Consider the following 70,894-nt stretch of genomic DNA (forward strand, 5'->3'; position numbering starts at 1 on the left):
GGTCCTCCTTGGGTTGGCCATCACTTCCACGTCTTTTCCTTGGACAGAACTAGAAACATGTACTCTTGTATCAAAGAGAAAAATACCTCATCAGTTAATATTCATACTTCCAATTCAAAAAAAAATTACAGTTTTTTTAATTTTATATTTGTATCTCTTTACTCTTACTCATTAACATGATTACTTAATTTACTTTAGCTTATTCCATATGCATGTATAATAGTTTCAAACATCATTAGCAAATTACATATTAACTTTCTATTATATACATGAGCATAATAGTTTCATACTATTGTTATTAGCAGTATAACCCCTGAATACAATTTAAGATTTCTTTGCAACTTTATTTTCCCTTTAGAATACATCCCACTGAGAAAATACAGTCAAATTGCTGTATTTTGAAATTACTGGATTAAATATTCTCTGGGGTGCCTGGGTGGCTCAGTGGGTTAAAGCCTCTGCCTTCGGCTCAGAGGCCCGCATCGGGCTCTCTGCTCGGCAGGGAGCCTGCTTCCTCCCTCTCTCTGCCTGCCTCTCTGCCTACTTGTGATCTCTGTCTGTCAAGTAAATAAATAAAAACTTAAAAAAAAAAATTCTCTATCAAGTTGATAGCTAAAAATAAAAAAAAATAAATATTCTCTATCAAGTTGATAGCTAAGCTATCAACTTGATATAGTCAATATTTTGGCTTTTAATTTTCCAGGATTGATATTCTCCCATCTTGATTGAATTTTGTTTAGTAATTATATAAACCATTTACTTGGTTTCTAAGTTAGAAGCTATACCACAAAGTATATTCAGAGAAGTTTAGCTTCTAACACTGTTCCCTTTAACCTGCTTCCTTTTTCCTCTTAAAAGTAACCATTTTCCGGGGCACCTGGGTGGCTCAGTTGGTTAAAGCATCTGCCTTCAACTCCGCGGCGAGTCTGCTTCCTCCTCTCTCTCTGCCTGCCTCTCTGCCTAGTTGTGATTTCTCTCTGTCAAATAAATAAAATATTAAAAAAAAAGTAACCATTTTCCATCACATTTTAACTTACTCTTCCACTTTTGAAAATGTATGCATTTTTTGGTATTTCCTCACTTGTAAGATAAAAAAATGTAGAAGAGTATACATTTTATATTGTACCTTGCTTTTCCAACTGAACTAAATATAAACATCGTGGAATTAACTCCATAGCAGTACACAGACATCTTTTTTTTTAAAGATTTTATTTATTTGAGAGAGACAGAAAAAGAGTATCCCTGCAAGAGAAGGAGGAGGGGCAGAGGGAAAAGCAGGCTCCACATTGAGCAGGGAGCCGATGAGGGGCTCGATCCCAGGATTTGGGGATCATGACCTGAGCTGAAGGCAGATGCTTAACTGACTGAGCCATCCAGGTGCCCCAGAAATTTTACTCCTTTCTACAGTCGCATGATTCTGCACTGTTTGCATTTGTCCAGACACAAATTGAAGACAGCACCAATAGATTTGAAATCAGTAACTTGAAGGATTACATTACTTACTGCAATGGGGAAGACTGCAAAAAGAACAGGTTTAAGGAGAATATCGGGAGTCTAGTTGAAGCCATATTTTGTTGGAGGTGTCTATTCACATTTAGGGAGAGTTAGAGTAAGCACTTGTCTATTGGACTCTGGAGTTTAAGGGCAAGGTCCAGGCTGGGCATATAACGTGGAAGTTAACAGCCAGATGGCGAAGCATTGGAAGTGTAAATGCTTCAGGCTGGCGGCCAGTTCTCCCCTGTCTTCATTAACTCCTAACTCTAGGTAAGATTTGAGTTGCTTGATTTTATCCCCTGGGCCCCTACCTGACTGATTTCCCTGGTGAACAGGAAGACAATCATTGCCTCAAAGCGGAGTAAGGAAGAGGCAAGAGGAAATGTAAACTTGTTTTCACTAACCTATTTCTCCCTGCCAGTCGTCTGCCCCAGACTGTGGCCAACCTCTGCCCTCACCCGCTGCAGGGGAACCACCGCCATCTCCCTAGCCCTGCTGACGATCGATGTCATTAGTTCCTGGAATTCATATCCCCCGTAAGTCTTTCCTCACTTGATTCTGGGGAAGGGAGCCAGCACTCTGGGCCAGGTTTCCATCTTTGCAGGAAGCAGAAATTCTATTTGATTTCTAAAATTAACAAGGGAAAGGGATATTTATTTTTTTAAAAAGAGAGAGAGAATATGGGGAAACTCTGGTTTATCATCTCTTTCAAATACTCTATGAAAACATCCCACAAAGATTGAACCTGATTAGAGTCAAGTTGAGGAAAACAGGCATTCAACAAAGGTGGGAACTGCCTGCTGGGTGAGAAAATAAAATATTGACTACTGCTAGGAAAAGGAAAGTATTTCTTATGAGGAATTCTTATAATATAAAAACTCTGAAATTCTACTGTGGGCAAACACGTATAATGCCTCTTTAAGAGATATTTCCCTGCAAGGGAAATCAGTGTGCAAGGGGAAAGATATCAAAGTTCTATCACAGACTATTTTATGGGAAAATTGCAATTGATTTTAAACACGATCACCACTAGACTATAAAATTAAATGACGTGACATCATTTAAATAGACATTAGAAAAGCATTCTGATAGAAAACAATGTCTACATTTTCTAGAATTCCTCTTGATTGACCCTATCATTTTAGTACATCTTCTTTTTTCTATTTCTGTTCTGGCGGCAACTTGAAAAATATTTTTACAGGGAATATGTGCTTGTTATCTTATATTAACAAGTGAATATAGAGTCAAAAGTGAAAATTGTTCTGTAACAGTACTCTTCTTCATGGATGCAACACAACATGCCTCCCAGAGATAACCACTTTTGAGAGTTGTAGAATTATCTTTCCTGTCTTAGTCCGTCCAGGCTACTATAACCAAAATGCCATAGGTTGGGTGGCTTATAAAGAACAAAAATTATTTCTCACAGTTCTGGAGATCGAAAAGTCCAAGATCAAGGTGCCATCACTTTGGTGTCATGTTTGAGCTTCCTGGCTCATAGATGGCTGTCTACTTGCTGTGTCTTTTTATGGCAAAGTGGTGAGGGAGCTTTGTGGGGTCTCTTTTATTAGAGCACTAATTCCATTCATGAGGGTTCTGTCCTCTTTATATAATCACCTCCCAAAGCTTTCATCTCCAAATACCATCACACTGGGGTTAGGTTTCAATATATGAATTTTGGGAGGACACAAACATTCAGTCCATTGCACCTTTTTATATATGCTAAACATTTTTACATGTACTCACATACACATGGGGTTATATATATATATATATATATGTATGTATGTATTTCTGAAAATTCTTATGGAATGATGGATGTTTCCACATTGCTACATTTAGATCTGTCATTTTAAATCACTGAAATTCATTTTCTACATATGTTAATAAATTACATTTTTTGAACTCTATTTTCTAAATTTGAACAACTCAGAATGATGGGCAAAAGATATAATTGACAAATCAGGAAAAGAGGCATATAAGAGAAGGAACATATGAAAATATTCTTAACCTCATTAGTAATCAGGGAATTACATACTGCATACATCCCCCTTTATTTTAAAGATTTTATTTCTTTATTTGAGAGAGAGTCAGAGAGAGAGCCTGCCAAGTTGGGGGAGGGGCTGGGAGAAGGGAACCCTCTGCGGGCTCAATCCTAGGACCCAGGGACCATAACCTGAGTTGAAGGCAGACATTAACCGACTAAGCCACCAAAGCGTCCATGCATATACCCTTCTGATTAGCAAAAAGAAGTCTTGGCAATACCACGTGTTGGCAAGGATGTATGTACATCAAAAGACTCTTACACATTGCTAGTGGGAATGATATTAATACAACTATTAGTGATATTAGTACTACTTTCAAAAGCAAGTTGCTATTTTTATTTATTATTGTTATTTTAAAAAGATTTTATTTATTGATTTGTCAGAGAGAAAGACTGTACACGTGGGGGGAGCAGCAGGCAGAAGAAGAAGCAGGCTCCCCACTGAGCAAGGAGCCCAATGAGGGACTCAGTCCCAGGACCCTGAGATCATGACTTGAGTTGAAGGCAGCTGCTTAACAGACTGAGCCACCCAAGTGTCCTGCAAGTTGCTATTTTTAAATTTTCATTTTTTTAGTCGGACACTTAACAGGACACTCAGTTGGACACCTAACTGACTGAGCCACCAGGTACCCTTAAATTTTCAAATTTTTAAATTTTGATTTTTAAATGTTAATTTTTTGTGCAGCTATACATTTACATGACCTTCAACACAGCAATTCCATCCCTATCCCGGGTAAACTTGCCCACAAATGCAAAAATACTTACAACAGTGCTCCTATATATGGGAAAAATATGGAAACAACCAACATACATTAATAGGAGAATAGCTATGCCAATTATGATACATTCACCCAATGGGATATTGTACAAAAGAAAAAGTGGTGAAATATAGCTACATGAATGAATCTTTGAAATATTTTGTTGAAGGAAAAAGCAAATCCAGAAGATGATATATGTATGATACCATTTTCATAAAATCAGAAACAGGCAAAATTAAATAGCAATTGTTTAGGTACATAAGCATTTATATTAGAACATTTTAATAAAGTAAGGAAATTGAAAGGCAGTCTTCAGTATATTATCACTTGTGGAAAGCATAGAACAGAAAATTATAGAAAAGAATAGAAAAGAAACACATGGGTATAAACTGTGGGGAATGTTTTAGTTCTTGGGTTGGATATAGTTCAAGCATGACCACTAAATGATTACATTTGTAACATATATTTTATATCATGTATTCCTTTGTATCAAAACTTGTTTTGATGTGTAGTTGACATACTGGATTGTTACTTAGTTGCAAGTATTCAACACAGCAATTCAACATTTATTCCTCTTACGAAGTGCTCACCATGATAAATCTAGCTACCATCTGTCACCACAAAGTCGTTACATAATATTAACTATATTCCCTTTGTGTACATTGTATCGTTGTGTCTTACTTATTTTATAACTGGAAGTCTGTACCTTTTAATCTGCTTCCCCTATTTTGCCCATCCTTCCCACAAATGTAATGAATTACATTTTTATTTCATTGAAATGATACACAAAAAGATAAAATCAAATGAACCATACCATTCTTTTATTTTTTTTTAATGAAAACATTATACATATAATCTGAATAAGTAGTACCTGGTAATTGGTCCCAGTTGTGTCTATTCTTTAAATTGCCAGTTTGTATTTTTGGCTCATTCACTAAAAGATAGAACAAATCCACAGATCTATAAGGCTAAGGTGTAAAAAGCAATACATTTGTAACAGAAGCAAATGGACTCTTGCATCCCTAATCTTTAATCCGGGAAAGTGGGGTGCCTGGGTGGCTCAGTCAGTTAAGTGTCTGCCTTCGGCTCAGGTCATGATCCCAGGGTCCTGGGATGGAGCCCTGCATCGGGCTCCCTGCTCAATGGGGAGCCTGCTTCTCCCTCTGCCTGCTGCTCCCCATGCTTGTGTTCTCGCTCTCTCTCTCTCCCCTACCTGACAAATGAATAAGTAAAAAATATATATACATTAAAAAAAAAGCCGGGAGAGTGGAGGAAAATGTAACCAACGATTTCTCAGATAAGAGAACTGAGCTGCTGGACTAAAATTAAGGCTAGAAAAAGAATCTGTAAGGGATTATGTGAAATAGGCAGAAAAACATGCGAAAATCCTTTCTCTAAAGTGTTTTCTCTTATTTAGAGTTGTCCTACTAAAGAAGAAAGGAGATTCATTCTTAGAAATGAGAACAAACACTTGGTTCTTTAAAGTTAACACAGAAAGGGAAATAAAGAGAGAGTTCTGTGATAGAATAGGATAGGCCCAAGTAGCTCGAGATACATTCTCATCTCTTAAAAAAAAAAAAAAAAGCCATTCTTGGGGTGCCTAGGTGGCTCAGTCAGTTAAGCGGCTGGCTTTGGCTCAGATCATGATCTTGGGGTCCTGGAATGGAGCCTCACATCTGGGTCTCTGCTCTATGGGGAGCCTGTTTCTCCCTCTCTCTCTGCTACTTCCCCTGCTAGTGGTCTCTCTCTCTCTGCCTCTCAAATAAATAAGTAAATCTTAAATAAAAATAAAAAGAACCCTTCTTGATCTTCAAGCCTCAACAATGCAAATGGACATTTTCAGCTTTTAGAATACATACCTAAGGTCTGTAAAGATGTAAAGCCATGAACTGAGAGAAAACCTTTTTGAGAGGAAGGAGGAATTAACTCTGTAAAAAACTTACTCTCTAAGGAATGTGAGGCTTGATTGCTGAAGAATTAATGTCAAAGGAAACATCTCGCACTGGTAGACAAGACCTCATATACCTAAGGCAAAAGTTAGGAGGGAGAAAAAAAATAATTTTGATAGAAAAGAGCAAGTAACTTCAAGTGAAATTTCTTGGGAACACTGCCTCGTATTTCAGACCTGTTAAGGATTGCCATATGGCACGGGGATTAGGCCTTGTTCCCTATGGCTTTGGAAGGGAGTATTACTGTTGCTGGCTGGGGGTCACATGGAGCAGGACTGAAATGACTAGGAAGTACAGAAGCAATTCTTCCTCAGTGGGGGTTAGATTTGCAGACCTCTGAAATCCCTTCCAACACTGAGATCCAGTATTATTAAAAGAAACAACCCTCCCCCGCTTAGATCCCTTTCAGCAGGGCTGACACTGGACATGGGGGTGGAAGTGAGGTGGGGTGGCTCTGTTGGTGGGGAGATTATTAGTGGGTGTGTGGGGGGTGACCTGGGGAAATATTTCTAGCAGGGCTTCACCAGTATAAACAGAAGCCCTCTCCGTCCTGGTGTGAGGGCTGTACTTAAACTGTCCTTTCATCTAAAGTTGTCATTCTGGATTTACTTAGAAGGCATGCCATTAAAGTTGGTGGATGAATGATGTTGGAGGCAAGTACACGGAGTGTGATTAAGGTTAAGGAAGTTTTTTAAATTTATTCCCTCTTAAACTAGATTTTTGCCAAAATTTCTCCTCTACTCCTTCATTCAAATGAAAACTTGAGAACATGTAATTAACTACATACCAGGAACTCGAGGAGAGGATATATTATCAATGAGATTAATATTTTAAAACCTGCATAATGATGTAATAGAAGACAGATTGAAAATTAAATTGTTATTCCACTTGGAAAGAATTATGTAATATAAAGCCAAAGGGTAATACATTCTCCAGTGTCTAATATTTCTAGCCCAGTTTCAAGGTGAAAGAGAAAAGATGCACACAGTTTTTCTCAATAAGGGAACTCAATCATAAGTATTTAAGTCTGGGAGAAAAAAAGAAAAAGAAATTTTTGCTCTGAAAGAATGGGTTGAAGTTATGCGATATGCCCACTATCAAAAATCTACTTGTCTTAAAGGAGAAAGTTTTATGTCAATAAATAAAAATAAGTGTTTCTCACAGGCATGAGAAGTAGTTTCATGTATAATCTCCTGAATAAAAGAATAAAATCTTACCACTTGGGTGAGGGGTTAGAATGAAAATAAAGTATAGTTGATGATAATAAGAAAATAACTTCAGGTAAATCTAAGAATCCTACTTAATAGTTTGTAAAGCAATGGATAAGGCAAACAACAACAGCAAAAAAATCCAAGGTCTTAAACTCCAAGGTAAAAGAAAGAATGAAGAAAAAAAAAAGTTTTAATTTCACGCAAGAGTAGTCCCATGCACCATTATATCTCTAATAAATCCCAATTGGTTTATTTTGGGCTCTTTCAAAATTGGAGCCAGTGTCCTCTCTCAGCTAAACTGCACCTTGATGCTTTTGACCTTGAGAGAGAAATTTCAGATACCAAGGGCCAGAGGCCCCCAGAGAATTGCCTACCACCCCTATGACCTTTGTGGCTCCTGTTGTTTGTGGGAGCTTCCCGGGGTCTTTGGTCCATATTCTGTTGTCTTTTTCTATGAGGACATGGAAGAGAAAGGGCATTTGAGTGTCTGCAGGTATGACCTGTGACTTCAAACAGCAGGATTGCTTTTCACTTCATGTATTGCTTTGCTCAGAGCAGATACTGGGGCTCATTTCCTCTTCTATGTTTGGGTCACCAGGGGGCATGGTATTCCTGTCCTCTTAGATATAGGAAAAGATACAAGCTTGGTTTCTCCATAAAGAGGGGTTTTTAATGGAGAAGTTGTAAAAAAAATCCACCTTCTTCTCCTTTGTGTCTGATGTACAGTCTGGCTTCTGGGAAGAGGTTTATGAACCTTGCAGTACCTTGTGTAAGAACAATAATTAAGAATGGTCTGTTGATCCCATCTGCTCCCCATTAGAAGGAGGAATCACTTCATGGCTGGATTAGGATCTGGGTCCATGTCAAGGTATCTACAGCTCCTCTGATAGGTGTTAAAAGCTGAGCTAAAGAAGAAGAAAGTAGCCCGGGAGAGAATCTTTCTAAGACAGAGCAAGAAGAGGAGGAAATAATATCATTTGGGAAACATGGTATAAGAGAACAGACATTCATACATATCAAGCAGAGATTAAAAAGAAAAAGAATATTTATGACCATTGAAGGTTTGGGGGACAATAAATTAATACCCATCTTCCCTGTAGAGCTTTGACTGAACTGAGGATAGATCAAAGGGATGGGAAGATGAAGATAAAAATATCAGCTTCACTATTAAAAGAAAGCTAGACCGAATGACATGGCTTAGATCTGTGGCCAAAAGGGCTTACAAATTCTTTCCTTGGGTTAGAGAGACTTATCCAGCAGGACAACTGCAGAGAGTAGACCACAGTGAATGCTCTGAAAGTAGGCAGATCACTCCTGGTCTATTCTCGCTCCGTCTCTCTGCAGCATTACAAGCTTTCGATTACATGCCTACCCCCAAATACATTTTTCTCTTGGCTTCTGGGATACCAAACTCTCCTTGTTATTCTCTGATCTCACTGGCTACTCCTGGTGGTTTCCTCTGCTGGTTCTTCCCCTTCTCCAAGAGCCTCCAGTGTTGAAATGCCTCAGGGCTCATTCTCCCCTCCTTCCCCTTCTCTTCTCTCCTCTACTCACTGTTTGAGTGGACCTCTTTGAATATAGGCTCTATGCTTAACAACTCCCAAATTTATATCTCCACCTAGGACTTCTCCCTCAACTCCACTGCCTAATCACCATTTTCACTTGTGTGTCCAACTGGATGTCCAAATTGGCACACCCCAGATGAAACCTTCATCTCCCCTTTCATCCTGGTCCTCTCTGTCTCTCCTTCATCATTTTTCCAGTTGTTCAGGCCAAAAGCCTCAAAGTCTCCTTAATTCCTCTTTCTCACATTCAATTCATCAGTAAACCCTCTAGGCTCTACCTTCAAGATAAATGAAGAGTCTTACCACTTCTCCTTAATTCTTTTGCCACCATTCTGGTCTAAACCACCATCAATTCTTCTTCTTCTTCTTTTTTCAGAGCAAACTTTAAATCTTTATTGAGAGAATTTAAGCCAAATTATCAATATAATAAACTGTATGTGTGGCTTCAGTTTCTCTTCTTTTTAACATACGGCTGTCCATCACCTGCTTCTTGAACTTTAGCAAAGGCTAGATCAGGTGTAGTCTTCCTTTTCACATCAGGGCCATCTCCACGCTCACCCCCAGTCTTTTCCAGACCCTTTTCCTTTTCCTGGCTTTCAGCTTCCAATTCAGGTTCCTGAACCCCACATGCTCCTTCTTCTCTCTCTTGTCCAGGCTCAATATTTGAATCCTCAGTAGGTGGTTCCTTTTTTTGAGGTGTTTTTTTTTTTTTACCTGGTTGCTTAGTAACTCCAGGTTCATCCAGCTTAGAAGATTTTTTTCTATCTCCCTTTCCTCTAGATTTTGATCTTACTCGAGCACTCATATTTCTCACTATTGAGTCTTAGTGAGAAAAAAAAAAAAAGCTTTTTTTTTTTTAAGATTTATTTATTTATTTGATGGAGGTGAATGAATTAGGGGGTTAGAATCTTCAAGCAGACTCCCTGCTGAGCACAGAGCCCTTAGTGAGGCTTGATCCCATGACCTATCAGATCATGACCTGAGCCCAAACCAAGAGCTGGATGCTTAACCGACCAAGCCCCCCAGGTACCCCACTATCAATTCTTACTGGGATTATTGCAGTAGCCAAAAGCATTCACCGCCCCTACCATCCCTACAGCCTGTTTTCAGAACAACAAAATGATCCAAAAGAATCCTTTTGAAATCTAAGTAAAATCAACACTTCTGTGCCCCAAAACTTTCAAAGGCTTCCTATTTAACACAGACTAAATGCCAAAAAGTCTTTACTTGGGCCTCCTACAAACTCTGCATACCCTGTTTCTGCTCTGGCCATATCTGATCTCATCTCTTATGAAACTTACCCTTGAACCACCTTTCCAGCCACATTTTTGCTAGTCCTCAAGCAGGCCAGGCTTCTGCCTCTGAGGCTTTTCACTTGCTACTCATCCTGCCTCCCTAAACTTTTGTTCAAATATTATCCTCTGTAACCATCCCATTTAAAATTGGGCCCCCTGACCCCCTCACTGCCTGCAGCTTCCGTACTTCATTTTCTCCTCCCTATTCTGTTTTTCTCTGTAACATGTATCACCATCTGCTACAGCATATATTTTATTTATTTATCTACCATCTTCCCTGCCTGACTCCACTGCTCCCACAAACACATTTCACTCTTTGGATGGCTGTGTAATATTCCATTGTATATACCTATACCACATCTTCTTTGTCCATTCATCTGTTGATGGACATCTGGGCTCTTTCCATAGTTTGGCTATTGTGGACATTGCTGCTACAAATATCGGGGTTCTTCTCTCATTTTTTAAGACCTTTTTTTCAGTTGATTTCGTTCTACTCTCACGTGAGTCATTTGTGAATTCACATTTATCCAATAAGCCATCTGAGGGCAGTGTGCTCTGCATTGTACAGGGCTAAAAAATACACAAATCTCACTTCTGTTCTTTAGGAACTCAACATTTAGCATGGGAGCTTTAATATGGTAGAAACGTATTCAAATCATTACAAAACACAGCTGTCTATGATAAATAGTCTAAGAAGGGCAGAAAAAAGAAGCCAGTTAGACAACCTGTGGTACTTTCATGTACTGACTTTAAGCATCATTTAGAACTTACCCAGTGAGCTAGAAGTATAGAACTAAAAGGACTCAACCAGGGGTAGAGTCTAAACGTTAACATATCAGTACTGCCTAGGTCCTGACCAACCAGAGCCTGTCTGGTTCATCAGCTAGGAGTCCCGACCACTCAGAGCAATTATTGGCCAAACATCAGTTACACTTAACACTGAACACTTATCATGAATCAGGGACCATCCTTAAAGGGGTTTTTAGTATGGTTACTATGCTCTGAATGAGGCAGGGGTTACAAACAGTTTTCAGTTTTGAGGCCAAATGGAATTGATAGGTCCTGACTCCCCAGAAAGCTGAGTTAAAGATGCAGAAGCTGTGTGTAGGCTCACTGGGAAAGAATACGGTGGTAACGGATATTTGCCAGGGATGAAGAAAGGACAAACTGTAGTCCACATGCCATGTATTTGGTGTCCCTGCCTGTGATTAAAAACCAGACAAACCTGCCTTTGAGGGCACCTGGGTGGCTCAGTGGGTTAAGCCTCTGCCTTCAGCCCAGGTCATGATCTCAGGGTCCTGGGATCGAGCCCTGCATGGGGCTCTCTGCTCAGTAGGCAGCCTGCTTCCCCCCCACCGCCCGCCTGCCTCTCTGCCTACTTGTGACCTCTCTCTCTCTCTGTCAAATAAATAAATAAAATGTCAAAAACAAAACAAAAACAAAAAACACCTGCATTTGAATCCTCCTTCCAGCATCTAGGAATGGTGCCACTTTGGGCCAGTGGCTTTATCCATCCAGCTTATACATCCTCGTGGTAAGATTGGGGTGGTAAGACCTCAGGGACAACATGGCACACATCGTGTCAGAATGCCCACTGTGTGAGGTAGATGGCTTCCATGCCCGCTGCAGGATGGACATTAGATTCCAGCCTCCTGTCAAGGCTAATGGCAGCAGAATGGAGAAAAGGGAGAAGAAAGAGCTTAAAAGTGCGGCAGACACAAGAGGGTCCCAGTGGAGAAAGACACAGTGATGAAGCTAGTAGCAAGGGTCCGGGAGAAGACCTGTGCTGAACAGATATTTTTGGTGAAATGCTATGTGTCCCCTGTGACTCCATCCCTAGCCCTCTTAAATCTTCAGGAAAACTACATAAGTCAAAATATACTTGGTTCACTGGATTTTTTTTTTTTTTTGAAAGCTAGTGAAGGGCCAAGTTTTGGTTTTGGTTCGGGGTTGGCAAGGGTCCTCAACAATGTCCTCTCTGGTAGGAGATCAGTACTCAGTACATGGTAGCTATTGGCACGCCCATTATGACCACAAGTGCTTTGGTAGACATTGGAACAAGCTAGGATGAAGGCCAAGAAGAATGGGAACCAAGCTGTCCTGGGCAGGTCTGTTCATAATTATAGTGTTATTCTTAAACATATGTTCCAGCCAAAGACTTAAGGAGAAGCCTTTGTTTAAATCTCAGGGCCCAGAAGGCATTTTATAGTCGAGACTCTAGAAAGTTCTATAGACTGGGAGTCTGTATGAATCCACACCAGATGGGCCTTATGTTTGATTAAAGGACACTCTGAGAACATAAACCTGTTTGTTTTCACCTTAAGCCATGCAACTCCTGGTCCCAGAGTCCAATTGTCTGTGATGACAAGTGAATATACCGTGTGTGCGTGCCCTTCTAGAATGTCCTGATCCGAAAGCAAGGCTTATTTCATAAGACCCTTGACATGGGCATTTAGCCCCATAATCATCTTTGCTGAGCACCTCTTTTGCTCTTTTCAATCTCCCTGGTCTCAGTGCTATTTGCTTTTCTTTTTGTTTTTAAAATCTTATTATTGCTTCCTGATTCTATGTCTTTGGTACCAGTGTGGCAGAGGGTAGTACTCTAAGCCGGAGATGGGCCTGCCAGTGGGTTTAGACTTGTCCACGCCCTGCTGACCGTTGTAGGAATGGCACCTAGAGAGACCGAGGGGCCTCCTAGGAGAGCCTTACCTTACACGCAGTGGAAAGTCTTAACTCAGGACAAGGAGCTCAGCTCAGGAACAAAGCTTTAGTCTCCAGAGGAGAGAGGCAATTCTGAGTAGAGCAGTGCCAAACCCCCTCCCCGCTACCAAGAACTCAGGTCTGTATCCCGTAAAGATGTAGGGTGTCTACTACAGCACAGCTGAATAGATACTCACTAAACTGTTTCCTTTTCTTCCTGAGCTCATACCTTCCTGGCATACATGTTCTGTGTCTGAGTTCTGGCCAAATAAATGTGGGCAGAAGTCACATACGCCATGTCCAGGCCTGGCACAGAAAACTTCCTGCTTGGTTGGGGATGCAAATAATCCAGTGGAGTAATCCAAGGTCTAAGGATGAAGCAAGAAGCCCTATAGAAACCCTGAATAACTGGGAGGACTAGAACCCCTATCACTGCCTATGCCCATTCTCACTTTGACTGTGACGTGAGTGTAAATGAACACGTAGTCTCTAAAACCACTGAAACTGTGAGGTTGTTCGTGAAGAGCAAAAACCCTGCCCCGGTTGACTTACTAAGTAAAAATGGAAAGCTCTGTTTAATGAAAATGCTGTCTCTGACCTTGAAGAAGAGGCAGCATAGCATTTGTATTTTTTCTAATTAAGAGTAACATAAAAATAGGAGAGAGGCCATCTTCCCTGCCCTGAACAGCTTTGCCATTTTAACAGCACTAAAATACGAAGTGGCATGGACTGGGCGGGGAGACAGAGGAAGAAGGAGCAGTCTTAAAAGGAAGTAGAAATGGCCAGGAGGCCTGGAAGTCTCAGTGGTACCAGGAGGCAGGGGTGGGAGCTGCTGGTGGACACAGCAGTACTGGTTCCAAGAGGAAGTGGGGAAAGCTAGTTCGGAGCATCGGAAACAGCAGAAGTGGAAACAGTGGTCATAGAATGTTAAGGATTAGATGACCAGATTTGATCTCAAATCCATGTAGGATGTGCAGAGATTTTGAGCAATATTCAGGATATCACAAAGATGATAAGAGCCAGCCAATATGGGGTCCCTCTACCAAGTATTTGAACCTTGGAAGCTTGGTAAAGAATATTCCCATCAATGTAGGAAGAAGAGAAGGGGCTCTCTGGCTGCCGTTCTGACTTTAAAAAATAGAATTTCTGCTCCTCATAGCAGGTGCAACAGTTAGACAGCTTAGGCTGCCTGCAGGCATCCCTCCCCAGTTTTTTGTTTCTCTTGGTTTACCTCTTGGGAGAGGTAAGCCAAGTTAGGAAGTCAGGAAGCCCAGAGTGTCTGCATTTTCCACAGAGACCTCAGTGGGTGTTGGGACAGTGAAGGCACTCTCACATGCTCTCAGGTACTAAGAAAGGAACTCGAAGGTTTTCTCGACGTAAAAGGCAAGGATCTTAATTTACTTGGTGGCCGCTTTGAGCTTTTTTCCTTTACTTGGAAGAAAAGCACATTCAAGTAGAGAAACACAGTTTAAGCCTGAGGTCCTGTGTTAAGATGCAAAAAGATGTGGAGGGTGGAGGAGATTTCCAGAAAGGCCAAAGAAAACAAAGAGGAGGATCCCTCAGGGAGCTGGGATGGAGGGAGTCCTCAGCATCTGCTTCCCCCTGAAAATCATTAGGGCAAAGCTGAGTGATTACAGGGTGAGTGGAAATGCCACAAAGATTAGGGGCATGGAAAGCTGAGGGGCTCGAGATACACACGTATGCAATATGTGTACACTCACACATAATTGTGTATGCCTATCGGTGCTTTTGGTGACTATACCATGTGAAGGAAAATTTTAACCAAACTTTTTTTTTAAAGATTTTATTTATCTATTTGACAGACAGAGATCACAAGTAGGCAGAGCGGCAGGCAGAGAGAGAGGAGGAAGCAGGCTCCCTGCTGAGCAGAGAACCTGATGTGGGGCTCGATCCTAGGACCCTGAGATCATGACCTGAACCCAAGGCAGAGGCTTTAACCTGCTGAGCCATCCAGGCGCCCTTAACTGAACTTTAAACTGTACAATTTTATTTTACTTCCATCACATAAAAAGAATATACCCTTTCACAATGAAGAGTGAACTGATTTCCTCTTTTACTTCCTCTTCTGTGTAACACGGCTATTCCAGCCCCACTGCTCTCTCCCAGAAACATAAATTTCTGTTCTTTTGCAGCTAAAACTGACCTATCCTATATCCTGCTCACTTTAAAGTTGTTTTCCTCAGTCTTCATATTTCAAGAATGTGTTCCAATTAGCTAATCTGACATCGGGCAAGCCACTACTGACTTACTGTGACTTGTAGTGCTGCTCCTTGGAGATGACCTACATAAATGTAAAATATGGTTTTTAATCATACCTCCAGAGAGGTGGCAAACAGTAAAAATTTTGGGTATCATAGAACGTTGAAGGGATAAATGAATAAATTATAAATCCATTATTATGAAATGTATTGTTATTAAATTATTAAATTGTCAAAATGAATAAATTACTAATAAAAAGAAGAGCTAACACTTATAAACTAACACTTATAAAACACATACTAAGGGACAGGCACTTTCTAAGTGCTTTGCATGTGTCCATTTAATTCCCAGGACAAGGCTGTGTAATAGGAACTATTTCAACCCATTCTGCAGATAAAAATTGAGGCAGAGAGCGATTAAGCAAGTCGCCTTAGATCTGACAGCTAGGAAATGGTGGAGTCAGATTTGAGCTCAGTGGCCTGTCTCCAGACTCTGTGCCCTGTCAGAGTCCAGGGACATTTTTTCTTGGGGAAGAGGGTGATGGGATGGCTGTTAAGAGTCTCTTGGATTACAGCCTCAGGGTAGTCTTGCTGACTGTTTCTCAGGGGAATGAGGCGGGGTCCGAGAGAGAGGTATCTTAGAGCTTTTTTTGTATGACAGAAAGAAGTCACATCATCCTTCTGAACCTCAGTTTTCTCTTCTGTGACAGGGCTGGTGGACTACACGGCCTGGAAGACCCGTCCTAACTCTAAAATAGGTAACATCTTTACATTCCTGCACTAAAATGCTGATCTCTTGGTGCCTGTGGCTAAGAAGCAGGTCAGTTCCTGCTCCTAGAGCCTTCAAGCTAGAAGTCGCAGGGTAGAGTGTCAGGAGATAGCTGGAAAGAACTGGAAACCCAAGACGAGGGTTAGAGCTCTAGGAAACCTCACCCTTTACTAAGAAACATAGAGAAACACACTTACTAGGTGCCTGCTGTGTGCAGGGTGTCATAAACAGTTTAATTGTCACAGTAAGCCCGTGAATGAGGTAGTGTCTCCATTTAAAAAATGAGGCTGAAGCTTAGTCACACCAAGGGACTTGCCCAAAATGGCCCAGGGAGTAAGGGATGCAGGCAGAGTTCAAATCCCGTCCATCTGCCTGCACAGACCATGCTCATTTCACAACCGGCGCTTCCCGTAATACCTGCTATCTCCTTTCGTTACCACTGCAAGCCTCGGGGGCAGTTTCCATTTCCCCGTTTCGCTGAGCAAGAAAGTGAGACTCGAGTGGGGAAGGGACTTGCCAGGTGACGGGTCTGGCTCGGTGCGGCCGGGGGCAGAGCCCGCAGCGGCGTGCACGCGGGCGCGGAGGCCGCAGCCCCCGCCTCTCCCCGGTCCCTCTCCGCCGCGCCGCTCCCACCTTCCCAGGTCCCTGCCCCGCGCGCCGCCCGCTGTGAACTACTCTTCCCGGCAGGACGCGGGCGCGCGCACGCGCACCGGGGCCTCCGCCATGGCGACTGTGCTGTCCAGGGCGCTCAAGCTCCCCGGTAAGGAGTCGCAGCCTCGCGACCACCGCCGCCTCCGCGGGGCCTGGGGAGACTAGGAGGCGAGGCTCAGGGGGCGAAGCGGGCCGAGGCCTGGCGGTGTAGCTGCAGGAGCCCGAAGGCGAGCCGGTGCAGCCCCGGCGGGCTGGGGTCTGTCGCCACCAGGGGGCGAGAGGGGCGCACGGCTGGTCGGGGGTCGGGGGCCGGGGGCGCGGGGCGAGCTTGGGAGAATCCAGGGAAGGACCGCCCGGGGCACGCGGGGCTCGTGGCCGGGAGCGGGCGGGCGCCGCTGCGGGGGTGACTGTCAGAGCGCGCGTCGCCGCCATCCCATGGGGAGGGCTGATGAGGGGAGCATCCTTTGCTGAGGAGCCGCGGACCATGTACGGCCGGGTCCGGGCTCCTTCTATCTTGAGCTGGCCCTGGGGACGAGGGGGGACAAGGGGGACAGGGGCGGCAGGAAGCGGGCCACCCTTTGGAGCAGCCCCTCCACTTAACGACTCTGACGCAGCCGTGAGGTAGGTGGGACAGGTGCTTACCCCTTCTGGTTTACAGAAGAGGAAAACGAGACTTATTTGGCTCATTGACTTGTCCAAGGCCGCGCAGACAGTATGGGAAAAACCTGGACTACAACGTCGGGGTCTTTGAATCTTGGACTTTTGATTGCGCTTGGTCAGCCTTTGGCTGTCGAGGCTAAGCATTTAGGAGGGAAATGATTCGGCACTTGCAAATTGCACGTAAATTGTGGAATATTCTTTAGGGACGCTCTTGTGGTGATGACAACTTGAGCTAATTCAGTACTTTGGGCAGCAGCTCCAGGCTTTTTATTTATTTATTTTTTAAATTTCTCTTAAACCTCCAGAATGAGATGGTGCTGCTACAAACTTGCTATTTTAGTAAAAGTATATTTATTCTGCCCAAAGAAATCTTAAACGTTAGGGCTTCTAAGAATTTTATGGTTCTACCTAAATAAGTTTTAAATCTTAAGCTATAAATATTTATTTGCTGATAATTTAAGGTGATAGTGGGAAAAGCAGGTGTTGGTAGGAAAAACAGTTGCTTTCACTGGCATAATTCGAAAGGGCTAGTTGGGTGTCTGGTGGATATCCATCAACGTGCTGCAAGGGGATCACAGGGACCTTATTCTCAAGGAGTTTCCCGTCCGCTGCATTGTGCCATGGATGACACTGGGTTGGGTATGAATTTGCATTTCTGTCCCCAGACTTAATGACCTCAGAGGTTTGTTTCCACCCCCCCCCCCACCATAGGCTCCTGAGAACATTGGAAGAAATATTGATAATCTCTATCTTGAAATGTGTATGTAACAATGAAATGAAGTGGGGGATGTATCCCTTTACCTGCAGGATTATCTTTAAAGAGAGTATCTTTGTCCTTTCTGTAGGATGATTTCCTCCCTACAGGAGGTGTAATGAGGTGTAATGAGGTGCAGACATATTTAGCTTTGTTTCTTTTCTCATTTAGATTCCTTTTCTTCCCCATGGAACCCCAGCATAGATAATTGTTCTTCTCTAAGGAGAAAATCGGGGAAATCGCTTTTGAAACTCTTGAGCTCTTTTGCATTCTCACATCTTACCCTGTGTCGTTATTACTCCCTGGAGTATCCAGTTGCAGAAACTTGGTCAGCTGACAGGATAGGGAAAGTACAGTCTGGTCCTTGGGCCTGTGTTTGGAGAGGTATGTTTGATACTTTTTACCGCCCAGAAACAATGGCGATGTGTTCTTCTCTGTGATGCAGGTTATGGGTTTTTTGTTGTTGTTGTTTTTCTTTGTTTTTTTATCCTTTTGCTTGCCTCCCTTTTGCCCTTTCTCCCCACTGGCCTAAATAACAATTTTTAGCTTTTGTATTAGGTAGAAGTTGCTTTCCTAGAACTCTTTTTGGGATAACCTGTCCTTGGGACTGCGGCTGCTGTCCTGTGTAGGCTACTGTGTTATGTTACTTTAGTGAACGTCCTCTCTCTCTGTTTTTTAATTGAAGTCTAATTGATATATCCTATTAATTTTGGGTGTACCATATAATGATTTGATATTTGTATATATTGCAAAATGATCACCACCATGACATTTTCACTATTTAGATGTGACGAGAATGGTGACTAAGAGCACAAGACAGCCTTGGGCTCCAATCTGATTAGTGACTTAAGTTCTTTAAGTGTTAGTTTCTTCACATGTAACAGTACCGTTATTATGGAACATTCACTATATGCCATACACTCTGCTCTGTATCTGCCTTTTGGGGTTCTTTGGTTCAGTAGAAGAAATGGATGTACTGAAGAGATTTGTTTACCTTTGACACATGTTAATTATTCAGCTTTAGCTCTTATTACTCTTATTATCATCTTCATTAGCACCATGCCCATTTACAAATGTGATACCTGAAGGAAGGCCTGATGCAATCATGAGCTAATGACAGATGCCCTCAGCCTTGTGAAGAAAGAGCTGTTTCTTGGAGTCTGTTTCAGAGTCCCATCCCCTTCCACTAAGCTCAAGATGGAAGGATATTTGGCTCCCATACATACAGTGAGGTTAATTAGTAACAGAAGGACATATGATATTCATAAAACAGCCTGGCAAACAACGTATCTTAAGTATATATATTTTTTTAGTCCATTTTAAAGTTTGAAGGTCAAACACTGAAGGAACTGTCAGAGCACAATATTACTGTAATGATTTGTTTAGTATGTGTAATTTGGAATCATTATATGCCCCTGGATAATCTAATCCATAAGGTGGATTATTTATCTTTAGTTGCTGTAGAATGTATGGTATAGTCTATGTAAAGTATAGTACCTATCACAGAATAGTGTATATTATAGTGTGTTTTCCTGAAGGTGTCTGGGGATGATACAGTTGCACCTTCTTCTGTTTTCTTTTGTACCATGGTGGGAATGCTGTTTGACTGGCCTTCAGTCTTCCTAGGAGGAAAAGTGAGTTGTGGAAACCTCATTTATATTCATGTATTATGAAATCAGCATCCTCTCCTTTATTCTTTGAAAACTTTGCATTGATTAAAAATGTGAGTGGTGGCTGAAATTAGCAGAGAAAAGAGTGCTAAGTGCTCTGTGCTCTGGAGCCTGGATTCGATGTCCCGCTCCTTAGCACGATTATAACTTTGGGCAAGTTGGTGTGTGTTATACTTCACAATCCCTTGTCTTTCTTTTTTTTTTTTTTTAAAGATTTTATTTATTTATTTGACAGAGAGAGAGATCACAAGTAGACAGAGAGGCAGGCAGAGAGAGAGGGAAGCAGGCTCCCTACTGAGCAGAGAGCCGGATACGGGACTCGATCCCATACGGGACTCGATCCCATACGGGACTCGATCCCATACGGGACTCGATCCCATACATCCCGGGACCCTGAGATCATGACCTGAGCCAAAGGCAGCAGCTTAACCCACTGAGCCACGCAGGCGCCCCAACAATCCCTTGTCTTTCTGGGAATAGATAGCAAAACTATTTACTTGGGAGTTGTCTGATCAAAGCTCGCAGTCTGTAAGAATTAAGCTGAGGTTTGTCTCTGTAATGTCAAAAATACACTATCTTTTAATAATACATGTTACCACAGAGAAGTTAGCCTGATTGTTGTTTCCATCCTTAGCGACTTGATTCTTCCCCCACCCCCCACCCAGCTGCTCCTATGATTCATATGATTCTTTTTTTTGTACTTGAAGTTCAGCACTTCTACTGTGATATGTTTCAATATTGATTATTCTGTAGCAGTTTTTCTTGGGACTCCGTGTACTCCCTCTCTCAAGTCTTGCTCTAGTACGGGAGCTCTTTTGGTATGTCTTCTAAAATTACTCTTTTGGGTGCCATTTCCTTTTCTGTTCTCTTCAGTTCCCGGTATATTGCATCACCTTTGCTCTCTCTGTCCTTGCTTTTCTAGGCTTTTGTTTAAAAAGCCTTAATCTTTTCAGTGGGAGACACAGGGATAGTCTGGGTACTTCCTTCAAAGCCATAATGTCTAGATTTGAATCCTTGCCTGCAGCTTATTTGCTGTTTAACTCTGGGCTAGTTACTCGAACTTGAAACCTCATCCTGAAAATGGAGATAATAGTATGTCTATCTCTAAGAGTTGTTGTGCAGATTTCTGGAGATAAGACAGTGAAAGGGTTTGGAAGAGTGCATATAGAGGAGGGGCTTGGAACTGTCAGCTATTGTTTCCATTTCATTTTTACCCATTTTTCACCAACGGTTCTGTTTCTGACTCTTTGCAGGCGCGTCTGCTCTCTTTGCTCTTTTCTAAAATTGTTTTATTATTTTCTTCCATTGTTTTTCTGAGCCCTGCTTGTTTACTTCTTATCTTCCCTATTGAGTTGTCATTTCTTCTTAGAAATACTGTTTCTTTCTGTCAGCCCTTATTTCAGAGAAGACTGTTTCCTTTCCTTTCTTGGATTCCATAGTGAAGCGTCTGTTCCTTATTCCTTCCATGTTGTGGCATCACTCGCCCAGCCTTGGTTCCTTGGCAGATTTTGTTTGCTGTGTTCTGTTGTAACTTCTTTCTTGAATATCTGCAGAACTTTGTAGTAGCTTATAGAATGAGTACTCATGGATGGCTTCTTTCTGATTATAAATCATATTTAATGGTCAGTTGTTTTACGGCCAGATTTTGGCTGACAGGCAGGCAGAGCTGGGGCCTGGCGAGTGAGCAAGGGCAGTGAGAAGCTAGAATTTAATCTAATGGGACCCAGCTTGTTAAAAATAAATAAATAAGAGAAAAATCCCTCTCTTCACGACTGATTGATCACAGCTGTTTCCTTACCCGTCAAACTGACAGCCTGTTTTTTGTAAAGCCTTTCTCATTTTATCTTATCTCCCCTTTGTCTCTGTGGTGTTGAGGGGGACTCATTGATGCTTTTGGGAGGCCAGACTTCGTCCTTCTGAGAAAGAGATAAGTGCTTTGGCTGTATAACCGTGGTACAAGAGAGGTAGTATAATTTATTGGTTAGGACCATGGACTGTAATCAAATTGCCTGGGTTTGAATCCTGGCTCTTTTTCTTTCTAGTTCTGTGATCTTATGCAACTCATCCCTCTATGTTTTCATTTTCTTTCTGATACAGTGGGGTTACAGGGTTGTCATGGGGGATTAAATGAATTAACATGTAAGTGCTTAGCCTGTGGTGCCCAGAATAGTAGGTACTGAGTACTTTCCTGTTACCATCATCGCTGTCTTTGGTGTCATTATTAACTCTCTGAACTGTGCTCCTTATTGGAGACCTGAGAGACCATGTGCCCACTCTTACTGTGCTTCTTTGATTGGGTACAAGTTTTGTTGCATTTGGCAATTTTTCATAAATTGTAGTTTGGGGATGTGGCTCTTTTTTTTTTTTTTTTTCCTGTTTTTATTACCTCCCCTCCCCAGTTTTTATGAAGGATACTGACAGAAATGTATTCCTTTGGCATTATCTACTGGAAGCACATAATCTTTTATTTTTTTAAAGAGTCATTTATTTTAGAGTTGGGGCAGCAGAGAGAAAGGGAGAGAATTTCAAGAAGACTGCCTGCTGAGCACGGAGCCCAATGTGGGGCTGGTTCACAAGACCCCTAAGATCATGACCTGAGATGAAATCAAGAATTGGGCACTTGGCTGACTGAGAAACCCGGGTGCTCTGCAAATTATTTTTAGTAAAGATTTTACTAAAAATTGGATTTAGTAAAGATTTTACTAGTTTCTGTAGCACATGGCAGCCACGTTCTCTACCTGTGATGGTGTGTGATATCATAAAAATGCATTTCCTTTAAACTGTTTTGTTGGCCAGTATTTTAGTAATGATTTTACTTTGATTATTTTAGGCTGGTATGTTTGTTGCAAGGTGACATCTGACTAGCAAGATTAAATTTACGTATCAATGCTGAATTTTTCACTTGATGCTAAAGATCCAGTTGTACTATTGTATAAGACGGCTTGAGTGTATGTAGAAGATACTTGGGAGTTTGAGTTGAATCAGTTGCGTGATGTGACTGCCAAGAAAGCTGGCAAGGTCTTAGGTTACAGTAATTGAATTGTAGTGTACCCTCTGGACTAGGGAGGGGAAGCTGCTCTGGTCAGGCTGCACCCTGGGGATTGGAACCAGTTCCGAGAACCATACTTTAAGAAGCACTGACATATCACATTGTGTCCAGAGAAGAGTGAACAGGATGTTGTGGATATGTGAAACAGTGCTTCCTCAAGTAATGAATTGGAAGAGGTGGAGACATTTAACCTGGAGAAGAGAAGATGGGGTAGGCGGTTGGGAGGAATAGGAACAATAATAATAGAAGCTGAAATTTGTTTGTTTTTTTGTTTAATTTGAGAGAGAGAGCATGAGCAGGAGGATGGGAGGGGCAGAAGGAGAGGGAGAGATGGAATCCCAAGCACTAATCCATGCTCAGCTGGACACAGGTCTGGATCTTAGGACCCTGAGATCATGACCTGAGCTAAAGTCAAGAGTCAGTGGCTCAGCTGACTGGGCCACCCAGGTGCTCCTAGAAGCTGACATTTATCAAAAGCCGCAGTAAGCCAGACACTAAAGGCCTTGCAAATGTTGTCTTATTTAATTCTTAAAAACAGTCATATGAGGTAGGAAAAATAATTATCATTTCAGAAATGGGAAGAATAAGGCTTAGTAAAGCTAAGAAATTTAATCAAGTTCACATGGCTAATAAGGGATAGAGCCAAGATTTGATTGTTTGTCAGCTTGTAAAGACTTAAATTCTTAAATACCATAGCTTATGTTTCTCATGATTGGTATTTTCAAGTTTTGAAGGATTTGCATGTGGAAGAGGGGCCCCAGATATTAGAACCAGGACGGATGATTGGCAAATGCCCAGAAATAAATTCTTGAATCAGTGTGTGGAACTGCTTTCTGGATTGGAGAGCGGTGAATTCCCTCATGCTAAGTGAGTGCTTGGTGGGTGTTTGATAATGTGATCTTTAAAGTCTCCTCCTACCCTGAGATTTGGGGCTGCCATCTATGTTTTCCTCTTTGTCAGATAATCTTTTTTTTTTTTTAATTTAAACATTTTAAAATTGTGGTAAAATACACATAAAATTTATGATCTTAATTATTTTTAAATACACAGTTTAGTATTGTTAAGTATATTCACAGTGTTGTGCAGCCAATCTCCAGAACTTTCTCATCTTGAAAGCTGAGACCCGTTTTTTGATACTTTACATCATGTCATTTTGCTTTTATGAAAGACCTACCTGTTTTTGCTAATCTAGAGAAATCCAAAGAGGATTCCTTTTTTTATGAAAAAAAGCAAAAGGCAAAAACAGCAAAAAACAACACAAAAAACCAGCAACAACTACAAATCAAAAACAGTATTCAGTGTTCTGCAGGAAGTCATTGTAGCAGCTGTGCTCAGCCCCGCCCTCAGCAGTGAGGGGGCCCTTGCCCAGCTCCTTCCCCCTAGGGCCGCACTCAACATCTCAGTCTCAAGCCTCCAGAGCCTTGAATTGTGTCTGTGAGCATCTGTGCTTGATCTGCACTTATTTTGTGCATCTTTTAGCAAGATGTATCCTGAATTTTCAGAAAAGCCTCGGCGAGGTTATTGCTCTGGTCTGGGAAAGCTCAAAAGTTTTTCCTTGTAAATTAATGGTATTTGCTTCTTTGCTTTATGCTATTTTAGCTTACAAGGAGTTCGATAGGAACCCTCTACTTTGGGATAGTGAGGGAAACCTGTGCCCATCAAGTATTAGCAACTCCCTATTTACCTTAATTCCCAGGCCCCAGAGACCACATTCTACTTTGTTTCTGTGAATTTGACTGCTCTGGATAGATACCTCATGTACGAATCATGCAGTATTTGTCCTTTTGTTATTGGCTTACTTCATTTAGCATAATGTCTTGTGGCATGTGTTAAATTTCTTTACTTTTTAAGGCTTGGTCATACTCCACTGGATGTATATACCACATTTTTAATCCCATCAGGTATATTCTTTTAAAAAAAAACTTTAAAAAGTTTTAGAATTAATATTGTTGCAGCAGCCTATGGTTGTGTTTGGAAATTATTATAACTAAAGTTACATGGGACAGTTAGGGAATGGTGTATCCTAATTACTGGAAGAGTATACTATTTTGAATTCAGTTCTTAATAATTCTTATAATTTGTACCTTTAAAAATCAAATCCAGTATTTGTTGGATAAAATGAAAAGCTTTGAAAGTGAAAATACATAGAAGTTTCTAGTCAATAGAATGCCAGTTTGCTCAGTATCTTCTGTGGGTTTTCTTTGTAAAATATTTAATGTTATAAAATATTTCTGTGTAATGTTTATTTTATTTTTTTTTTTAAAGATTTTATTTATTTATTTGACAGAGAGAGATCACAAGTAGACAGAGAGGCAGGCAGAGAGAGAGGGAAGCAGGCTCGCTGCTGAGCAGAGAGCCCGATGCGGGACTTGATCCCAGGACCCTGAGATCATGACCCGAGCCGAAGGCAGCGGCTCAACCCACTGAGCCACCCAGGCGCCCCTGTGTAATGTTTATTTTTAATCAAATATTTATTGACTTTCTATGTACCAAGCGCCAAACTTTACACTAAAGATTGTACTTCCCATATTAGTTTCCATATAGTGTTTTATTGCTTCATTTTATGTCTTGAGTAAACAAGACATAAAACATGAAGTGATACCAGCAAGATAACAGTGACCAGAGGCAGAGATTTACATCAAGAATTCTTCTTTCTGAGGCGCCTGGGTGGCTCAGTGGGTTAAAGCCTCTGCCTTCAGCTCACGTCATGATCCCAGGATTCTGGGATCGAGCCCCACATCAGGCTCTCTGCTCTGCAGGGAGACTGCTTCCTCCTCTCTCTCCCTGCCTGCCTCTCTGCCTACTTGTGATCTCTCTCTGTCAAATAAATAAATAAAATCTAAAGAAAAAAAAAAAAAGAATTCTTTCTTCCTTTTTAATTAGCTGGGCTGCATCTTCTTTTTTATATCTCTTCTTAATAAAAGATTTAACCATATAGTTTATATTAGTACAGCTTACCGTGTAATTTCCAAAACGAGAAATTTTTTCTTGGTTTTTGCTTGGTTATAGCATGAACAACAGGCATAAAATTGTTCAGAGCTTGGCAGCCGGGACCAAGGAGTGACTTGGGAGGAGGTGTGCTTAAGCTCTCCTGTAATTTTCCCCTTTCCCCCGCCCCAAATAAATGTAGTGTCTAAGTAAAAACAGGGTGCTTGTTGTGTAAGCCAGCTTTGGGTCAGGTCCTGTACCTCTGCATTCCTGTTTGATCCCTCCCCTCCTAGAACACTTGCTCAGAATAGCATTTTTAAGCGTAAACACTGTTTACTGAAACATGTGCTGACAGGGCATCGGAATTAATCATAGGAATCTCAGAAGTGAGTTTTTAGTAAGATGTCTCCAGGTGACATTTAGTGTTCAACTTCCCAAGTTGTTTCCATGGAGACAAGTGGGAAGCCGCAAATATCTGACTGTGAGAAGCAGTGTACAGAGAACTATTCTAAAGTTTAGGCAAGTTCCAGGAAAGATGGAAACATCACAGATCTAAGAAAATCAAAGGGAATATGCAAATTAGGCATATGGGAGGTTGATACAAGAGCCATGTCTTCTGATTCAGAGAAATTAAGAGAGTGTTTTTGGTTTTCGGTTTTTGGTTTTTTCCCAAACTAAAAAGGTATTTGAGGGGCACCTGGGTGGCTCAGTCAGTTATACCTGTCTTCAGCCCAGGTCGTGATCTCAGGGTCCTGGGATCAAGCCTGGCATCTGGCTCCCTGCTTCTCGGGGAGCCTGCCTCTCTCTTCTCTGCCTCTCCCCTTGTTGTGCTGTCTTTCTCAAATAAATAAATAAAGTCTTTTAAAATAATAATAATAAAGGTATTTGAAATTTACCACTTTCTCTGTTTCCTTTCCAATTTTCTTAAGCTCATGAAAGCAGTAATTCTAGAACACTGATTTTCATTTCCCTCCCATTCTTCTCCTTACAGATAGCCATCAAGTTCTAAACTTGTAAATGTAATTGGTTTTGTTTTCTGTGTTTTCTTTTAGGTGTTCACAGTTGCCATGCAGTTGGTAAGGGTTTCTCCTTCCTAGTTTGCCCTGACACTCTGTCTTTCTGTGTTTCAGGGAAGAAGAGCCCAGACCTAGGGGAGTATGACCCCCTCACACAGGCCGATAGTGACGAGAGCGAGGATGATCTTGTTCTCAACTTGCAGCAGAAGAATGGAGGGGTCAAAAATGGGAAGAGCCCTCTGGGAGAAGTGCCAGAGCCTGACTCAGATGCTGAAGCTGTGGGGGCTGCAAAGCCACATCTTTCAGAGGTCGCCACAGAGGGATACCCCTCGGAGCCCCTTGGGGGTCTGGAGCAGAAGGCAACCTCTTCCATCGTGTCTTACGTGCGCACCTCTGTCTTTCTGCTAACTTTGGTCATCTCCATGATCCTGGTGCTCGTATGTGCTTTCCTGATCCCCTGTCCCCCCAGAGATCTGCACAGCACTTGGAGCCGCCGCCTGGGCCCCCAGGGAGGTGAGTTGTAGGATTTTTTGCCCCAATTCTGTAAAATTTCATGATTACCTGTAATTCTGTAAAACTTCTGGTTACGTTGAAAATTCTCTCCAGGTCCTACTACAAATAAATGTGTATCCTATAGCATCTCTCTCCCCATGTGTGGAGGTGGTTAGGAGGTTAAGATTGGAAATAAAACAAAAAGATAGATTGATACAGCTCGAGAAGATCACTGACCTGTTGTGTTTCTGTTGGCGTTGGCCTTAGTTAGGTGCAGAGAGGACAGAGTGTTGGTTTCCTGGGTCCCCGCAGTGCAGCCAACATTGTATGAGGAGAGAACAGAACTGCAGGTCAGGCTGTTGACCAAGAAGAGTTAAGGCTCAGGGCCTGGCCAGACCAGAGGCTGGGGCTTTTGCAGGACCCTCAGGCATTTGTTGATTATAGGAGCCTGACCTGGTTTGAATTTTAAAGTAATTTCAAGTAAAATCAACTTGCTTTCTTGCAGTAAGTTTTCTTTCTTGCTCCTAATGGTTGGGGAGGTACCACCCGAGTGATTCTAGCTATTGTGTCTCATTTTGGAGCAGGTTTCTTTAAAATGACTTGCTCTGGGTCAGCAATGGGGGTTATATCTCAGCTGTGAGTGCTGAGCAATCTTGTGTTTTGTCAACTTCATGGGGGTGAAGGGGTTCAGAACACACCACCCCAAAATATGTCACTTTGACGTATTGTTTATTTTGAACTCTTAACATTCCTGTAGTCTCTGGATCCATGTTCATTCCCCTTCTAGGGCTGCCGCTCTTTGTTCAGTGAGTACAGAAGACTGGCCTCACCACCTCTGCTCCAGGCCTTTATGGTCCTGTGGGGGCTTCCATGGATGTGGGGAATCTTATTAAATAAATTTGAGTCCTTTCCTCTTCTTAATCTCTCTTATTTATCAGTTATCCCATTATCTCTTGTGTTACTCAGTCCCAGCTAGAAACCCTAAGAGGGTAGAGGAGGTTTTTCCTCCCCTAAAATACTCCCAGATCCCTACATCATCTTGATCTAGATATATTTTACCTTTGACAAGTCACTGATCCCAGCTGATCCAGCTTTGGATCAGTTCTGTGATCTCACTGTTACTGTCTCCCTCAAGGCGAAACTGAGTACATGAGACTTACGGTGTGTTCCCTCCGCGTAGGAGATCTCTCACTTCGTTTTTTTCATTTTTTTTTTTTTTTTACTGCAGTCAAGGGGCAACTGGCTGGCTCAGTCAGTAGAGCCTGTAATTCTTTTTTTTTTTTTCTCACTTCGTTTTTTGATGGTTCTATTTTTGTTTTGTTTTGAAGATTTTATTTATTTATATGCGAGAGGGAGCAGAGATAGGAAGAGAGAGCATGAGTGGGGAAGAGAGGGAGAAGCAGGCTCCCACTGGGCAGGGAGCCTGACAAGGGGCTCAATGCGGGACTCAATCCCAGGACCCTGGGATCATGACCTGAGCCAAAGGCAGATGCTTAGCTGACTGAACTACCCATGTGCCCCCCTTTTTTGATGGTCCTTCTAATATTTGTATATGTAAAGACTAGGAACGGGTTGTTGGTATACCCACCACTGAGTTTAAGAAATCGGACATTGAGGTGCCTGCGTGGCTCAGTCAGTTAAGCATCAGGCTCTTGACTTCCGCTCAGTCATAATCTCAAGTCCTGGGATCAAGCCCCGTGTTGGGCTCCATGCTTAGTAGGGAGTCTGCTTGAGAATATCTCCCTCTACCCTTGCCCCTACCACTCCTGCTCTCTCTCCCCGTCAGTCTCTAAAATAAATAAATCTTAAAAAAAAAAAAAAAAAGAAATAGGATATTATAAAGACCATTAAAACCTCCATGTGTCTCTCCTTACCTCTTCCTGCCAAAGAGTTCTACCATCCTGAGTTTTGAGTCATTATACTTTTTGTTAAAGTTTTACCACATGGTAAAATAATTTTACCTATTTTGAATTTTATATAAATGTAATTAAGCAGTCTTCTGTGACTTGTTTTTAGCATGTTCATAAAAGCATTTTATAGACATTGGTATCGATGCCGTGTAAGTAGAGCTTATTCATGTTTTCCACTGTCTCATTTCCCATGGTTTACTGGTCCGTTTTACTGTTGATGAACATTTTGGTGGCTTCTGTTTTTTTTTAAAAAATCATTATTGCCGCTGGGAAGATTCCTGTGCATTTTTCCTGATACAAAATGTAAGAATTTCTCTCGGCCATTAACTTACGACTGATATTGCTAGGTCATACGGTGTGTGCATGTGCCAGCCTAGTAGTTTATGTTAAATCATTTTCCATGGTGGTTTTACCAGTTTACACTTCCACCAGCCATGCGTTGGGTTCTCTCCATATTTGGCAGACATCCTCTGACTCTGCACCGTCGAGGGGCAGGACAGCATTGTCTACCTTGTCGCTGCCCAGGCTGGAAGTCCAGGCTCCCTGCTAGGCCTCTGCTGACACAACTCTGGCAGGGGTGGGGGTCTGCCTCATTAATGCCAGGTTGGGTAGAACTATAGGCTTCCCTGGTGTGTGGAAGGCCCTAGGTGGGGAGGAAAGTCCTGGCTCCCCACCTGGCCTTCTTTGACATGACCTTGGTTGGATGAAGGGGTACCTTCCTATAGCTGGGCAAAGGTGGAAATCTAGGCTCCCATTTAGGCTTTGTTGTGGGGCTGGGGCCACAGTTCTCTCTGTGTGGCATTTGGTTGGAGTAGAACAGTTATGATCTAAAACTTTTTCTGTCTTGTTATGCTGTTCCTTTCTTGGACCTTCTGCTAGAGGAGTCAACTTTTCTTGGGCCTTTTTTGTCTGTACCTGTTGGCATTTCTGGGTTGCCGGCTTCTGCAGCTCCTTGTCTGGGACATGTGAGGCCAAAAGAATACCCGGGGTGGGGGGGTCATCACCTTGTCATTCCTTGGACTTCTCAATCCCTAGCCAACCTACCTTCTCCCCACCTTAGCGTCTTCTTACATTTGTGTTCTCTGAAATGCGCAGGGAGTTTAGGTATACTTAGAAGAATCGGCGGAATTGTGTGTACTCTATCTTATCTAGGAACCAGAAGTCTGCCTGGTTTTTATGAAGGTGCTGGCAGTGCCATGTGTCTGTTCCCTTTCTAACCTGGAGCAGAGAACTGTTTTGTGGTGACTTCACTCAGGACTTTTTTTGTTTTTTATGTGTTTATCAGGTGGGGACCTGTCTCCATTGGAATTGGCTGATGTGAATGGAGATGGCCTGCGTGATGTCCTTCTCTCCTTTGTAACTTCAAGGAATGGGAGTGCAGTCGGTAAGAGATATGGCTGTGTTTTAGAGGCTACTACAAGGGAAGCTCAGTGATTGCAGGGGCTGTGAGTTAAGAGAAAGCGTCAGAGTTGTGTCCTGAAGGGCACTGTAGAAAAGGGTCTGGAGTGAACAGAAAGTCATCATGGGTCTATCATACATGACAGAAAGCTCCTATGTATCAGTAAACCTTATTTAAAGAAATCATGGAGATCTGCAGCTGGAAGGAATCTTAGTAGTCACCCAGTCCCATGAAGAAGGGAGGATCCAGAGAAGTGACTTGTGCACACACTTGCAATGAACAGCATTAGTTCTTAAGGTTCTTGAGTTTTCTCCCAGCCAATTTTCCATTGCTTCTTAGATTATAGTAAATGTTGACACAATCCTACCTTCCCAACCACAGTAGAAAAGCTTCTTGTTCATGTTCTAAAATATTTTTACTCACATTATCGTGGCCGTGTGCTTTCTTTTTACTGATTCTGTTTACTCCTTTCTCTCTGCTCTCCATCCTGCTGTCTGCTTTGGAGGCCGACCAGTACACATTATGTCAACGGGCTCCCTTGCCTGCCAGTTTCCTGTTGGGTTTGGCCAATGGGGAGCCTAGGCAAGAAACTGGAGGAGAGGAAATAAGTGGGGAGAGAGGGCATTTATTCTTTTGGCTTCCTCCCCTCCAGGGTGACCTCAGGCCAGCTACATCCTTGATCCTAGGGCACATCCTCTCTAATGGTGGTCTTCTTACAGGACTTTCTTTTTCTGGATTCCGGGAATCACTACCTCTCCTGTCTTTTTCGGCCTGGGAGTGATTACGTTCTGAGGGACTGTACTATCTCTCATGGTTTCTCTATACCCTGACCACATCTTTGTAAATAATCTCTTTATTAAACCTTACACAACTTAACCTAATTGAGTGTGCTGATACACATTAGCTGAAAAAGAGAAAAAAGAGGTTTATTTTCAGCGTGGGTACACAGGGGATCCTGGTTTGTCCTGTGGCACCCATTAAAGTGACAGCAACCCACAGTCTGTGAACTGAGACAGTAAGTCTGGTGTGAAGCTGGGATGCCCTGATAGCTACGCTTTAATGATCTGGGATCTGTGATAACATCTAGGTATGTTTTAGAGAATTCCAGGCTGCCTGCCTCTCTGAGATTATTAGAAGAACCTTTCTCAGTTTTGCGTAATAGGTAGAAGTAATTTAGGAATAGATGTGTTTACAGAGAGGACCTTCAGCCTAGAAGGTTGATTTTTGGCTTTAATTGACTTTAGTTACATTTTTTTTTTTCTGCCTATGACTCATTAGCCTTTGAAGTAAAAATTTTCCCCAACCACTTTTAGATTTAGAGATCTGTTTTAATCATTTGGTATTTTACACAGTTTGCTATTTATCAGGACTCGTATGGCAAGGCTATGGGTTTGGACATAATATGGGCCAGCCTGATTTGGTTACAGATTATAAAAACAATAGAGCTAAGTGTAAGTGCATAACATATGTTGTGAATGAATTTATCCCTCAACATAATCCAACAGGGTAGACCAATATTCTTATCCCCTATTTGCAGATAGGGAAACTGAGACAAGGGGAGGTTAAGGAACTGGCTCAGATTCCACACCTGGTAAATGGGAGAGCTGGGATCCAAACAGTGTAGCCGAGAGATTGTCTCTGGAGTTCATGTGCTTGGCCCCTAAGTTTTCCCAAGTATTCTTGGGAAACTGCTGGGACTTTATCAGCTGATTCCGTGGGACTCTGGACCGGGAAGATCTACTGATCATTGCTGAGTTGTAATCTTCAGGTTTATTTTTAAAATATTTAATTTTTCTGCTTTCAGGGAACACTTGCTAGCAACAGTTAGAATTCAGATATTCCTTTGCTCTGTTCATATTTTAGATCATTCTCACTTTTCTGAGCATGCCTTTCTTTGATTTTTTTTTTTTTTTTTTTTTTTTTTGGTTGTTGTTCTTAACAATGACTTTCCTATATTCTGGATTTTTGCTCCTTTTATTCAGCAGATGATTGATTGGTTGCTGTATGTGTAGGTGCTGTGCGAGGCACTGAAACTCCAGAAATGAATGGGATGGTCTTTATCCTTCAGGATATGACTGTTTAGTGGGGGCTGAGGTGACAGACATGGAAGCAGGCATGCTGGGAGGGGTGCAGGATGCACACAGGGTGGCCTGGAGGAGGTCCACAGCATGTCCTCTGACATGAGGAATGTGTTGAGTGTCTATACTAGGTACTCTGTCGTCAGACTTGGTACCAGGGGTATGGGAGGCCGTGGAAGCTGTGCGAGCTGCTGCCTTAGCACCATTTACTTGTGGTTTTCTGGCCTCCTGCTCACCTGGGCTGTTTACCTTCTCTGCCTCCTTTCCATTCCTGTGTCTCTTGTGTGCTTTTAGGTGTCTCAAAGGCAGCCGCTGTTCTCGTGTGCCTCTCGGGAATGAATGGCAGCACACTCTGGTCCAGTCCCCTCCCCGAGGAGGCCCGGGATATTACATGTTTGAATCTGATGCCAGGAAGCGTGGCTGAAACCATCTGCCTTGTGACAGGGACACACAGGATGTTCAGTGCATTCAATGCGACATCAGGTAAAGGTCATTCCACGGAAGTCTCTGTTCCGGGGATAAGAATGGTCTTATATGGAAGGGACCTTTCTCTTCTTGCATGGTGGAAAGTCTGTTTTGGCTCCTTTGGAAGGTGAATTTAAGGTAAACAGAGAAGGGGTTTGACTAGGTTGAGTAATAGATCATGGTTAAACCTGTTTGGTGATAGGTTGGGGCTAAACTGAGTTACCCAAACAGAAACTACCCTGAGGCTTTTAGTTTCTAAGTAGTCCTCCTACTCTGTACAAGACAGGTAGGCCTTGTCCCTTCATATTTGATATAGATGGGGTCCTTGTGTAAACTTACCCATTTACCACTTAAAAAAATGGTCAGGGAATTAAAGTTTTAAAAATTAAAAAAAAAAAAAGATCAGGGAAGAAAGTAAGGTTTGTTGATGCCTGTTGAGTTGGGCTTTTAACTACTTACTATATTTAGACACCCATGACGTGAGGAATGAGAGAGAATCAAATATAATGAAAGCCCCATGTAAAACCATAAGTGTCCTGCTTGTGAATGCTTTAGACTTGACCAAAGCTGGACATGTAGCAACCTTCCAGTTTTAGAGGTTGGGGTTTGGTAGCGGGGTAATTCTGAGTGAAAAAACTTTAGTGTAAGTTAACTGCAGAATTAAAGTCCCTTTGAAAACCTCCTGCGATTCCTCTGCTCATGTGAGCATGTGGTGGGAGAGAGAGAGTCTGGTTGGCTGCCCCTGGTTGGTTCCTCGGTAATTGTAATAATCTCTAACAGATCAATTCCTCTGCCCCAGACAAGTGGGCTCCTCTTTCTTGGAGAGACTTCAGCACCTCCATTTTATCTAAAAAACCTAGGTGTGAAGTTATCACATGGGTTTATTAGTCAGACGCTTGAGGATTTTAGATCACACTCCCTGTGCCCTTCATCCCCAGTAAGATTAAAACTAAAAGAAATGGTAAGGAGCTGCTGTCTGTCATTTGCACATTGAGTTTCTCTCTTCTGACCCGGAAGCACTGCATCTGCCTTTTCCAGAGGCCGAAGCTATCATTGTGATCAGCTTATTTGTCACCCCTAGGGAAAGCCATTTGGACTTTAAACCCAAACTACTTATCCAATGGTACCCTGGCTGCCCCAGGGGTGGTGCTGCCAGACTTGGATGAAGATGGCGTAAGAGACCTTGTCATTCTGGCCATTGGGGAATTGCAGGTATGCTCTACGTCAGATGGTCTCTGTTTCTCATAGGAAGTGCTTCAACTTCCATCAGTTCTAGTATGGATATCATAAATGCTGCTTGAAACCTTTTTACAAGGGCTTAGGCTTAAGAAAATTCTCTCCGGGAGATTTAATGAATAAATTGCCATCATGAACTCATTTTCCCAGCAGTCTCATTATGTTCCCATTGACTGTGGCAGGGTGGAGCTTGGGCGCCAGAGAGGTATATGTTTAAGAGTCTCATGCTCTACCGACTGAGCTAGCCGGGCACATGAGAGGTATATGTTTAAATTCCTGCTCCACTCTAGCCGTTGTGGCCTTGGGCAAGCTATGGAATCTCTCCAAGGAGCTCCAGTGGACTAGGGCTAGTACTCTGTGTACAGATAAAATAATAGTAGTTTTCCTTCCAAAATCATAGGAAAGAGTACATTAACGACCATGTATATCTCCATTTTTACTCCTATATCTCCATTTTACTCCATATATCTCCTAACATCTTTTTTGAGGTTGTGCCAAAAGTTCCTTTAAGACGTCTTCTCAGACTTCCTACGTGGGTTTGCCAGGAAATGCTGGTGGACGAAAGAATTGAACAATTGGCAACTAATATTTGTGGGAAAATGTGGATATAGATCATTTTGCTTTATTTGATTTATTTTAATTTTAAGAGACCTTGTGTTTGCTGTTGTGATTTTTATAGTGCATATACATGGAGTAGAGTTATGAAATCTGCAAGTAAAATGATTTAGAATAGAATGAAATCCATCAGTATTTTATGGTTTTCTGCCAGGAGCACCATAAATAAACTGAAAGTGCTTCTCCAGTCACTGAGCACTGTTTGAGGAGCACTGTTCTAGGACATCTGGTGATACTTTGTAAGATGAGAACAAAGAAGTAAGGTAAATTTCTGAAGACTAGTGAGTTTGGAGGGTACTTTATTAGTTTTCCTTCCACTAGCAAGTTGGTCTCAAAGTAGATTGAACCCCAAACTCAACAGATATTTACATAATCTTTTTTAATCCCAGTCATTGTGAATTTCAGTAACTACATCCATCAGGTGTGATTTTCTGAAGTTCCCAAAGTGGAAAGTATGGGGAGTTTCTTCTTAATGGTTAATGAAGTATGGTTAGCGGAGGCATAGCAAGTTTATATGTCCTGAGCAAGTTTAACAGTCTTGGCCTTCATACCTTATTCATTGCCAGTGGTGGCTGACAGGCTAGAGGTTGAGGCTTTTAGGGACCCTCCACAGTGAGGCAGCCTCTGTTGGAGGAACTGGCTTCTTGCCTACTCCTACTCTGTGATTTTTTTTTTTTTTTTGTCTTAACCAAACAGCAAAAAAAGTGTACTGTCCAACTTGCCTCACAGAATTTACTTATTTACACATAGTGTAGAGATATGAATAGTGATAGTACTAGAAAAATCGCAGAGAAATGATGGGTTTAGAGCAGCCTCACCTTTATACTGACCTCTTATGACCTCTAATGCCATTTTAGGCATTAAGGCAATTTAGGAATTAGGAAGGCAATTAGGCATTTAAGGCAATTAAGGAAGCTGGGGAACCCAAGCTCTGGTTTATTCTAAGCTACAGTATGGAAGGCTCTCTCTTCTTAAGGAATGGAACGTATTAGGTCTATGACTTAGAGTGATGCATTCTTAGATCTGGGTTTAGAGTGAGGTGGGCTTGGGACAGAAGGACTGATGGTCTGGGGTTAGTGGAACTTATCTGGCCTAGAACGTTAGTGGGAAGGGACCTCAAAGCCATGTGATTGATCCTCTCACACCATGTTAGAATCACTGATACAGTATTCCAGACACATTGGCCCCTACTCTCCTCGAGTCCTCAGGCCAATGGGAATATCACTGATTTGTAAGACTGTTCTTTTCATTTTTGGTCAGGTCTAGAAAATTCTGTCATATTGGTAAGAATTCTACTTTCTCATAGCTTCTACTCACTGTTCCAGCTTCAGCTACTTTGAATGAATATAATCCTCTTTCTACATAAAAGCCCATTCACTATAGCTGCATCCCACTAAGCCTGCTACTCGCAAGGCTATATGCCCCCAGTTTCTTATATTGTCCCCCATGCACCATGAAGTCTAGATCCCTCTCTTTCTTGTTTTCTTTCCCTTTGCATTCTGTTTTATCCGTATCTCTTAAAATGTCATACCTGTGTCTGGAAACCGTATTCTGTTTGTGATATAACCAGTTATGTCAGTGTAAGGAAATGCTACTTCTTTTGATACAGGCCTTGTATTTCTATTAATGTAGCTGAAGATTGTGATGGCCTTTCTAAGATTTTGCTTTTGTTTGTAATCCGTTAAAGCACCCACCCCTTTTAATTAATCATTAATTAATGGCCCCATTTCTTCTTTCAGATTTTGACTCATCTTCCAAACTTAAGACTTCTTTGAATTTCGAGTTTGTCATAGAGCATATTAGCTATCCCTTTCAGCTTTGTGATGAGCTTGCGATAAGCTGTTCCATTCATTCAAGTCTTTGAGAAGAGTGATTAGTAGGAATGGGACAGTAGCAGGGTAGAGTGACATTCCACAGAAACCTCCCTGTGGGTTGGTATTGACTCACTCTGGGTACACTGAAAACTGTATCTTTCTGTCTTGTCCAAAAGAATTCATGATGCTAAACTTTGTCAGAAGCTTTACAGAAGGCAGGGTATCACTACAATTCTCATATTTCCCAACTGGTGATTCTGTTGCTGAAAGCAAACACTCTAGAGCAGGGGTTGGCAGACTGAGTGACTTGTAGACCAGATTTGGCCCACTGCTTATTTTTGTAAATGTAGTTTTATTGGAGCACAGCCAATGCCTATTTTTTTATTATTATCCATGGCTGCAGAAACCATCTGGCTTGCAAAACCTACAATGCCATTTGACTATTCACAGGACAGGTTAGCTGATCTCTGCTTGAGAGTAAGGTTGATAGTAGCCAGGCAGGCTAGACATGTAATGTTATGATGGGAGAGGCTGCCTTACTGATTTTAGTTGGGACCAAATATTACTGGTGATTTCTGGGTGTGAGAGTAGAGACCCAGGAGTCAGCTGTCCTGTAGTTAGCTCTGGACTAGAATTCCGTGCATCAGAAGACTTCATCAAGAAACAACCGTGCTTCAGAGAAATTGCCTGGGCTACCATACAGATGGTTTAGCACATATCTACCAAAGGAATGGGAACATTGGCTTCATTTTCTTGCTTCCAGGTGAAAAAAGTGAAGCAGGTTTGGCTTTATGCTTTCCAACTTTGGGAAGTGTTTCTGAACCCTTAGCTAATCAGGAATCAGTAATGTCTGGAGAAACTACTTGGTTAGGAAACGATATGGTATCTACTGACTCCGTTTTTTTCACTTCTTCAGCCAGATCTGTGCTTTCTGCTGGTGTCTGGCCGGACAGGGAGTCCAGTGGGCCGACCCGTGAAGTACAACATCGTGGGAGTGGGGAATCTGATTGGTCCTCAGGTTTATGTCACCACAAACGGGGCTGTCTACATCCTGTTTGGCTTTGGTAAGAAGCAAAGCTAGTTTTTTTTGCCATTCCCCATCTGTGTGTGTGGTAGGCCTCCCTTTTGAGACAGAGTGAAAGTTTGGGAATTTCTGACATCAGTCAGCCCTTTTGCCACCTCCTATCCCAGGGTCCTCTCATTCTCTTCCACCCGTGGCTGGTTATTAACTCAGCTTTCCCCAGCTGCCTTCTCCAAAGAGAAGACTTCTTGCCCAGCATCTGCTTCATTCCTTTCCCCACTCCATGTTGAACCATTCTGGGTGGGATCTGTGAGACCTATCTTTTTTTTTTTTTTAAGATTTTATCTATTAATTTGACAGAGAGCACACAAGCAGGGGGAGCAGCAGAGGGAAAGGGAGAAGCTGGCTTCCTGCTGAGCAGGGAGCCCAGCGTGGGGCTCAGTTCAAGAAATCTGGGTTCATGACCCCAGCCGAAGGCCGACGCTTAACTGACTGAGCCACCCAGGGGCCCCTGTGAGACCTATCTGATCAGGCTCTGTGTCTCTTGCTCAGATCCTCACCCTGGGAGAGTTCTAGTAAATTCAGCTTCTCAGTGTTGGTTCTTCCTGTGGTGCTAGGAAATATCCAAGCTGTCGCCCTGCGGGACATTTTTGTTCAGGCCCAAAATCGAGACAGCTTACCACCTTCTCTGCAGATAGAAGAGCCGGAATGGGAGAAGCGAAGATCCATCAACCTGTCTGAGCTCATTGACATTTACAGGTAGGGCAGATGTCTGACCTTGTCGCAGTTCAGTCTCCTGAGATCTTTCAAACCATGGAGTCTCCACATTTGAATTGGGCCGGTGAATAAGGGGCCAGAGAGGTCTGTGGGGGGAAATAGCGCTAGCCTTCATATACCATCTTCCTATCTGGTGAGGCAGAGACGTTCTTTTCTTGGTAACATAAGGTGTTGGTGATCATGATTTGTGATCACTCTACACACAGACTGCAAAGAAGGAGATCTGTTTAGCCTTCTGAGTCAGAGCAGGGCAGGCTGAGATGGGGAGACCTCCAGGTAGGGAGAGAGATTTATATAAAAAACCTGCTTGTAAACTGTTCTGAAGTATCTGCCCTACTCCTTTTCTGTGTTTTTCTCTTAGTTGAAGAATCGTTTTGACAGGAGCAAGGCTAGCATCCATGAAATCTTATTTTTTCTTCTTGTTTATTTCTTAATCAAAAGCATGTCGTTTGTCACATGTGGTGGATTTTACCCATTTAACCCCAGGCCTGGGTAGTGATTGTCTTCATTCTCTTCTGTCAGAAGTTTCAGATCATCTTCTAGCATTTTCTCAAGTAGTATCACATTGTTTCAGTAAGAATTGGGTAGGTATTAAATGGAATGGTCCCAGTTGTTCAGAAAACGAAATAATTCAATGCAGTGTAGACCGTGAGTTGCTGTTCCAAGCTCAGTGACAATCTCAGGCCTCCTGTCCAGGTCTCCATCTGCTTTCCGTGCCATTATCCTTGGCTCTGTTAACCACCCCCAGAGTATCCAAAGTGAGAGATCTGGCCCTGTGGCCCTTCTCCTAGGAGTTCCCTTTGAACTGGCATGAATTTCCAGGTATTCTTGCTTTCTAAAATGAGTTTGACTGGAGCGACACAATGCCCCCCTCATAAGATAATGGTAGGAGGTGAATACAAGAGTGTAGAGAAACACGTACCCCAACAGAAAGAGCCCCAACTTGTGGCTCCAGAATCTCATCCAAACCAGAGATTAACCATTGGGTCTTGTTTAATTCAGCGATGGTGTTGAGCTACTGCAGATGGTGAAGGCACCTGATTCCAACTGCAGCAACCTCCTGATTACAACCAGACAAGGCCTCATCCTGCTGCAGGGGCAAAATCTTACACCTTCCTGGACACTGAGCCTGCAAGGCCTGCACAGGTTTGCTCTGTGCTCCTCCTAAGGGTTGTAGTTTTGATCTGCTTTCCCACGTTTAAAAATTGCCCAGAACAATTGCTTGATACCTGGGGTGGTGCGGAAGAGGGAGAAAGAAGTCCTTGTTTTCCTCTCCTTCTGCTTTACTACTGATCGCTTAACTTTGTTCTCATTTGCAGCCAGCCTACCCCTGGGTATTTCACTGATGATCAGACCTTAGACTTCCTTCTCCAGATACAGGATGGAGTTGGGATGAAAAAGGTAAAACTTTGGGACTCAGATCAATGAAAACATCTAGAAAGTCTGTTTGTTGTGTCCAGCCAGCCATACGCTAGATACTGTGAGAAATGGGAACCTAACATATGGTCCCTTCCTTCAGAGAACTCAAAGTGTAGCTGAAAACTCACAAGCTAGTGCTAAGATCGGTAGCATTGGAAGCTTTTCCAGTTAACCCCCTTCCAGTACATGAATTCCCTCTTCTGAATTCTTAACTTACAGTTAGGCGGTAGGAACCTTCTGAAGTCTCTCAGTGGGGAAAGGCAGGCATAAATAAACTTAGTACTTCGGTACCTAGTTTCCTAAGCTCTCAGAGAAGGCAGGATATCTGGGGCGGCTGGGTTGTTACAGAGGACTTAATAAGGGAGGGAAAGATGAGCAGGACCTCGAAAGTTGAATTATATTTATTTGAGGAGGGGTGGATGGGAAGGCCTGTCGGGTCAGGACCACTGATACCTGAGGCCCAGAGACAGAATGGTATGGCATGTTCCAGGGACCCTGAGGAGGTCTTTCTGATTTTACGTGAGGTTGCATATTGTGAAGATACAGTGATTGGATAAGCAGTTTTCATTCTCTCTCTTTTTTTTAAAGATTTATTTATTTGAGAGAGAGAGTGTGTGTGTGTGCACATGCATGAGCAGGGGGAGGGGCAGAAGGAGAGGGGGTGGGAGGATCTCAAGCAGACTACATGCCCAGCACTGAGTGGACGCAGGGCTCGATCTCACGACCCTGAGATCATGACCTGCGCCGAAATCAAGAGTTGGATGCTTAACTGACTAAGCCACCCAGGGGCCCCCAGTTTTCATTCTTATTACAGAGAGAATTAAGGTTTTGAAAATTTCTTTTTTATAATTAACCTAGCTTTTGTGTTTTTCTTCACTCTAAAATATGTATTTATATATTGCACACTGTTCCCTGGGAGCCAACTCAACAGTTAATCATCGCCTCTAATGTCTGCCAAGTTCTGCACCAGATGCACAGATAATGTCTCTGGAGACACAGAGTTAATGAACACAAGGCCCCGGTCCTGTGCAGCTCCTAGTCTCTGGGGTGCGAGTACTCACACGGCTCTGCCACGCCACGGTGCGAGCTGGGTGGAGGTCTGCACAATGCCACGGGGACGCAGGGAGCAGGCAGAGGGAAGGGAGTCAAGAGGTGCTCTGTGTTGGCTGCAGGCTGGATGTTCACATCCTGAAAGCAGAGAAGTGGTTCATTGGATCGATATGTAAGGAGAAGCCAAGGGGCATTTCCGCCACAGAGCTCCGAGTGAGCTCAGCTGATGGAAGGCCCTGGAAAGCAGGGCGGCAGCGTTTAGGTGACGTACTGGGGGCACTGGCATCGTTTGGTCCTGAGTGGAGGACAGAGCTGATGATAAAGGCATCACTTCAGGGAGAGTCGTCCAGCAGTGCTGTGTAGGAAAGAAACAGTGTCCAATTGTGTTTCGAAAGAATTTCAGGTAGAGATTGGAATTTTCATTGGCATTCCTGGCCAGTGGGTATGGGTATACATAGCTTGATTAAGAGCTGAGCTGCTGGGGGTTTAGACCTGGAATTTAATCGTGGCTCCACTACTTACTGGTGGCCTCGGGCAAGTTACATAACCTCACCTAACTGCAGATTCTATGTCTATAAAGCGGGGGTCATGATAGCACCTGTCTTCATAGGGTTATCATGACAGGAAAATAATGCGTGTGACTGGATCCAGTTTTTTAGTGTGGTGTCTCAAGACTTTTGTCCCGAGACTACCAGAGGGAATCTTGAAGTGTTGGCTTGGGGCGGGGGTGGGGGCAGCTGTCTCGTGCCAGGTGGCGCAGCAGGGTGGGCCCGAGGGGCTGAAGAGTAAGAAAGCGGTTGTTGACAGGGGTGCAGTCCTTCCACTCACAGAAGAACAGACACTGAGGACAGGGGCTGGGGCTGGGTGGGGAGTTTCTTACGGATTTGGGCCAAGGAGAGGCTCTAAAACTGTGAGGTCTGAGGTATTTGGGGTGAGAAGGATATAGATGTGCAGCCAGGGATTAGGAGCTCAGTCCCCTTCATTATCCTGTGAGAGATGCAGCTGAGGAATTTTTTTCTCCTAGTTTGTTTGCCTGTCTTGATGTGCTGTCTTGACTTTGAGACCAACCTAGGGCTGAGCTCTGTACACATGACACCCAGGAGTCAAACCTGTAAAGCTTGGAGCATAGCGTGTAGCACAGGCATCCACTTGGTCACTGTCCCCTCGGTGGGTGCTGCAGTCGTGGGAGGGAAGGAGCCGGCAGGGGGCGCTGCTGTGGGCGTCTGGTGATAGCACTTCCCCTCCAAAGGGCTGCTGTCTCTGAATGAGGACCGCCACAGACACTGAGCACTCTTGAGTTCCCTCCTGTCCCTGAGCTGCCGTTCTCTCACGTGCAGAGTGACAGGTGGATTGGGTGTTCCTAATGTCCCCTTCCCGCTGGAGAATTCAGCAGACCTTTAAACTCTGCTAAGTGGGGACAAGGGCTGTGGAAAACTAGGTCTGGTCCCTAGTCACTGTTTAATGCTCTCCAAATGCCCAGCTTGTTCACGTGGAGTAAGCTCAACCTATTAATATACATGAGTTTTCATTCTCTTGTGTGTTTTCTTGGCCTGCTGCCTTTTCTGGGGGGGTGGGAGGGAGGGGCAGGAGAAGAGAGAGAATCTTGAGCAGGCTCCACGCCTGCTGCAGATCCTGGCGTGGGGCTCCATCTCAGATCACAACCCGAGATCAGGAGCTGGTCGCTGAACTGACTGAGCCCCCTGGCGTCGCAGCCTGCTGCCTTTCTGAAGGTGAGCTGTCCTCACTGTCTCCTCTTTTGCAGATGGTGGTGGTGGATGGGGACTCAGGCTCCATTCTCTGGAGTTACGGTGCTTCCTGTCACCTGAAAGAGACACCAACCACGTCAGCAGTGACTGCAGACCAGAAGTCTGTCTTCCTTTTTTGGGCTGAAGGGATGTCAGCTGCATCTCCCAGTTCTGTGAGTGAGCCTGGGGGGTGTGGGGTGGGGGTCCTTTTGTCACTTGGTGAGATGACAGCTGCTCTGCGGGGCTGACTGGGTCTGGAAGGTTTAGTGGAGCAGCCACGCTTCCAGGTGGGTGTGGGTCAAACACAGCAGCACCCGATGGGCAGGGATAGAACCTGCTCCCTCCTGAGCTCTCTTTGTCCTGGTCTTGCCTTTCAGCTGCAGCCAAGGGAAAGCTGATAGCAGCCCCTGGCTGCTGGCTGCCAACAGTGGGAGGCTAGATAAGGGATAGGTCCAGAATTCCAGATGATTCACATGTGCTGTCATCAAAGAGAAGTAACGGTGACTGGTCTGGAGGGGGCAGAGGAGGGTGCATGGTGGGTGAGGCAGGGCTTCGAGGTGAATAAACTGAGTCTGCAAAAACGGCATGGGGCAGGGATGGCCAGGCAGTTGGAGAGGATATCGATGAAGCTGAGGTTGAGGGTTCATCTGGGGGAATTACAGGGGAGAAGTTCTGATGCCCAGAAGGGAGATTTTCCAAAATCTTTTTCTTTTTTTTTTTTTTTAAGATTTTATTTATTTGTCAGAGAGAGCACAAGCAGGGGCAGTGGCAGACAGAGAGAGAAGCAGGCTCCCCGCTTAGCAGGGAGCCTGATGCGGGACTCCATCCCAGCACCCTGGGATCATGACCTGAGCTGAAGGCATATGGTTAGACCACTGAGCCACCCAGGCGCCCCTCAATAAAGCCTATCTTGACCAGCACCTGCTCTGTGCCAGGCACCGTGTTCTCCGTAGGGACCTAAGGATAGACTAGAAACTGTGCTGGCGCTCTCTCAGAGAACGTCCACAGATGCTGGGGAGACCCAGAAGGACAAAGAATCCTGAATTCATCGACTATGCACTCTTGGACAAGCCACCTAACTTTTCTGAGCCTCATGCTCTTTATCCATCAATGAAGATGCTAATATAGTCCCTCATTTTGAGGATCAGATTTACTCAAAATCTAGATTATAGTCGTAACTCTGCCCTGCCCTAACATGTGCCCACGACAGTTTACCTGACATTTTAACTTCCTGGTTTCCTCATTTAATAAAGTGAGGGGATTAGAACAGGTGACTCTCCAGTGTAAGGGTCTATAAAAAAACCCCCAAAACAAAGGTGTGGTACAGATGCTGTAATAGAAGCACAAATAGGAGGTTTAGCTGGAAGCACAAAGGAGGGCAGCTGGGGAGCTTTCTCTAAGAGGCAGCCTTCAGGTGTGGGATCTAAGGATGAGGATTGTTTTCAGTCGTGGAAATGGGCTCTAGAGGATTGTTAGACAGTCTAAGGGGGACATAGGGTTGGCAGAGGTTAGATGGCGCAAAGGTGCCAGTCAGACATTCCTAAAGCTTGGCCGGCCAGGTGAATAATGGTAGGAAGAGGCTGGAAAAGGCAGATTTGGGTTAAGTGGTGTAAGACCTTGGCTTTCAGGCTGAGGAATTTGGGCTCCATTCCCTTGGCGTTGAGAAGGGAGTTTGGCTCTTTGCATGTCATGTGGACGGAGCCGGAGGTCTGTCCTGTCACGTGTGGGATTCTCAGGGTCTGGGAAATGCCCTCTTTTGCTGCGCGGCACATGGGGGCCAGTGTGGCTGCAGGCGTCCTGCCCGTGCTTCTCCTCCCTTCATGTACTACTTATACTAAGAATACTGGATTCCCATTTCCTCCACTAGTGGGGCCCAGGGTGGTCCTGGGATGGGGGAGGCACACAGGGAGCTCAGTAGAGCAGTCATTTACTGGCCTGTATGTGGTCTTTCTGGGCATTAACAACTACGTGGCCGCATGCGTGTATGTGAGCCGAACGTCATCCCTGCACAGAGGTCAGGCTGGCGAGGGCAGTTCCTGTGTGCATTTCTTCTGCTGTGGGGACTTGGGGGGCTGCCACTTAGAATTGGAATTTTTGTTTTGTAATTAATGATTTGCTTCTGTCTGGGCAATGCTCTGTTTATTTCAGAAACTGAGATTTTTGTGATTTTAGCTTGATATTTGCAATTGGCTTTAATATCCAGTGAGACGAGATGTCTTTTCATGTATACATTTTGTTTCCACAAAATCCCACCTACTGCAGGAGATGGCCCAGTGTTCTAATACTCCCACAGGCGGAAGACTAGGCGTCCTTCCCATCCCAGGCATGCACATTTCCATTCTTTTTTATCTCATAAGGGAGAAAGCATTTTCTAGCTCTAGTGGTTTGAAGAAGTTGGTGATTAGTCTGTTTTCAACTCTCTGGAATGTGTCTCTTGTATATGAGAGTTTCAAACACATGCTTGTAGTTGGGGGTCAGGTCATAGCCTCTGAGAGGAGTCCGTAATCACCATAGTCTCCTCTGCCCTTTTCATTGGAGGGCTGTCACATGTGGGAATGAGTCACCTACGTTCTTCCCTTTTGCTTTTCACTGTCAGGATGTCATCCCCGGAACTGGGCCACCCAGCCTTCACCACCTGTACCTTCTGCATCCAGCGTTCCCCTCTATTCTTCTGGATTTGGCCAATGCCACGGGCACAGTGACGGCTTCAGAGGGTAAGTCTGATGTGATGGTGGGGGCTGTGTGCACAGATGAGGGGAGACAGTGTGCTGGCGTGTGTGTGAAGATCCCGCTGTCTCAGTGAGGGACGCGTGTCGTCAAACAGCAGCAGGGGGTGGCGGAGTTGAGTCGCTCCCAGGCTTCCCTGGTGCTCAGGGCGGTGGCCCGAGTGCCCCTCTGGGAGGAGTAGCAGGCTCCCAGGCTAAGGACCCAGCCCTTGGAATAGGCTGAAAGCAGAGGGCAAGTGCAGCCGGTCTCAGAGGTTCTCAGGTGGATGTGGTTCACGCAGCGTCATTCAGTGGACGTTCGCTGAGCATCATCTGTGTGCTGGGCACGGTGCCGGTGCTGGGAATACGAGTAAGACTAGACTCTTGACCCTCTAGGAGCTGAGGATTTAGAATTACCTGTGAGGAAAATGGTGGAGGTAGCATGTTGTCTCTAGGACATTGGTGTGGGATCAGTGGAGACTTTCTTCTGACTAGTGCAAGTAAACATGCCCATTGCATAGAAGTGGCTGCCAAGAGGAAAATCAAGGGAAAAAGAAAAATCGCACAGAATCTGACCACTTGTTACCCTGTTAACATTTTGGAAGTAATCTTCAACTTTATGTATGTATGTAAATAATACCATATAGCAAAATTTGGATCAAATATTATTAGAGACCTGTAATTCAGGCAGTCAGAACCCTGGAAACTCAGCCACTGTGACCTCCTTGTCTTGAAGTGTCTGATGGACTGCTCCTCGGAGATCCTTTGCCTCACTCTGAACTGAGGAGTCTGCAGTTCTTGTTTTGGGGGGTGGGGAGGGTGGGGGTATGGGGTGAGGAAAACCAGACGGGCCACTTCTCCTTTACGTCTTTCTGTATTTTCTTGCCATTCAGAGGCTTGCTCTTCATGTACAAACTCATTTGCCTGGGAGTTAAAACTAGTGCTTGTGACTCTCAGTTCATCGGGATACATTGGGAAGAACACCTCACACGGAATTTGCAAGAACCCCTGCCCCCTAGCTTTGTGTGTGGTGGAGAGCAGGGTCGGGGAGGTGGCATCCTACAGAATCCTGTGGTGGGATCTGAATGAGTTGGTGGGTGGTTGTTGCTGTTGTTTTTAAGATTTTATTTATTCGTTTGACAGAGAGAGACACAGTGAGAGAGGGAACACAAGCAGGGGTAGTGGGAGAGGGAGAAGCAGGCTTCCTGCTGGGCAGGGAGCCTAATGCAGGGCTCGAATCCAGGACCCTGGGATCATGAGCTGAAGGCAGACGCCTAACGACTGAGCCACCCAGGTGCCCCTGAGTTGTTTTTTAATATTAGTGAAAAACATTATTCAGTGAACATTAAATAGTGGTAATTAGGAATCGAGACCCTTTTTAGTATAACAGCTGTTTTAAGGATAAGGCAAAATAAGAGCTGGTGAGGCAGATAGTATCTGCGACCATGTACTGACAGTCCAGGAATTCTCCAGAGTTCTGGTTTGCTGTGCTCACTTTGCTATCAAATTGTCACCGTAGTTGACATATCCTCGTTTCCTGATTTGGGGCTTTCTTAGAAACAGCTTCAGAAAAGGAAGGGTCTGAAGACCGAGAGGAATGAATGTGCTACATTGCTGGCATCCTGTCGTTCCCCACTGTGCACCCACTGTCTAGCCCAGTGCTGGCATTAATAAGTGTTCAGTAAACTTCGTGGATGAATTAATGAAGTAAATAAGTGAATTAACGAAGTAAATAAGTGAATGAGTCTAGTTGCAGAATCAAGTCACTCTCCTGCTAGCAGAAATATTCTGTCCTAGTTAATTGCTCTTGTTTTTGTCCTTCTTCAGTTGGAATTAACGACCTCTGGAAAGATGCCTTTTATGTTACCAGGACAACAGGGCCAAGCTCCGAAGGCCATCTAGCACCCCTGGTGGTCAGCAAGCTTAGTCTACGATGGGCGCTAATGGAAGGCCAGGTGGTCCAACTTGAGGACACCACCCCCAAAATTGGCCGTGGGGAGCTGCGAAGATTCCTCTCTAGAATAAAGTTTGTTGATCCTCCCCACCAGGTGAATCTCTTCTGAATGGTATATTTGATTACCAGTAAGGGTTTGGGGCAAATGCTACCAACTCCAACTTTGTTCTCTAGAAAGTAGATGGGAGTAGGAACCCTCTTGTTTAGCCGGGTGTCAAGAACCAGCGTTATGACCATTCAGAAATGGTACTCAATTGTTTTTAGCTGGGAATGGTACCATCCCCTTAGGGGACACTTGGAAATGTGGGGTCATGGTGTCTATTGTCTCAGTGACTAAGGGGGTGGGCACCACCAGTATTTTCTTGGTAGAGGCTGGCGAGGCTAAGAGCATGCCACACTTGTAGCAGTTACGTATCCAAAGAATTATCTGGCTGCTAACCTTACAAGCCCTCAAATACTGTGGTCTAGTTCAATGTTCAAGAGTTTATCATAGAAAAAAACAAGGTTTCTGGATCTTTCTGGAAGGACTTACGAGCTTTCCGGGTTAAGCAAAAGGACAGAAGAGTAGAGAAATAGCTTGGGTTTCCTCCATCTCTCTGTCATGAAAGGAATGAAAGTTGCTGATACCTGCACTCTTTCCCGTAGATGTAGTCTGATGGAATCTTCCATTTCAGAAGAAGTGAACAGGATGGTACCGTCTCTCTCCCAGCAGTGTCAAGTCAGTTCTTTGGAGAGAAGGAGGACTTCACCTCATTTTACCACCTCTGTGCGATCGTCAGAAAGCACTTTGGAGGGCACCTTGGAGTTCTCTGATGACAGCACGATCCATTGGGCTGGGGTTATCTGACCCACCTTTTCAGTCCCTGCATTAACCCCCTCCTCTAGGCACTCCAGGGATAGTTTGGAAATGTGAATCTTACGGTTTATTTTTTGTGTGTCTAATTTATAAACCCCTGCTGGGAAATCCCAGTGAAGTTCTTCCCTGGAACATTTTGTTTTGCGTTATGCCACATGTGTGTATGCATTGGTATAATGATGAATTAGTTTCTCGATCTGTTCTAAGCTCCAGGGATGCAGTTTCTTGTCCCTCTGAAGTACACCTGGTTTGTTTGGTCGCCTTGAGACTTCCAGTGCCCTGCCTCTGATCAGGGCCACTGGTCCTTGTCTTCCGTGTTCTCTTATTGCCTGTACCTGGGCTTCTTCCCACCCTAGTGGCAGGGAGACAGACAGTGGGAAGCTGAGGGAGCCGTCCTGGACTTTGCAGCTTTTATCTTCAGTAGCCTTCCACCTCACAAGCTTTCCATCTCTGCACACTTGGTGACCATAGCCACCACATTCCTGTCGGAAGGGGAGCAAGAGCAGCATAGTTCATGAGCAGCCTCTGACGGGGTCCCCATGTGGTATCATGTGGTCTGGATTGGCCTGCCGGTCCTGACCTTTTCCCTGCTAACTTCTGAAGTGGTGTGTGTGTGTGTGTGTGTGTGTGTGCGTGCGTGTGCGCTGTCCTAGGTCTGTGAAGTCATGAACTACGCAGGCAGCCTAATCCCTGCCATAACTCCATTCTGCTCTCTTAGCATCTCCTAGTGTGTGTGTGTGTGTGTGTGTGTGTGTGTGCGTGCGTGTGTGTGTGTGTGTGTGTGTGTGTGCGCGCTGTCCTAGGTCTGTGAAGTCATGAACTACGCAGGCAGCCTAATCCCTGCCATAACTCCATTCTGCTCTCTTAGCATCTCCTAGGGGCCATCCTCTGTACTGCCTCTCATTTGCTCTCTTACTCAGAGATAGTTTTGCTTTGCTTGCATGAGAGCAAAGCTGTTCCTGGATTTTTATCCTTGATTCCCATATGCAACCATTTTGCCTGCACATCTCCTTCCTTGTAGAGCCTTTGAAACACTGTATTTTGAGAAAACTCCTATGTAAATACTCTTTTAAATTGGTTAAGTTCTTTAGAATTATCTCCAGTGCTTACTTCTCCCTTCTTCCATAAATATTACTTCTCTTAAGTTCTTTTCTAAACTTCTAGGTCATTGTTTATATAGCAGAAAGTCCCAAATTAGCTGGCGTAGAACTACTTTTCTTCTTGAATAATTTTGATAGGTCATACCCGAGTGCAACTCAGGTTCTGTCTTACTTGAGCCTGTATCTTTTTAGCTTGTTAATAAAGGGAGTCCAGACAAATTATAGATATTACAGAAATTTAGGGATCCCAGATTTGAAGGGATGTGTATTACTTGCCCAGTAGTAGGCATTATGACATAACAGAAGGTTGGTAGTAATAGCAGATTGGCCTGCCAGGTTTCTGGGCACCCCCTTGCCTTAGGGCCCTGAAAGGAAATTTAATTTCAACACTTTGGGAAGCTTTGTAAACTTGGGGGAACAATGAGAGGATATCCAAGAGGATAGGGATGATTCTAGATTGACTTCTAGAGTTTGAGTATGGGTAGAAGATTCTAGAATCTTGTTTAGCCTACTAGAGGATTCTGAGGATTAATTTATAGTTGACTGAATAGCTAAAACTTAACTTGTGGTTCTGTGGCCTGGGCTGAGCCATCTACATCTTACCCTTGTTCTTCACCATGTTGAGGCTTTCTGGGAAAGCCATTTTGGGTAGAGGAGCAAAATGCCAAGTCATTTACTGAGGGCCTGATCTGAGGGGATCCTTTTGGGTAGAAGATGGTCTTTATGCCAGGTGAGTCCCAGAAATAAGAGGAAGCTAGAAGAGCATCAGTCCCTAAATTCTTCATGGTGTGTTTACAAACTGTTGTCTTAACTATAATAAGTTTGAATCCATTTTGCTAGACACAGGACAGGCTCTAGGTTTCTCCTCCCTTCTGCAGCAGGGCAGGTTGGAATGGTGGCGGAGGATTGCAGAAGCTTCACCTGACCAACATGGGTGTTAGCTTGTCAGGTGTGTCCTCACACTCCCTTCTCCTTGGAGGCACCCACCCTACCGGACCTCTAAGATAGGAAGCGCTCCTCCCTTCCCTCCACTCCAGCAAGGCCCCTGTGACTGCCTCTTAGGGATAGCAGTGACTTGTGCAGGTTTAAGGATCTTCCTTCTCCCAAGCTCTCCTCCTTGCTATTCCTGTAGCCCCTTCCACCTAGACAGCATCCTCCCATCCCCAGATGCTCTCCACTCCCCCTCCCTGTCGGGTATGCTGACACCAACCCCCTTGAATGTGAATTGCTGCTTTTATTGCCCATACTACAGATGAGCCGGCTGGTATATTGTCAGGAAGGACTATTTAAAATGTGAATTGTTGCAGAACAAATAAATACTATATAGGAAATATATTTGTGTGTTATTCTCGTTCTTCTTAGCCATTGGGTGGTTTGTTTTCCCTTGATGGAAAAGAGGAAGGAGGTTTGTGTGGGTGAGTTGGGGATCTGGAGAGGAGTGTATGTTCATGGGGGAAGTGTCCCTTTCCATAAATCCCCCAGGAATAACTCCAGTGGACCATTTCTGGAAGTGGACCTCTCCCTGCATGCTGTCCCTGCATGTCCCTGCATTCACTTCTCATGTATTCTAGTTTCCTAGTGGCTTCTACGATAATATTTAAACTTTCATTGGGTCCCTACTATGTGGGTGCAGGACCTTGTAATGGGCAGTGTGGAGGGCATCTGTCCTACATGTCCAAGCTCCCAGGAGGGCCTTTATCTTCCATTCTGTGCCTTCCAGGAAGGCTGAGCCCAATGGACGACTGTTGAGTTGCCCACCTGCACCCTCCAAATCCCAGAGAGGGGGCAGATGGATAAGCCTCTTAAGGGCAGGAACTGGATTTTACTTCTCTCTGCTGAGCCCCAAACTTGGCACATAGCAAGCAATCAGTGAAGGAGAGAGGGTGATTCCAAGTGTGGGACATAGGGAGATGCTGAAATGAGACATGGGAAGGGAAGAGCTGGGAAGGAAGTGGGGGCAGCAGCATCCGTGCATGCACCCCTTTGGACCTGCCCTTTAGACACGCTTGTCCCGAACCTGTGAGAACCATGCTCAAGACACAGACACTGGCTTCAGTACATGTTGATAAGCAAACAAACATGTAAGGTTGGGTTCAGCCTGCCCTCTAAACCCGACTACTTCTAACACGGTTCTTCCTCTATGGATGACCCAGCTGCCTCTTCCTTCAGCCTCTGGCTGGGTCCTTGCTGAAATCCTTTGTGGTATAGCCCGGAGTAGAAGTCAACTCCTTCCGAGACGGAGCGGACGGGCTGAGGGTGATACTGGGGGTAGCTGGTCAGAGGACCCCCCGTGGGGGCTGCACCGGACAGCTGCTCCAGGAAGCACTGGGGATGGTGCGGCAGGCAGCTCAGCTTTCCTTTGAAGCTCTTACTGTGCTTACACTTGAACTCCAGCACGAGCTTGGTGTATGCATTGAAGGTGGTGACCGCCGACACCAGGCAGCAGGTGAAGGAAAGCCAGGCCGTGCTAGGGAGGAAGCAAAAAACCAAATGGTCAGAATCTGAGCTACGCACAGGTTTGAGAGGAAAATACCATGATCCCTTCCCACTAGTAACTAGGCTGCTGCCCCTTAGGGACTCAGGGACCGGCGTGGGCTCCCTTCCACTGTGCTGTGGGGAAAGCACTGTGGGCCAGAGGCCCGAATTGGGTCTTAATAGGTTTGTTCTGAATGTTTCGTAGTCAAAGAGAATGACCCTGCTCCTGTTGCAAGACAGACTAGGAGTTCGACAGGTTCATTTTCACTGGGTCGATTAGCAGTCAGCGCAATGCTCCTTTATTCCCAGTGTGCATCTTCTGTGTACATATCACACACCTGCCCACACACAGTTTTCTGGACCTGGGCTTCCCCACCTGCAGTTCAGATTCACAGACCGGTAGCTCAGGTGTATAGAGGGGACGTAGCCCAGTGCTGCCCCCCCCCGCCCCACCAAGCACACACACACACATCCCACCCAGGATTTTCCCTCACTCAGAACAGATGGTGGGAGCAATCATCCCCCTTCATCTCCTTTTGTTCTGCGTTTAGTGGTCTTTGGGGCACAGAATTGAGTCTCTCAATGTCGTTCAGGCAACATTCACTGCAAACCTGGAGCTGTTATACATTGTACCAGTGGAATTTGCCTCTTAGGAAAACAATGTGGTTCTTGGCTTCAAGGAGTCTATAATGGATGGAAGGAAGCTGGCGATTTAAGAGAAGCTGGATGGATTTGACGAATCAAAAGAAAAAAAAAAGCCACCGGGGAACTAGATCAAACTCATTCCTAAAAACTTGGGAAGTCAACCCCTAAATTTCCCCATGATTCTGGGAAGCCCAGGAAGCAGGAAGTTCTGTGAGGTTAGTGAGGAATTGCATGAGGTCAGGTGATGGGTCAAGCCAGGCCACACACTGGCACAGCGTGTTCCCATCTGCCTGCCTCTGACCGACTCCGCCGACTGAGGCTGGGCTGCTTCTGCTGGGAGAGTCATGCCAACAACGGCTCACAGACAGAAGGTGCAAAACGGTGTGTCTGGAAAGCAAGCTCCGGGGGCCGGTTTTGGAAGAGTCCAAAGACACCCGAATCCACAGCACTTTATATCATGAGGAAAGGGGATTGGATGACCTTCAGGTCTGCCTCCGCTAGCATGGAAACTCGAGCCCAGTGCCCTGTCTCTTCAGCACTGGTAAAGGGCTTAGCGCCGACTGCAGACTGTAATGCAGGCCCAAGTGGGCACCTGCGCAGTGAACAGAGCGTTTTCCTCAGAGGAGGAAGTGAGGGACTCTTAAAGCAGACGGTATATTTGCTTCAAATGTGTCTGTCATGGCTGCTGCTACTCTCAAGAGAAATCGAAAATAACTGACCCCTTGGTTCTTTAAGGGTCAGAGAATGGCTGGTAGAGGAGAATTTGTTTCTCACACAGTTGGGTAGAATAAGAGTGGAAGTAGGAGGAAGTGACTCTTCGTTATAGGAGAAGAGTCAGCCATGCACAGGGGATAGAATTTGAACCACGTCTCAAGGCTGATCTCTTCATTTCTCTGTCCTCCAATATCTTGAATCATAAAATGTATAAAATACGGAGCATTTTAAGCCACACAAAATCAGTCTCATTTCCCAAAGGAACACACATAATCAGGCGAGGGAGCAACTGCGATAGCTGTATCATTAGAAAGACCCGACAGAACAAGCCGGAAGAATCGTCCCTGTGCCTCCCCAGCAAGTGGGGAGAGAGCAGCGGGGGCCTGATGGTCCCACTCTCTGGTCAACGGACTCCTGGCACGAGGGTTGAAGAGAAGGCGGGAGGACACTGAGCAAACATTTAGTTGAGGGCAACACGTCCAACACAGGTTGGCCGGGGAGGAGCTAGAAGGTTCAGGAGATGGCAAGCACTTACTAGAAGGCCCAGCCATAATTCCAAGCATGTGGCCTCCAGTCTTCTGGACCCGAATTGGCAGTTGCCTGGAAGACTTGTGAATACATCATATGGGCCACCATGCCCAGAAGGCCTACAGAGGGAACAGAAAGGCGGTGCCCTTAGACCCAGGCTGGCTTTGCCATCTACAGGGAGTATGAGTTTGGAGCAACCTCATTTTGTATCTGTTACAGCCTATGTGCAGAGGTCTCCATCACCCATCTGCCCTCACACTTCAGGGACACTAATCTGAGACAGGGGCTTTGCAATAAGTCCCCCAGGCTTTAGGTGGAGAGCTATGGAAAAAGTTTCTGAGTCAATGCTGCACTTGGGGCATTTTACTTCTTCCCACCCATGCCCTCAGTGCAAGCTTTATTCTTGATCTATCTTCGTATCTGCCTCTCTTACTCCTACTCAATCCAGTGGAGTCCAGAAAAGCTGTGTGCATGGGCAACTGAGAAGGGAACCAAACCGTATTTCACATACTGAGAAAGCTGGCAAATAAGAACCCAGAGAAAAATCACTTTGTCAAACACATGATGATCCAATACAAAATTTCTATCTCTCATCCCTCCATTCTGGACCCTGCCTCCTCCCTTCCTGCCCTCCGGATGGACACAGGAGCCCGTCAGAGGTGCCTGGAAGTGGCCAGGCCCCCACCCACCCCAGCCTGGGAGGCTGCACCTGACAAGACGGAGGAAATGGCGGCGAAGGCGCTCAGCTTGAGTCCGAAGCCCGGGTTCCCAGTGGACAGCAGGTCCATCAGTAGCAGGAGGAAGCTGACGAATTCAAGTCCGATGGACGAGAACTGGGCTCCCAGTGATAACCATAGGATCTCTGTCAGAAACCAGGGAAGAAAATACAATTCAAGTATTAAACAACAAGAAGAAGACAAAAGAAATCAGAAGAAGAGCCCTCACCGTGACAGTTAGATGGCAGAGCCCTGAAACACGAAGCCCCACAGAAGGGAAAGCTTCCCAGAGTTAGAGAAGGGGAGAAGGGGACAGGGCTAGCACCAGCTGGCAAGCGTTCCCTCCTTCGGGTCCTTTGCTGTTACCCTTGTGCTCGCTGCTCTCAGCTCAGTACCCAATAAGGACTCCAGTAAACTTGATTGACTGGAAATACCACTAGGGAGATTCGAGAAGAGATCAGCTAATTGTCACAAAATTTGGCAGGGACATGACTTTGCTGTGGGTCATTTTTGTTCTCTTTTTCCTTACTGAATTTTGGAGCAATCAGTTCTGTTTCTTTCTCCCTCCCTCTCCTTTTTCACTCCCTCCTATTAAAAATATTTTTTTAACTTAAAAAATATATATATACATATTGGAGGGGAAAAAACCTCTTGAGCTTTTCAACATGGTTACTTGGCAACAGGAGGAGGTTAGAGCTGTTGGTGGTTTTCTATTTGTGAACTTTATTTGTTCCTGCTGTTCCTTTTTTGCATTCCTGCATATGAATGAGAGTCAGCTCTGGAAGGAATGTGGGTCACCCCGCGGGGCTCAGAAGAGAAAAGGAGACCACAGTACAGTGTAGAGAGCACGGTTGGGCCAGAGAGGTCCAACTCAATGGCGACTAAATTGGTGATCAAACCCACATACTTGCCACAAGCCCCAAGGGAGGGTGGGGGAGGAAAGCCTTCTCCATCAACCGCTTCCCTCCAAATCGGAGAGTGGGGTGACGTGGGCCTTGCAACGTGGCAAACTCCAGTAGTCCTTTCTCACCTCTCTCGGTTGGTGGTGTGAGTTCATTGAAAGTTCGGCACCTCTCCCCTGAAACACAGACAAGGTATAACTTCAGGGGTACATCCCACAGCTGGCGCCGCTCCATTGGTTGGGACCTGTGCCTGCCCAGCACACGGTAGGCAGACACTAGAAGTTTCTCTCTGAAAGCGGGAAAGAATGCATTGTGGATGGATGGATGCATGACCAAGGCAAGAATCCCTCCGAATTCATTTCTCTGTCCCCAGCTCCTGACTGTGAAGAGGAGGACATGAGCCTGAGAGGGCGTCCACAGGGAAATGTTCCCATTTCTCAGGTCGGGGAGGGTTAATAAGCCTGATGTTAACCAGCACCTTTCGCTGCCTCCGTACCCTGGTCTGCATGGCTTGAAACTGTTTCCGGGGCTGGGGTCGGAGCTGAGCTAAATGACATGTCAATAACACATATAAATACACACACACACACACACACACACACACACACTTATATTCCTCGTCCCTCTCCTTTTTCCCATGACCCAAATCGGGAGAAACAGGTTAACTGTACTGGATTCTGGGCTTTAAATATTTTATTTATTTGACAGAGAGAAATCACAACTAGGCAGGCAGAGCGAGAGGAGGAAGCAGGCTCCACGCGGAGCAAAGAGCCCGATGTGGGGCTCGATCCCAGGACCCTGGGATCATGACCTGAGCCGAAGGCAGAGGCTTTAACCCACTGAGCCACCCAGGCGCCCCAGATTCTGGGCTTTAGGACAACATCACTACCAGGTGATGTCCGAATGCTTTGAGCAGGGAGGAGGGCTGTCCTCAGGCCAGCTGCTCCCAAGCTGAAGAGCACAGGTTAAGGAATGCACAGTGACACCAGACTGGCTTTGCCACACGCGCTGAGCTACCAGAGACCTGGGAGGTCACGGGTGGCCTCACTCCACCTAGTTACCCTCCTGAGGCTTCAGCTCCCCTACCTTGTAAATTGTGATAGTACTCCGAACAAGAAAACCCTTTTGGTGGGGTTGGGGAGGAAGGGGCTTGACAGGGGATCTCCTCAGATCCTTTCATCTCACCAGTGAGAAAGTCAAGGTCTGTAGAGAGGAAGCTGCTCCTCCGGGGTCACAGCTGGACAGAGCGGGGCATTTTCCCTAAGAATCCTCTCTCCTCATTTGGTCTTCAAACAGCAATGCTAACTCGCTAGGGTGGGACTTCTCATGATGTTACAAGTCTAAATGGAACCCTTTGAGGTTTTAAACCAGCGTGTCTACGAGACAGTCAAGAGGGGAAAAGCTAGATGGACTTTCGGGTCTCATGAAAAGGGAGTTCTAGGGAGAAAGGACGAGATGCAGAGCGGGGAGACGCCGAGTCCGGGGGTGAGACCCGGTGGGGTGTGGGGAGTGCTGTATACTTCCAGCTGGCCCTTTGCCCTTTGTGAAGTTCCCCGCGGCGGGGGTGGGGTGGGGTGTGGGGGTTATGAGGCAGCTGGGCTGACGACAAACCCACCTGGTTCTTCCACAGTTTCCTCACAGGATAGCCACATGCCACTCCAGAAGGTATGGAAGGAGAAGCGGTCATCCCCAGCCTCCCAGCTGTATTGCACCACCTCCGGGAATGATGCGTTGGCGCCGCTCCCATCCAAGGGCACCGGCACGTCAAAGCATTCGGCGGCCAGACCTTTTCCGCACACGGGCTTGGGCACCTTCTGTGTGCCCACAAACCAGCAGTTGCTGAGCAGGGATGCTGTGGAGAGGCTGAGTGATAGCATGTTGAGGATGGCAGATAGGAGTGTCCGTTGGCCAGAGGAGCCCTTCGGGAGTTCCATCTGGAACAGATAAGCACAAGGGGAGAGCGTGACTTCAGAACCTCCCGGGAGATCTGGGTACCCTTCCCAGCTGCCTGGGCTCAAGCCACACTAGTCCTCCATGATAACAGGGCCCCTCTGGCCCCCGGGGAGCTTTCTGCAAGGAGCCACGTGTGTGAGGGTTTAGCTTCAGGAATGGCCTGGAGTGGGCACCATGGTGGCGATGTTAATTTAAGCTGGACCTCATTCTACTCAAGTGCTTATTGAGGATGATCTGAGCTAAGTATCCCATAATAGCCTCCGTGGGAATGTGGTTAAGCCGCAGAGCTGGGGTCCATCAAGTGAGGACAAGAATTGGGGCCACTCTAAGTCGTTCAGTGATTATTACTTTTGGTTTTGTCTTCAGTGAAAGGTAGGAGCACCCACTTGCTGAGGTATTTGTTGTAACTTCACAAGTTTTTTGGTGTCCTCTTTGTATGACGGATTCCTCTGAGAGGAGAGTAAAGGAGGATATGGCTTATCAGTCAGTATTAAACTGGATCACCCCAAGGCAGGGAGCAGCAAGGATTAGGACTTTCAGGATTAAAGAAGGCAGTGGATCTCCTGGGATACGGGGTTGTTGAAACCCCGGGAGAGGACATGAGGCTGGAGGTTCTGAGAGAGGTGATCTGGGTCCAGCTTTCAGACACTGCTACAGAGAGGACAGAATCTCCAGTGGGAGGTGGCTATGTGGTGCCCATGGAGACTGGGCACCAAGTGTCATGGTCACGGAGTGAGGAACCTGGATGGGCATTTCCGCTGCTCGATGCAGCTGTGGTGCCTGACTCCCAGTGGGGACAGTGTGGCTCTGGCTGGAGCCCCCGACCTCCCCGTCATTTTTAGCCGAGGCGAGCCAGTTGAAGAATGACCAATATTAGATGTTTCAACCTTGATTGAGTGATGGCTCAGAGCCAGACTGAGCTTTAGAAAAATAAAGAAATCTGATGGGTCTTGCACTTTGTGTTATGGAGTGGTTTATGCTGTTATATTAATACATACTGAAGGGAAAAGAGGCCCATATTTAGTTGCTGACAGATGCTTCTTAAAGTAAACCATCTTGAGCTTTCCAGGGGACCTCTCATATCAGAATTAATCAGACCTAAATCTGCTTAGCTAAAGAAACGTAAATAAAACCATAGCTAAATGCACAGGCCCATAAATCTGCCTCATAATCTCCAGCTTAACATTTCCTACATTACAGGGAACTTTATCTTAGAAATGGAATAGTTTGTTCTTCAGAATTTCCCGGGACTAAAACAGTGCATACCACAAAGTGATTATTTATGGGCATAAGAAATATGCAAGGTTCATATGCATATAAAAATCAATATATAAGACATATGATGAAACAACCTCTGGAAAGCAATCGGGTAATATGAATTTTTTTTAAAGCACTCAACAAATTAAATCCACCAAGAATTGTCAGTCTGTGCAGGACGCTGGGTGACCTTGGTAAAGACCGAAAACCACAGTATCTGGAGTGAAGAAAGATCTTCTATTACCCGGTATAGAAGTCACACACTGCCCCTTGTCCCCCCAGAGAATGCTCCCACCTTGTTTTTAGTTGTGCAAACCCTATTGGTTTTAGCCATTGTTCCATTACTATAATTCTTTCTAATTATTTTCAGATACATTGGGTGAATAGGAAATGGACTTCTAGGTAAAACATCTTCACTAATCTTTCTAAAGACTGAACTAATGATTTAGGCAATTCTACATTTTCAACTTCATTTTCAATCAAATATGGCTTGGAAATTTGTCTACTATCACATCAGATTTTTATTCTACCCTCAATTTCTTCTAAGTTATGCATATTTATAAGTTATTCTGCATATTAATCACAGATAAGAATAAGGAACCCGTCACCAAGGTGATACCAATTTAAGGAAGAAATGATTTGAGAAACAAAGGATGAAAAAGAGCTTAGAATGAAGCTCAAAGAGACTGCTTCCAGAGGAGTGTCCAACCAAGGATAGACACAAGGAGCCTCACTCAAGAATCATCTTGACAATCGAATGGGAATTCATTCAAGAGCCTTTTCAAGAATTATCTTCAACACCTACAGTACTGTGCCTTTCATCATGTGTTTTATTTCTTCCTAAACATGCCTTTCTCTCCAGGATCGAGATAACCTTTTGAATCGCAAGAACCGGTCTAATTTTGCCACGATCTATTTAACAAAATCGTGAAGAAGTAGCGGCCTTAAGAAAAGTTTCATCTTTGCACATGCTGACAAGCCCCATATCAAGGTGACTCTTTACTCTCTAGAAAAGGGGCAGAGTGTGGCTTCCCAGATACTCCGGCTCAGATCAACAGAAAGTGCAAAAGTGCCAAAATGTCACTCCATCAACATAGATTAACAAAAATACTCAGAGTTAACATAGACAACAAATTGAGACAGGCGCAGCTCTTAAAATCAGGTTCAAAATATCTATGCAAAGTTATGTTTTGAGCAGTAAGAGAGGGAAGCTGGTTACCTTGGCCATGGTCAGTGTCTTACAGCTTGTCTGGAAGGACCAGAGGATGCCATCTGTGCCCCAAATCCCCTTGGTTTAATGTTGACAGAATGAAACCGCCTTCCTACCCTCCTGCCTCCCTTCCCATCCCTCTTCTATCTCCTATTTTTTTGGAGTGCCTCATGATTAAATGCTGCCTTGCAGCGAATTTGGGCATTTAATAATTGACAGTGCAATTATGGCCCAGCTGTTCTGGAAGATTACACAGGAGAGCTTGCCAATAGGGACCTGGGATTAAGCACAAAGAAGCAAGGACCTGCTTTCACACAGGGAAGTTTCTTTAAAAAGTTATGTGAAGATTCAGTTTCCACCTAACTGTCATTCCCTAGGAAGCTGGTGGGAATGGCTTGGGCTTGATTTTATGGCAGACACAGAAAATATTATAGGGTCACCATTACTACAAGAGTTCACATTCCTTTGTGTAAGGTTTTCTATCCTTTTTTTTTTTTTTAAAGATTTTTAAATTTATTCATTTGAGACAGTGAGTGAGAGAGCACAACCTAGCGGGAGGAACAGAGGGAGAGGGAGTAGACTCTCCGATGAGCAGGGAGCCTGATGTGGGGCCTGATCCCAGGAGCCTGGGATCATGACCTGAGCAGAAGGCAGATGCTTAACCAATTGAGCCACCCAGGTACGCCTTCAACCTTTTAGTAAGCAATTATCTGCAATGTCAGGGCCCCACAGAGCCATGGGTTTGAAAGAGCTTCCGTGTGTCATGGGTGGTCTCCGCCTCCCAGTCCCTCCAGTGGAATACTGAGACGGTCCTCCGTGCCTTTGCAGATGCTCTTCCTGCTGTGTGGAATGTCTTCAGTGTCTTCATCTGGTCTACCTCCCATCAAGACTAGTGTAAAAGTCGCTCATCCTTTGAAAATGTTTTTCTCCTGGAGAACGGCTCCCTTCCCTTTGTCCTTCCGTACTGTACCCCTCTGTAACACTTTCTATATTTCATGATAGCTGTCTGGACTGTGAAGTCCTCAGAGGGCCCTTCTCTGTTGGAGCAGCCGTTCTGGGTTCTGACTGAGCACCAGTCTTTGAAACTGTGGGAAATATTCAGATTCCTGAGCCTGACCTGAGATTCCACCGCAGGGGTGCGGCCTGGGAATCTGTATTTCTAGAAAGCTCTTTGTACGTAGGGATGGATTTCTGGTTTCCGGTTCCGTATGGAAAGAGCTTGGAAGTCGCCACTTGAGCTTAACAACAACAAAGAAGCTGAACAAACTGGAAGATATGGAGCCAGGGAGTTAATGCGACACAAGTATTACCTGTCTGACTCCTGTGGGGCTTACATTTAATGAGACCCTCCTGTTCTGCCCCTGCCCTCCCCACCCAGAATCTTCCAGATTTGCCTCCAACCAAGTCATGGTTTTCCTATTCTGTGTCTGTGCAGTTAGCCGCGGGGGGGGGGGGGGGGGGGGAGGGGGGGGGGATGAAAGGCCGTCCCCAGCCCCCAGAGGGAATTAGTCCACGTTCCAACCGGAGGAGTCTCTCCGGCTCTTCCTTCCTACTCTTCTAGGACTGACGTGTCCGCACATTTGACACACATGTGCCTGTGCCCAGGCGTGATTCCCACAGCACCCACACGACCCTTTATTCATGGTGACAGGGCTCCCCCTCCAGAGCTGGAAATCTGTGGTCACTTCACCTTTGAATTGGCTGTCGGTTTCCCGGCTACGGCTTTTGTCCCGACGCTGGGTGGCGCTATTTCCTTATATTTTCCCCTTGGGTCTCCTGCTGCCCCCACCATTTCCCCCCCACGTGCGGGTGCAGGTGGCGGCTCCTCCCCCAGGGAGGGCTCTTTCTCCTTCCCCGGGCCGCTTCCCCACTCACACATCTATAGCATGCCCTGGGTCCGCCCTGGGGAATTCAGGGCTCGGAATGAACCCTGGGAGCCTCCAGCCGCTCCCCCGAGGACATCTTGTAGGATTATTTCCTGTAGCACATTTTTCATGGGCAGTTCCAGTTTTCAGTGACTCACAGATCCTCAAATACTTCCCCTGGGAAATACAGCTCCACGGTGTCAGAAAATCCAGTTAGCCAATGTTTCCTGAGGAGTTTTGTGCGCATTTTTCTTTATTGAATCGTATCCTCACTCCCTCTCCACCCTGGAGCAGTGAACAATTCTTTTCCCTTCTCTGCACTTACACCCCTCACATACTTGCGGACGCTTCTCACATCCCGCTTGAGTCACCGTTTGGCACAGTCTGATGTCTTTGGTTTTTATGGCCTCTGTTCAGAAACCGCACCCCCTGTGCCTTCATAGGCTGAAATTTGCCTTCTCCAGGGGAAAGGGAATGGGAGCTGCAGTCTTGAGGTTATGTGAGGAGGCCTGGAGGGAGACTGGAAGCGAAGCAAGCTTGTGACATTCCAGTTTTGGGGGCTTTCACGGGCTCGGACCCCTTCCAAGACCCTGACATACTTGTCAATTTGCATTATTTTTCCTAGAGAGAGCCTCTGGAGTTATATTATTTTAGGCCTCCCCAAAGCCTGAATCTAGGCCATGCGCTTTGCATGGCTGGGCTGACTGGCTGGCTGCTAGCCGTGATCCATCTTGAGGACACCCCCTAGCCCCACGGACCCCATGCCACAATGTTTAATTTCCTTTTTTTGATGAAACATGAGCCCCTCTGCCTGGCATCCTACTCACTTCCTTTCATTATAATTTAGGCATGCTAATATTTTTTCTTCTCTTTCCTCTCTCAGAACAGAAAAAGTAATTGCCAGTCAGTGCAACACGAATGTGATTAGGTTCGGCTCAGAAGCTCATGACTCAGGAGAGAGACAGAGATTCCATATCTCAAAACAATATTTAACTTTGGTATGTTGGACTGCTACCATGTCAGGATGACCTCCCCCCTCCCCAGGGACGTATATGTGACTCAGCATTTATGACATCACAAAGCCAAGGCTTGGGACTCATCTGTGCTTGCTAAGGTCTTCAGTGACTCTACCCTGCAATGTACCAAACCATACTAAGTATACACAAAGAGAAACAATGGTCTTGGGACACCCACACACAGTTCATAAACAGGAATCAATTTATTGTTTTGTGACTACACGGTAGATCAGATGTGATTAAAACAATGGTAAGAATGCTGGACCAGAGCAGACTGTATGCATACAACTTGCCTGATGGCACAGCCTGGGGCTAAGGGATTTGGGTTTTTTTGTTTGTTTTTTGTTTTTTTCCCATTATCAGTAGTGGCATCTTCTCTCAAGATAGGTTCATTTGCAGCTGCCATCCCTCCTCCCCCCCACCCCCAACCAGTAGTTGTATCTCTGTCCTTTGCCCTGGAGCCAGATTTCTGACCCATGCCTCACCAACTAATTCCTTTCTGTTACTCAGCAGTCAAAAAGCTGGAGCAGGACGTGAATGTTTCTGCTGTCACTGGCTCTGATCTCCAGGCTCCTGTTCTTTGTTCCTGCCTGTTCCACTGTGTGCCTTTCTCCTGCAGCTCAGAACATGCAGGCTTGACTTGAAGATGCTAGATAGAGGAGCAGCTGTGTTTTACTCATGGTTGATCCTTAGAGCCTAGCACTTTCTATCATGAGGGAATGAGGGAATGAAGTCTGTAATGGAAACCAGGCTCAGAATGCAATTGAGAAGCTTATGAGTGAAAAGAAGTTGTGAGTAGAGCAAAGCGTCCGGTCTTCTATTGTTTTTTTTTTTTTTTTTTAAAGATTATTTATTTATTTATTTGACAGAGAGAGATCACAAGCAGGCAGAGAGGCAGGCAGAGAGAGAGTGAGAGGGAAGCAGGCTCCCCGTGGAGCGGAGAGCCCGATGCGGGACTCGATCCCAGGACCCTGAGATCACGACCTGAGCCGACGGCAGCGGCCCAAACCACTGAGCCACCCAGGCGCCCCTGGTCTTCTATTGTTAAAGGACACACCAGTCCTCCTGATTCACATACATAGGAGCTGCAAGAAGGCAGAAGGTAGAAGAAGGTCTGCAGGTCCACAGACACACCGGTTACTTTCTACACAGAAGCATGCATAGCCAACAGATCCTCTGCCAATACATTTCCTCCCACCTGTGGAAACAGTCCTGCTTTTGGACCAGCGAAGCCCAGAAAACAGCAATGATCTCATGAACGAGTATTATCTTTAGTTCACAGGGACCAGGGTACAAACAGATTGCTTAAACACCAGTGACGGATTGGAAAAAGCCATGTTTTTTCCCAAGCTCCGGGATTCCCTACTGATTAGAACCCTTTTGGATGACATTATGTCCAACCATCCGAAATTTCCCAGCTCCACAATTTTTGCTTCAGTGCATGTTTGACTCATTCACTAATGAAGATAAGGAAGGTCCTCACACGTTTTGATGTTCCTCCCAGCCTTGAAGGGCAGAGTGATGGCACCAAAACCCCCATGCTGAGTGTCCAAAATATTACCACCAGTATAGGACACTTAGCTCTGGGGTTTCTGGGCTTTCAGGTTAACCTCCACTGCAACCGTGTTTCATGTCCCCGGGGTCCCCAAAGAGGGGCGTACGGAGTAACAACTCCCTTCTTTCTAACACGGGTCAGGAGTTGTGGGAACACTTCTACTTCTGCTCGGCGGCAAGGACCGAAGAAAAGCACTTTGGGGCCTCTCCTCTCCGTCGCCTTTCCCTTTCCGTTGTTAGTGGAATTGTTAGAGGGCTTTTGCTAATGCAGTCATTTCCAGGAGAGGAAGCCGCCTTTCTTCCATGCCCCAAGCAGCTGGAGTGAATCAGAGGGGCAGCCACATCTGCACATCCTGTGGGGCAATCGCTCACGCGCGGGTGACCGAGCCCTCGGGGCCTGCGGGGGCTGGGCGATCTTGGGGACCACGGGGAGGGGCGGGGAGCCGCCTCTCCAGGGTCGCTCGGGGCGCGCAGCTGGGTTGCCCGTTTCCACTCCGCGTGCGCCCCCACGCCGTCCCTTGTTTTCCTGCTCTCTCCTCCTCCCCCTCCCGGGACGTCGCGCGGTCCGGGCCCAGCCGAGGCCCCGCCGGCTCCGCTCGCCCCCCTCCCTCCGTGAGTAACACGCCCGCCCCCGGTTTACTACGGCGCCCCTGTCGCCTAGCAGCGGGCGCGCGTTGCCAGGGTGACGCGCGCGGAGCGTGTTTTGAATTGTTTGGGAGGCTCCGCCCTAGCGGCCCTGCGCCCTGGACTCTGTGAGCGGGTGGGGCCGGGCTTGGGGCCTTGGCTTCCTCTCGCGGCCCGGGCGTCGGCTCTGAGCCGCGACCCCGGGGCCCTCGCGAGAGGAGGAGCCGGCGAGCGCCGGCCGGAGGGAGGCCGAGCCCGGGGCCTGGGCCTGATGGCCGCTGCCCCGGCGAGGCTCGGCGGAGGGAGGGCGGGGAAGAGTCGACCATCTGATCAGCGCCTCACGCCCAGCCTCTGGGCCTGAGGGTCAGGAGGTGCGGGTGGCAGGGAACCCCAGAGTCAGGTATTTCCCAGCCCCGCCCTTCCCCTGAAGGTAGGATCCCTGGCGGCTGGTGTAAGTCTTTGCCTCGTTTGGTGGCTCCGAGAGGGAATCCTGGAGACGGCGAATCCTCGTCTGATCTGGGCTCTAGTCCCAGCCACACCCACGGCCGGACTCATGATTCTGGCCAAGGTGCATAACCCACCCGAGCGATTCAGAAGCAAGCCAGGCGACGGAGCCGGCCTTCCCAGCGCGGCTGTGAAGACCAAGGGGCAGCAGGGAAGGTGGAAACGAAGGGGAGGGAATCTGCCCGGTCTCAGACACCTTGCTAGACTCTTCGGCAATCCTTACAATCAGCCTGAGGGAAAGGCGGCCACTCCGTTCCCTACTGGGAGCATTTGACTGTCTCAAGGCCGGAAGGCTAGTGAATGGTGGTCAGTGTTCACAACCTCCCGATTCAACCCCAGGCTGCACGCTAAGGCTGCACGCCACTTAGCAAAAGGCGCGGGACTGCAGGACAGATTATGGAAACTCCCGGAACGACGAAATGGATTATGTTTTATACTTAAGATATAAACTGATAAACCCTCCCATGTTCCCTCTGTCTCTCCTCCTAAATCCATAATAAAAAACATAAAATTTACCACGCTTGGCTTTTTCTAGCAAATTCTTACTCATTTCTGTGGGTTCTCCTATTTATGATCTATTCACTCGGGCTGCAGTCCCATCTCCTGTGATCCCCAACAACCAATGAACAGCACAAGCCGCAGTGCTCTGTGCGCATGAGTGTGTGCGTGTGTTTTATTTTCCTGCCTAATGGGAAGCTCCATTCTTCTCTCCTGAGAAAGGCCAGAGGTGTGAGAAATGAACATTTGCTTTTTTAGTAACCCTTTGAGCTGAAAGTTGGCCGTTCCCAGCTGTCTCAGATGGGAGGCAAGTCATTTCCAGATGTGGGTTCTCCTAAAGGAGCCAAGACATCTTTGGCTGACGGAGGGTCTTTCTGGATCTGGAAGACTGGCTGCAGATTCTCCCAGATTCTCTGAGACGGGAAAGAGGAACTAGCCCAGCTGAGGTTGCGTTCTCCTCAGTTCGAGTAGATTCCTGATCGGAGCTGGCCACCGGCAGGACTGTAGGGGTGCTTCGCCTTTCTCTGGCAGAAAATTTACTATCTGCTCCTTCCGTTCATTAGAATCTTTCATAGCTCTGGGGTTATCCCTGCCACTGGGCCTTTTACCAGGAACCAGATTTTGGCAACAGGAATCATACAGATGTGAGGGGAGAAAGGAGAGCTGGAGGGCTCCAAGCAGTCCAGGGAGCAGTGAGGAAAAGTCATGAAGAAGGAAAGGTTAGTGGAAGAAGATGAAAACAGAAGGTCAAGGTCTGGACATCTCCAGGTTTATCAATGAAAACAGGGCTTGAGGAACAGATTTCTGTTCCCTTTTGAGTAATCCTGAAGCGTGTTCTTCCGTTCCTACCCTGCACATGTGAAATAAAGTGGTAAATTTGTACAACCTGTATTACAAACCCAGCATTGTATGCCTGAAGCTAGTATTACACTGTATGTTCCCTGGAATTTCAATAAAAACCTAGGGGGAAAAAGTGGGGTACCTACCTTCTGGGTGAGACAAACATTTTGAGTCAGTTGAGAGGGATTGCTCATTCACTTTCGAAGCTCTGAGGCAAAGGTGTCTCAGGTCTTCTGGTCGGCCCTGATCAGTTGCGTGGAACACGTATCTGGCGGGAAGATGAATCAGGCCCCCTCTTGCCAGCAGAGGGGTGAGGTGGTATGAGATGGGCTGGAGAAGATGGAAAAGATATCCTGTAGCCAGGACGCCAGTTTGGGCGGGGCTGGCTGATGCAAGAGGTTTTTCTCTGTGACATCACAGTGATGTCACACAGGGCCATCTCTCTGCCGGCTCCCACCCCTGCCGTCTCGGGCCACCCCCAGAAGGATGGGGAGCTGCTCTGGGGTACCTAGCAGAGGCTTGGATGTCTTCTGAGTCATCCAAGCCAGAGCATCTGTTACTGTGTGTAAGAAGCACCTGGGGACCCTTGTAAGCAAGCAGATTCTGAAGGGTTGAGATCACTCCCACATGGTGCTGCCCAGACCACATGGGATGGTGAGGCTCTAGACCAGTGCGGCCGAAGAGAAGTACAATATGGGCCATGCACACGATTTCAAGTTTTCTAGTAGCCACGTTTCAAAAAATGGACACATGCGTCACAGTACAACAGTGATATCTTAAGTAGTGTTAAAATTGAAGCTACTGTATTGGGTAACCCAGCCCTAGAGCATTCCCAGAAAAGGCAACAATATACAGAAATGACCATTCTAAAGGACTAGTATCTGGAAATCTAGTTGATGTTCATAAACCCAATTTTAATAGTACATAGTGAGGATTTGGGAGCTATTAACACTGAGATGTGACTCTGGGGCTTAAAGAGAAAGGTGGTGTCTTCTCTAGTCTTCCAGGTAAGAGTCTGACTGGGGGCTTTCTGTCCTCTCACCTCAAGTGTACCCCTGAGTTTAGCCTGGGTGCTCCTCACTGGGATTCCATCCGCCTCTTTGCCACCCCACCTAAACCCTATTTGACTTTCAGGATGCCTGATTCCAGGATCAGTTCAGCCCACAGTCTACCCTTGTGATTTTAGCTCTTCTCTCTTTTTCTCTTCCCTTTGAGTTTGTATAGTGCATATGGTCTCGCTCTCTAACGGGGAGCTTCTTACTAGCTAAGATACCTAAGTAAACGTCTAAGAGAGGCCATCAGATCTAAAATGATCCATCGCTAACTTGAACAGGGGGAATTAACATGCCTTGTTCTTGGCATGTTTCAACTTGATCAGATGTCAGCTCTCTCTAATTTGCAAATTTAATGTAACCCTAATACAATGAATATTTTTAAAGAGCAGGACAGGCTGACACTCAAGTTCATTTCAGAAAACACATGCACAAGACTAGCTAGGAAATACTGGGAAGAGGGAGCTCTAAGGGAGGACCAGCCCTAACAGATACGAGAGCAGTCTACAGGCCTCTACAGGGAAGACGGTGGGGGTGCTGGGGCATGACTAGGCCAGCAGACCAATGGAATAGAAATAAACACAGCTACATAAAGACCTTCAGTGTGTGGCAAAGGTGGTATCTATAATTGCTGGGTCCAAGATGGTCTTTTGTACAAATGGCATTGGGAAAAACTGGACAGCTATTTAGAAAAATATAAATTATACCCACTTTTTATATGATATTCAAGGATAAACTCCAAATGGACTGGAGATCTGAATGTAGAAAACGAAATTTTACAAGTGCTAGAAGAAAGCAGGGAAAACGACTCTAAAATCATTTGGAGTAAAGGCTTGGAAATAGAGGTTTTCTGATGATGGCTAAAAATCCAGATACTAGATAAGAAAAAATGGATAAATCTGAGTACATTAAAAAACAAACAGACAAAAATCTTCTCCATGGCAAAAATCACCATAAAAAAATAACCAAACAAATCATAAACTGGGAGAAAATATGAGCCATACATATGACAGCTAAAAGCCCCTCTAATATATGAGGAACTTCTAAACATTAAGGGAGAAAAGAGATCAAAATTCCTATAGAAGAGATCAAAATTAAGGAACAGGCAATTCATAAAAAGAGACATATAAGTGGCCCTAAATATATGAAAAGGTGTTCAACTTCATTTACAGTCAGAGTAATGACATTAAAACAGCAATGAGGGCGCACCTGGGTGGCTCAGGTCATGATCCCAGGTTCTGGGATTGAGCTCAGTGGGGAGTCGAATCGGCAACATTTAAGGAAACCACATGTGCATTTATCCCTTGGCCACAGAAATCCTACTTCTAGGAATTTACCCTGATGATGTACCGCCAACAATATGGACATCTATATGGACAAAGTTACTCATTGCAGTGCTATTTGTGATCGTGAAATATTGGAAACTACCTGAATCCCCCAGTACAGCTTAGTTGAATTAAATTTGGCACATACAAACAATGGGATACTGTGCCACTACATAAAAATAAAAACAGCAAATGAGGGAGATTTCCATGGACTGATATAGAATGCTTTCCAGGAAATATTAACTGAAAAGCTGGAAAGTGCAAGAGAGTTGCACTTTTGTGTAAGAAAGAAGGGCAAATAAAACGAACAAATATTGGCTTATTGTTACCAAAGAAAACAGGAAAGATAAACCAAAAAACAATGAAGTTGATTACTTAGTGAAGGGAGGGGATAGAAGTGATTCAGGAGGGAGAGACACTTTTCTGAGCACAATGGTTTTTGTAGAGTTTTGACTTTGGGAGGCATGTTATGTTTTACATATTCAAAAAGAAAATTAAAGCAAGACGGGAAGGGAAAGGAGAATCTACAACTGAAAACAAATGGAAACAAACAAAGGCAGTTGTATTTCTCATAAACGCTACAACCACACTGAAGGGGGGGAAGTTAATAGAAAGAGCAAATCTGAGATACTCATGAACACAGTGTTTGACCTTCTACCTTCTGTTTTGGGTGAGGCTGGGTTGGGGAGAATTGTAACCAACTCCGAAACTCCTTTTAGTCCATATACTTCATTCGTCTTGCAGGGGGCGTGTCAAGCAATTTTGAAACATTTCGATATATTATGACACTGGGCAAATGGAAATGTGTGACTGCTATTGGGAGCTACATTTCCCATATGGGAAAGTGACATCAAAATATGGAATGGGGGAAGGCAAGAAGGAAACTTGTTGGGTAGATTGGGGTTGGAGGCATCAGTGTGATTAAATACACACACACATCTATAGATATACAATAAATATATAGAAATGTACATATTTGCATGTGTGTATCTATGTAATATGTATGTGTGTATTATATTTGTATGTATACGTGTAAACACATGTATATTTTTTCTAACTTTGTCTACTGAAAGGGCCGAGAAGTAAGGAATTCCCAGCAGCAATGAGCACCTAGCACTCAAATCTTGGCCTCTAATATCAAAAGCTTCTCAAAGAAATAGCCAATCCCAGAGATGGGACAAGCTAATTATGAGATGAACTTTGAACATTATGCCAGAAAGTAAAGTAATGCTTGAAAAAAAAATGATGAGGGGCATTTCACAAGGGCATGGAAGCCACCTTGAAGGGATTTCTACTGGTTAAATCTGGTAGTCTGAGCACCAGGATAATTAAGTACAGCACTGCGTGACAAATGATTGGAAAAAACAGGAATTAATGAGTCTATACTGATGCATAAATAGGCAGATAAATAACAAATAAACAAGGGACAAGAGGAAGCTCTTGCTCCTGAACAATAAATGTGGAGAGCAGGCTGGAATTGCAAAATCACCATCTTGCAACTATTATAGTAAAGACAGGTTTAAACCCATTTATCCATGCATGCTAAATATAGGGGAAAGTGATGGGAAACAGGCTATTTTCATGGACTCAAAGTGCCTCCCCACAGACTGCTCATTAATGGCAAGGGAAAAAGTAACTGCACAGTAGAGAAATCAGATAACTCTTTGACCAGGTGATTGCAAGTGACCTGACCAACAAGGGGCAGATGGATAGCGTTGTGTCTCCAGATGTGAAACCCTGAGAATACAGCATCGTTTGTGTAAGATTTGGGTGGAGACTGTGTAAGGTGAGTCTAAGCATGAGAAAACATTGAGCAAGTCCCAAATGAGTAACACTCTATTTAAAAAGTTG

General features: G+C 45.1%; 2 protein-coding genes across 5 annotated transcripts; one reads left to right on the forward strand and one right to left on the reverse strand.

The window, feature by feature from the left end:
• The first annotated feature begins 1,671 nt into the window (after window positions 1-1,671).
• On the forward strand, window positions 1,672-57,297 carry FAM234B (family with sequence similarity 234 member B). 4 transcript variants are annotated; one of them, XM_046012515.1, is made up of 14 exons: window positions 1,672-1,764; window positions 1,916-2,030; window positions 26,844-27,242; window positions 30,417-30,515; window positions 32,903-33,091; window positions 34,155-34,285; window positions 37,655-37,802; window positions 38,377-38,518; window positions 39,539-39,682; window positions 39,856-39,937; window positions 42,768-42,923; window positions 45,347-45,464; window positions 47,283-47,503; window positions 56,976-57,295. In XM_046012515.1, the coding sequence occupies exons 2-14, from the start codon at window positions 2,000-2,002 to the stop codon at window positions 57,186-57,188; spliced, it is 2,073 nt and encodes a 690-aa protein (XP_045868471.1). In that variant the 5' UTR covers window positions 1,672-1,764; window positions 1,916-1,999; the 3' UTR covers window positions 57,189-57,295. The 4 variants fall into 4 exon arrangements, 3 of the variants coding, with proteins under 3 accessions (XP_045868471.1, XP_045868474.1, XP_045868473.1); XR_006819652.1 differs by lacking the exons at window positions 1,672-1,764; window positions 1,916-2,030; window positions 56,976-57,295 and adding exons at window positions 16,638-16,761; window positions 48,055-48,918; window positions 49,069-50,698; XM_046012518.1 differs by lacking the exons at window positions 1,672-1,764; window positions 1,916-2,030 and adding an exon at window positions 16,425-16,761 and having other exon boundaries at window positions 56,976-57,297.
• On the reverse strand, window positions 51,361-55,853 carry GSG1 (germ cell associated 1). Its single transcript, XM_046010868.1, has 5 exons — window positions 55,842-55,853; window positions 54,673-54,802; window positions 54,437-54,589; window positions 53,735-53,846; window positions 51,361-51,832 (listed from the first exon to the last, which is right to left on the reverse strand). The coding sequence occupies exons 1-5, from the start codon at window positions 55,851-55,853 to the stop codon at window positions 51,487-51,489; spliced, it is 753 nt and encodes a 250-aa protein (XP_045866824.1). The 3' UTR covers window positions 51,361-51,486.
• Window positions 57,298-70,894: the final 13,597 nt, after the last annotated feature.

The sequence above is a fragment of the Meles meles genome, chromosome 7 (genome assembly GCF_922984935.1).
Source record: "Meles meles chromosome 7, mMelMel3.1 paternal haplotype, whole genome shotgun sequence".
Lineage (NCBI taxonomy): Eukaryota > Metazoa > Chordata > Mammalia > Carnivora > Mustelidae > Meles > Meles meles.

Coding starts and splice junctions, on each gene's coding strand:
- FAM234B (XM_046012518.1), top strand. CDS start 16,725: ATGGCGACTGTGCTGTCCAGGGCGCTCAAGCTCCCCG. Junction 37,803..38,376: donor CTACATCCTGTTTGGCTTTG/GTAAGAAGCAAA, acceptor CTGTGGTGCTAG/GAAATATCCAAGCTGTCGCC. Junction 42,924..45,346: donor CAGCTGCATCTCCCAGTTCT/GTGAGTGAGCCT, acceptor TTTCACTGTCAG/GATGTCATCCCCGGAACTGG.
- GSG1 (XM_046010868.1), bottom strand. Junction 54,590..54,672: donor TCTGCCATCTAACTGTCACG/GTGAGGGCTCTT, acceptor GGTTTCTGACAG/AGATCCTATGGTTATCACTG. Junction 53,847..54,436: donor CATTTCCTCCGTCTTGTCAG/GTGCAGCCTCCC, acceptor TTCCCTCTGTAG/GCCTTCTGGGCATGGTGGCC.